General features: G+C 49.6%; 3 protein-coding genes across 9 annotated transcripts; 2 read left to right on the forward strand and 1 right to left on the reverse strand.

Annotated features, from left to right (window-relative positions):
• The first annotated feature begins 831 nt into the window (after positions 1–831).
• WDR91 (WD repeat domain 91) lies at positions 832–29225 on the forward strand. Of its 2 annotated transcripts, none has more exons than XM_079786213.1 (15): positions 832–916; positions 2260–2439; positions 3225–3431; positions 5039–5122; positions 6370–6500; positions 7516–7681; positions 16670–16825; positions 18685–18878; positions 20204–20354; positions 22214–22308; positions 22426–22594; positions 23751–23859; positions 24661–24773; positions 25923–26120; positions 28683–29225. In XM_079786213.1, exons 2-15 carry the CDS (start codon positions 2293–2295, stop codon positions 28845–28847), a joined length of 2085 nt encoding a protein of 694 aa, XP_079642339.1. In that variant the 5' UTR covers positions 832–916; positions 2260–2292; the 3' UTR covers positions 28848–29225. The 2 variants fall into 2 exon arrangements, with proteins under 2 accessions (XP_079642339.1, XP_079642338.1); XM_079786212.1 differs by having other exon boundaries at positions 838–1002.
• Positions 28985–37434, forward strand: CYREN (cell cycle regulator of NHEJ). 5 transcript variants are annotated; one of them, XM_079786216.1, is made up of 4 exons: positions 28985–29120; positions 34455–34727; positions 35612–35687; positions 37048–37434. In XM_079786216.1, the coding sequence occupies exons 2-4, from the start codon at positions 34591–34593 to the stop codon at positions 37306–37308; spliced, it is 474 nt and encodes a 157-aa protein (XP_079642342.1). In that variant the 5' UTR covers positions 28985–29120; positions 34455–34590; the 3' UTR covers positions 37309–37434. The 5 variants fall into 5 exon arrangements, with proteins under 5 accessions (XP_079642342.1, XP_079642344.1, XP_079642343.1 ...); XM_079786218.1 differs by lacking the exon at positions 28985–29120 and adding an exon at positions 33228–33278; XM_079786217.1 differs by lacking the exon at positions 28985–29120 and adding an exon at positions 33237–33497.
• A 144-nt stretch (positions 37435–37578) lies between these two features.
• TMEM140 (transmembrane protein 140) lies at positions 37579–59581 on the reverse strand. Of its 2 annotated transcripts, none has more exons than XM_079786214.1 (2): positions 58893–59581; positions 37579–39367 (listed from the first exon to the last, which is right to left on the reverse strand). In XM_079786214.1, exons 1-2 carry the CDS (start codon positions 59066–59068, stop codon positions 38776–38778), a joined length of 768 nt encoding a protein of 255 aa, XP_079642340.1. In that variant the 5' UTR covers positions 59069–59581; the 3' UTR covers positions 37579–38775. The 2 variants fall into 2 exon arrangements, with proteins under 2 accessions (XP_079642340.1, XP_079642341.1); XM_079786215.1 differs by lacking the exon at positions 58893–59581 and adding an exon at positions 41045–41184.
• Positions 59582–60257: the final 676 nt, after the last annotated feature.

Below are 60257 nucleotides of genomic sequence, written 5' to 3' on the forward strand. Positions count from 1 at the left end.
AAGGTAGACATCGACACTATTTTGTAGATGAGGAAATTAAGAGTGAAAGATTGGCTATTTCCCTGGTTACAAATAGATATATGTATATATATCTTGTAAAAAAATTCAAGCAAATAAACAAAAAAAGGAAGTGATAGTTCCTTATAATCTCACCTTTTAGAGAAAAAAAGGATTACTGTATAATCTTCCTTAACTTTAAAAATGTATACACAAACAAATACACACACTCTCTGTGTTTTATTTTTTACAAGAAACTAGAACCATATTATATATACTGGCCTGAAACTTGCCTTTTTTTCTCCTAACAGTGTATCTTGGTTATCTTGTTTTGTAATTGATTAGTCTTATTTATGAAAGCAGGGTTTTGGGGGGAGTTAGAACTCTCTAATGACACACTTGGTTGTGTGACTTCATACAAGTCACTTTACCTCTTGGGACTCCAGATTCCCCCATTGGCAAAATGGGAGTAGGGCATAGAGGATTCCGTGATGTAATGCCAATGAGCAGGGTACCTCAGGCCCCTGCCCTCCTCGTGACTATCTGGGATGTTCTCTAAGGTCCAGCCCTACTTGACTTGGATGGCAGCAGCCACTTTCAATAACTCAGATGACAAAGCCGCCGCCAGCGGTGCCAGGAGACTCAGGAGAGCATTGCGTGTTCCAGCTGCTCCTCAGGGAGGGTGGTGATGACGGGACAGCTGGGCGGGGCTGGGGGCGGGGCTAGGGCGGGACCACAGGCGTGCGGCGCGCCGTGCGTGCGGGCTGGTAGGCCGGCCGCGGCGTGACTGGCACCCGCGCCTGGCCACGCCCCGTGCTGCCGAGGCCCCGCCCCGTCGTCCCTCGGGTGCCGCGGCCCCTAGCTAACGGCGCTCGCGCAGCGATGGCGGAGGCCGTGGAGCGCACAGACGAGCTGGTCCGTGAGTACCTGCTCTTCCGCGGTTTCACGTACACACTGCGGCAGCTGGAGGCCGAGATCAAGGCGGACAAGGAGAAGGGGTTCCGGGTGAGAGGCCGGCGGGCGCGGGCAGAGGCGGGCTGAGGCGGCCCTGAGGGAGCCTGGAGCGGGCTCTTCCCCAGCCCTGCCCTCTGAGGCGGGAGCGGCGCTGTCCCCGCGCCGGGGGCCTTCCACTTCTGCGCGTCTGCCCTCGCTTGACTGATGAGGAACTGGGGCCCCGAGAGGGGACCTGACTTGCCTCAAGTTGCCCGGCGAGCCAGGAGGAGCCTCGCGGAGGCTGGAGCCCAGGTGCCCTGGCTCCCGCGTCAGGGCTCCGTCCTGCACCCCAGCCTTCCAGCAGGTGCTGGCAGACCTTGGCCGGGATGGCCACGAGGCTTTCGGGGCTCAGGCTGGGTCGATGCTTGGCTTTGGGCAACGCAATGCTCTGTAGTTAGCTTCCGATGGCCCTGGGAGCGCAGGGGTCTGCAGCCCAAAATGTGAGCTGGTTCAAGCATGTGCGCTGTTTGTTGAAAAGGGCCTTGGCCAGCGGCTCCTTGGCAGTTTTGCTTCAGCAGTTGAGGAAGACCTCATTGCACAGTTTATACGTTATGTGTCCCCTGCTAAGACATGGTTTTCCGTTGAGAAGTTCTCGGAATTTATACGTGTCTGTTTGCTGACTTCAATGAATGTTGACAGGTGAACTGAGAGAGGCGGTGAGCTAGCAGCAGGAGTTGGAGGGGAGCTGGGAGACCTGGGTTCTTGTCTTGCCAGAATTACCGGCTCCTTAGTGGCAAAAGCAAAGCATCTCAGTTCTCCAGGCCTCAGTGTCCTGATCTGTAAAATGGGGGCGTTGGATTGGAAACCTTTCCAGATTGTATGCTAGGGTGGTTGCTCCTCCCAAGGAGGCGACTTCTTTAGCCGACACTCTGAGCAGCTGCAAGGGCTTTGGGATGCTTGGATGACTTGAAGGAGTCAGCCAGTGCAGCTCACCATGAGCCTTGAGATCCTGGAATAGTGGCGCGGGGAGGAGGACCGTGGAGATTCTCATGCTCTCTCTTGCCCAAGACCCTGACCCAATATCTCCTGCTTCCTGAGTCAGCGTTTTTAACACCCAAAATTTCCACACCTGCTAGAAGGTCAAACCAGATATCTAATATCAGACAATAACTTAAGAGCTATTACTTTAATAAGTTTTTAAAGTTCTCTAGATCGCTAACTTGAATTTTTATCTAACATCCAGAAGCCACAGCAAGAGGAAAAAGCTGTATTAACTCCGTGGAATGAGGGGAGAATTCCCTTCTGTCCTTCACCACCTTCTCTCACTAGGTGGACAAGATTGTGGACCAGTTGCAGCAGTTAATGCAGGTGTATGACTTGGCTGCCCTGCGGGATTATTGGAGCTACCTGGAGCGGCGACTCTTCAGCCGCTTGGAGGATATATACAGACCCACCATCAACAAACTGAAAACCAGCCTGTTCCGCTTTTATCTTGTCTACACAATTCAGGTGATTGTTGATTCAGGGATTCCTTGGTGGAAAGAGTTATCTGATCCAGAAATAGATTTTCTTTTTACTTCTAGAGAGGACTCTTTGTGTTACTCTGGGAAAGGGTGAAACAGTCGCAGTGCAAGTTATTTTTGACTGTTTTCCTAAACTCCTCCCCGCCCCTTTCTCATCTGCAGATCACATGACTTGTCTTCCTCATTTCAATTTCTCCTCTTGTTTTAAGCATGCAAGCCTGGCTGGTGTTTTTTTTAATATATTTTTATTGATTTCAGTGAGGAAGGGAGAGGGAGAGATAGAAACATCAATGATGAGAGAGAATTGTTGATCAGCTGCCTCCTGCACGCCCCTTACTGGGGATCGAGTCTGCAACCCAGGCATGTGCCCCGACTGGGAATTGAACCATGACCTCCTGGTTCATAGGTTGACAATCAACCATTGAGCCACACTGGCCAGCCTGGCTAATGTTTTAAAGAATATAAGTAGCTGGGTTAAAATTTGCATAATAAAGATTATAGCTGACCTGGGGGAATAATTAGATTGTTTGAAAATCAACTAGGAATTAATTTTAGGATGGCAATTATCATCAGGACTTCAGTTTAAACCAACTTCTTTGAAATTAACAAGGAACTTGAGAAATGAGTGATGATTTCCTTTATTTTATGGAGTTTGTAGATTATGTTTGGCCACTTACCCAGCAAGCTGATAGTCAAAGGCAATGATGAAGAATCTTACCTCTGGACTTCTGTCTCTTCCCCCTCCTTGCTGTCTCCTCTGTGTCTTGGCAGACAAACAGAAATGACAAGGCTCAGGAGTTCTTTGCAAAGCAGGCCACCGAGCTCCAGAACCAGGCGGAGTGGAAGGATTGGTTTGTCCTGCCCTTCCTGCCATCTCCAGACACCAACCCCACCTTTGCTACCTACTTTTCTCGTCAGTGGGCGGACACCTTCATTGTGTCCCTGCACAACTTCCTGAGCGTCCTGTTTCAGTGCATGCATATCCTTTCAGCTGCCTGGGGCTGTGGGCTACCCTGATGCATCCAGACAATGTGATCAGTGGCTGCTGCCCCTGATGCAATCAGTTCTTCCACAAAATGCCCAAGGATCATTGTCATGTGTCATGTGAGGCGGCTGGACAGATTGTGGTTATTTTTGTCAGTAGGCCAGGGAATCGTAAGTCTTAGTTCTGACACTGCTGCTGAAGTAATAGTTGCCATGGGGGACTGTAGCAGCGGTGGGGTGCCAGTGCGGGGCTCTGAGAGGAGCCCTCAAGCAGGTCTGAGGGCCTCTCTTCGCAGATACAGGGGTTGGTAGGCAGCTGCTGCTTAGTGACACCAGCCACCCTCGAGAGCACCATCTCTGAGCCCCCTCCCCCCATAGTATCACTTGCCTTTGTTGGGATTAGGTAGCAAATGGGCTGGAACTTCCTCCCTAGATTAGTGTTTGGGTCGCTTTCTCTGACGGTGACTTCAGTGTTCCTCAAGTTGCCAGAAAACAGCAGCTCTAAGAATGTCTGTGTGGTTATTTGAGAGAGAATGTAAATAATTTACGGCCTACCATATTTCCCATTTTGTCAGGAAATGCCTTTGGTCCCAGGCCTGGGACCATTATCCATTGCTTATGCTCCCTAGGCTGGGACTCCGGGGGCGGGGAGAGTCTGGTTTGAATGGGGCTGCCTGGTGAGTCACTGATAGATGGGGCATTGTGGGAGGAACATCTGCTGGTGGAGGTAGGAAGGGTGCCCTTTCCTCTTGCGTTGTGGCTGCTGTGAATTCTGCTCCTGCCAGCTTTGCCTTTCTTCTGGCCCTGCTGCTGCTCTGCATCCTGAGGGCTTTCAGATGAAACCAGCAGCGGGCTCAGGCCAGCGGTGGTTATGGCACAGCCACGTGGGCCCTCTAGGGAAATGGAAAATGTCACTCGAGGTCTTTTCAGTGCACGACAGTGCCCATTTGAGCCTCCGTTCACGTCCTCAGTGCCGAGGCCCTGCCTGCTTTGGGACCCTCCTCATGCAGCTGTTTGAGGTGGTTGGGGAAGACTGACACGCTGACCTACACTGTGGATGTTCACATGGTGGCATGTGGCTGTACACAATGCAGAAAGCTTTCTCCTCAGTCTAAACCTTTGCCAGGGAGAGGTTCAATTGGCAGGGGAAAGCCGAGTGGCTGACCCTTCTGCCTAGCTGGTGGGGCAGCTGGCAGCGTGCGCACAGGGCCTGGCTCTGCGCTCGCTGTTAGCTGCCTGTTGCCAATGCTTAGACTGGCTTTGAAGCCCACTGGATATGGCTCTTTATTGCTGGCATTGGGAGAGAACTCTCAGGGTTGGATTTATGTCCTCTCTGTGGGCTAGTCAGCAGATTGTCATGTGTCTGTAAGTCTGTCTGAACGAAGTCAGGCCAGGCCTGGCCTCGGGGGAGAGACTACTTCATAAAGCTGAGAAGAGCCCATAGCACTGAGTCTGTGCTCCATTCTCCCCCCGTCTCCCCGCCCCCTCCTGGCCCCCCGCCCCCCACCCCGTCTCATGTTCAGGGGTGATGCTGCTGTGTCAAGGGTTTGGGACGGTCTCTCAATCCTTTCCCAGGCAGGCTTATTCTTTAACTGAGTGCACCAGTGCCTGTGATCCTGAACTTTGATGCCGAGTGCCAGAGGACCAACCAGGTTCAAGAAGAAAATGAAGTTCTACGTCAGAAGGTTGGTTCTGAGCACACTTGCTTCTTGGAAAAGTCTTTTGCTTTTCATGTTTGAAATCAGGTGGAGGGCTGGTCATGCAGAGGAAAGCACTGATCTCAGAGGAAGGTGAGCCGCCAGAAGATCAGTTGGGGACTCGGGGGCGGTAATAGTCTCTGAAAACCAGGGGCAAGGTTCATATTTTAAGTCATTTAAGAATGAACAACATAGTGACAGTAATGTACTTTTTCGAGAGAAATGACTATATATGCCTTCATGCCACCTGGCCACTGACCTGTTTTTGTATGTCTATTTCATGATCCCAGTGCCTTTCCACATATATCCACACCTGTATTGTTTATAACCCAGATATCATTTACTTGTTCTGCTCAGCTCTATATTTCTCTAGTTTGGTAAAGTGACAGAGCCTAGAAACCCACATTTGCCTTTATATTTGGCCTGTTGAGCATTTATCTGTCCTTGAAATTAAGATCTCTTTAGAAACAGGAAGATTTTCAGAACAAGGAAGATTATAAACTGTTTAGGTTTGGGGGTTTAAGATTCTTGTTTTTTTTGCCCTAGCCAATTTGACTCAGTGGATAGATCGTTGGCCTGCAGACCAAAGGGTCCCGGCTTCGATTCCATTCAAGGCCATGTACCTCGGTTGCAGGCTCCTCCCTGGTCAGGGTGTGTGCAGGAGGCAACCAATTGATGTGTTTCTCTAACATCGATATTTCTCTCTGTCTTTCCCTTCTCTTCCACTCTCTCTAAAAATTAATGGAAACATATCCTTGGGTGAGGATTTAAAAAAAAAAAAAAGAAAGATTCTTGGGTTTTGGGTGTGTGTGTATAATTTTCTTCAGGCAAACAGTAAAAAATGCTGAACTTCATTTAATAAAACTTTTCCATGAGAGTTCCAGAGTCTGATTTGTAGATTCCCAAGAGCAAAGCAGGATTGGGTGGAGCTGTTTTTCTCAGTGAATTCAGGAGGAAGCAAGTAAAATGATAAAAGGGAAGCGAGTCAAATGATAAAAAGAAAAAAAAAAGGTTTTGTATATCTAACGGCTTTTAGTTTCTCACCTCACTGTAGTCAGGTAACAGCTGCACTCACCCATTTTTCCCAAACCACAGTGGGCAGAGAGCAGGACTGGCATCCTGAGACTGAGAGCCAGTGGCCTTTTGAACCAGTGAGGATGGGTGTTGGATGTGATGTGGCTAATCTTCCCCAGCGGGGTGATGTCATTGATGAACCCTGTCCCATCTCTATGCAGCTTTTTGCATTGCAAGCAGAGATCCACCGACTAAAGAAAGAGGAGCCACAGCCAGAAGAAGAAAAGGCCTTGGTCCAACACAAGTTGCCTCCTTACGTCTCCAACATGGACCGCCTGGGGGACTCGGAACTGTGAGTGTGTGCCCCGCCCCGTGGTTGGGAGGGCCTAGCCCCTTCCTTCCCTTTTCCCCCTGTGCTCCTACCTGGGCCCCCTGCTCCTGGAGATGCAGAATTTCCCAAGAGCCTCCTGCACTCACGGTGAATGCTTCCTCACTGAGTAAGCTCCCCTGGCCTCTGAGGTCCTCCACCTGCTGAGCTCTTCCAGGGACCTGCACATCCAGGTGTGTGCCACCTGGATAAATAAATACGACCAGTGTCCTAAGCCTTGTGACGTTGTTGTGCATTTGAAGCAGTACCTCGTGGTTGAAAAGATTGGCAATCACAGGTTGGATGCATTCCTCAGTAGAAGCATCATCCTGTGTGAGGGCTTGAAGAGGTAGGCAGATGCGGGGAGAGGTATTTGAGTGACATTAAAAACCAGCCAGCTAAACAGAAGACCCAGTTGATAATAATAACAGCAGTAGCAGTTGAAGAGATGTAGGCACAGAGCGGTCACAGTGAGTGAGTGAGTGAGTGAGTGAGTGAGTGGTGAGTCAGGACACAAACCCAGACAGTCAGATTCCCAACCTACATGTGGCCAAGCACTGCATCCAGTGAAACTGCTCTCGTTTCTGAGCTAGCACCATCTGATGGTAATAGAATGCACACCAAGAAATGGAATTTAGAAAATTTTAGCTATGTTAAAAAAAAGTAAAAAGAAACAGATGAAGTTAATTTTAATGATGTATTTTATTCAGCCCAGTATATCCAGATTATCATTTCAAACATGTAATGAATATAAACAAAGCATCTGAGCTTTTCCCGGGCCCTCAAAGGAGAGCCGCAGACTTCCCGTTGTGCCGGACAGGCTGCCAGCTCTCTTTGGGATAAGCAAGAGAACTGAGGATAATGCCACCTAAAGCCCAGGCGTGTGAGCCCGGCTCAGGCCCTGGCCCCTGGCGCTGTCCGCAGCCCAGCAGGCCTGTGCTCCGGCTTCTCCCAGGTCCCCCTGCAGCCCAGTGACCTTGTGTTGTGTGTGCCTGTCCAGAGCCATGGTGTGCAGCCAGAGGAACACGTCCCTCTCCCAGTCCCCTCGTGTGGGTTTCCTGTCCTCGCTGCTGCCTCAGAGTAAGAAGAGCCCCTCACGGTTGTCACCTGCCCAGGGCCCGCCTCAGGCTCAGAGCTCGGCCAAGAAGGAGTCCATCAGCAGTCAGGTAAGCACAAGTCCCGTCTGTTCTAACTTGCCAAAAGGCCTCTGACATCTGACTGTACCTACTTGTCAAGTGGAGATGTGTTCGCCTTTCGCTTAGGACTGAATTCTTGGGTATGCTTGTGAGATCCGAAATTCACATCTCATTCCCTTTCTTCCTCCCCCACTGGCTTTCCCCTCTTAGACAAGTGACAGCTCTGCTGGATGAAATAGAGATAAGAGCATAGTGCAGGGAAACCCACTCAATGCACTCTCCACCTGCCCACCCGCCCCCTCCAGTCCCACCTCCGGCCGGAATTACATGTGTTGTGGGCAGAAGGTGACAGGAGGCAGATGTGTGCGGCTGACCAAAGTGCCAGATCTCAGACCCAGGTCTAACCCATAGGGACTTCTCTCCTCCCCCAGCATGCTGCCATTCTGGCCACTGCCTGAGCTTCTCTGCCAGCTCTCAAAAGGCCCCAGCACTGGGCACTCAGCAGGTGAAGGGTGAATGGCAGTGAGAGGAAGTATGCTTTGAAAGGTCCCTCCCCTTTTCTGAGAGATTTCCTTTGCACTCAGGAGGGCTTGTGACTGTGATTTGGTGACTCAAGATTCTGGAATTTTGAATTTTGGGTGATATAAAGTAGTATATAGATAAAGAGTAAATTAGAGTGCCCTAACTGGTTCGGCTCAGTGGATAGAGCATCCGCCTGCGGACTGAAGGGTCCCAGGTTCGATTCCGGTCAAGGGCATGCACCTTGGTTGCGGGCACATCCCCAGTAGGAGGTGTGCAGGAGGCAGCTGATGGATGTTTCTCTCATCGATGTTTCTAACTATCCCTCTCCCTTCCTCTCTGTAAAAAATCAATAATATATATATATATATAAAAAAAAGAGTAAATTAGAGTTACTTCTGAATCAATGAATTTCTTGTACAGTTGGGATTTACTGATTCTGTGAAGGATTTTCACTATTTTTTTCATATATATAGAAGCTTGCAAAATGTCTTTTATGCCAGTGTATATTCCAAACAGCTAAGGGTCCCATTGAGTAGTTTTCCTTGCAGAGGTGGTCAAAATTCATTGCTTTCAGAAATGCCTGCCCAAGTGGAAGTTTTACAGACCCAGCGTTGCGCTGTATTGCTTGGGTAGGGACCCTTTCTCTCTTACTCTACTTGTATTCGCTACAGGTAAAGTGAGCCGTCATAGCCTTGCCAGCCTGGGCTTGATAACAGTTGCAAGTGGCACAGCAGTTTGGGGCTGCTGACTGCCTCCGGGAGTCAGGGGTCTGCCCCAGGCTGCTCCTAGGAAGAGGGGTTTTTAGCACAGCACTTGGGTTCAGTAGTGTTGAAGTGCCGCAGCTGAGCAGGACACTGGATAAGGAAGAGCAGGGGGCTTCCGAGTCAGACAGCTGCGCTTTCAGCTCAGCGCCTGGTTTATCATCCTTGCTCAGATTGCTTAAACCCCGGTTTGCTGGAGGGTGATAATATTAGTATTTACTCCCTCAGGGTCAGGGGCTCGGTTTATTGAGCTGATCTAAGGGCCCTTGGTATATACAGTACTGGACAGATTACAAGGACTCAATACATTTTAGTAGTAGTTGTATCTGTGAAGATACTGGCCTGCGTGGGTTCCCAAGTCAGTTCTGAGACCTAAAGTGCCAGCAATGCATAACGACTATAACCTTAGCACCCAGACATCAAACATCAGTCACAGTTCCTACTATGACTATTTTTCTTAAGTTCAAACTTAGTTAGAATTCCAGTTCTGTGGAGTGTGTTCGAGTAAGTTTTACCGTTTGCTTTGCAGATCTCTCCACTGTGCAGTATTTTATAAGTGTAATAGATGGCACAGGGAGTGTTAGGTCCCTTGGGATGTGCATGAAATTGCACAATTCAATTGTATTTTTAAAAAAGAAAGAGAACACAGAGACAGGTTCTTTGGGTGAAGCCGATGGCCTTGCTCTGTATGTCTTTAGGACTAAGTGTCAGATGGTGAGCTTGAAATGGGCCTGGGGTACACTCAGGAGATGAGGGTAAGACTGTGTAGTTTGTAGCAAACATTCCTTACCTCACCTCTAATATATATTCCAACAAAGCTTGGTTCACCACATGGTATGTTAAAACAAAAGTAACCCTCTTTCCGTTTCCTGAATGGAAGCCACAGAGGTCTACAATCTGAAACACCCCGTGTGTTGGGTCTCTCTCTTTTTTTTAAAATGTTTTTATTGATTTCAGAGAGGAAGGGAGAAGGAGAGATAGAAACATCAATGATGAGAAAGAATCATTGATCAGCTGCTTCCTGCATGTCCCAACTGGGGATGGAGCCCGAAATCTGGGCATGTGCCCTGACTGGGAAACAAACCGAGACCTCTTGGTACATAGGGTGATGCTCAACCACTGAGCCACACAGGCCAGGCAGGTGACTTATTTTTTATTGATTTATTAATTTGACTCAGCATTGCTGTTTCAATTCTAAAAATAACTAGTAGATTTGAGGTTCAAGATAATCAAATAATTTTAAAGTCAAAGGAAGTTTAAAGGTCATCTGAACCATCCTCCTACTGAGAAGAGGGGCGTGTTCTCTGATACATTGCCTCCTGTGATGAGGAGCTCACTGCTTGTCAACATGGGAAAGTTTGTTCGTTTCAGATGTTAGTAGAAACCTCCCTATAATTAAACTCACTGATCTTAGCTCTGCTTTCTGATGCTGAGTAAAGTAAGACTTCTCTTAGGACAACCCTTCCTATCTTTCCCAGGCTAAGCACTCTGTTCATTCCTCCCTCTCCATGAAACTGTTTGTACCTATAGCTTGATTTCTAGACCCCTCACCATGCTGGTCCCCCCCCCCCCCTTAGGGAAGGGCATTCTAGTTTTTTAATTCCTCTATTACAGTTAATGGCCAAATTTGAGTGTATAATTTGAGGTACTCTCTTACCAATACTAAGGAGAGTTGTATGATCAATTCCTATGATTTTAATGATATATTGTTTTTAACTCAATAGGAAGTGACATTGTTTTTTTTTTAAGGCAATATTGCTTTGTTAGCACATGTTAAGTGTATAGCCTTTTTCTCACTATTACCACACCAGGACTGCCTCTTTCTTTTTACTAGTAACAAATAAACAAATAAAAAACCATGTGCTATGTTATTAAATTAACAACACATAAAATGACTAGGCTTTTCTATTTTAAATAGTATTTGTATATATCAGTATAAATTTCCATTACACCAGCATTTGCCCACTTGTAATTAATTGGTTGCTCTAACTGTTGTCATTATTACTGAAATGTTCATAGCATTGTAGATGGCAAAGTAGATGGTGATACACTCTCAGTTCTTTCAGTCTGAATCTGGAGGCAAAATTTAAAACAACAAATGGAAGTGGCTATAAAACCCTGGTTTCCAGGCTCCCTCGGCATCTCTGGGACAGCAGCAGCCCCTGAGGGCACCTCAGCCCTAATCCCACTCCTTCCACACCCACTCAGTAAGCTGTGGGACTGCAAGGGGTTATTATAGAGATAACCTCTACTTGCCATCACATAAAGAACACAAAGCGGGCACAGACTTCGGTATTCTCAAGTTACCTCATAGCTACTGAGAAATCAGTGGCAAGTACAGGTACCGTGGGGGCTGTTTCCATGGCTCTCAGCTGGATGGGGAAAAGGGAGCCTTCTTGCCATCCTTCATTCTGTGATTTCTGTGTTCCAAGGGTCTGTCCTCTGGTGGCTTTATTTTGCTTCAGGGGAGATCAAATTACTGGAACTTGTTTCCTGCCCCATTTGGGTAACTGCCTGGTAAGCTCTATTCGGCCACCGAAAATTAATTTATAGCCTTCTTCAGAGTGAGGAGCCAGGAGGCCAAGTGATAAACCAGTGGTCGGCAAACTCATTAGTCAACAGAGCGGCAAACTGCGGCTCGAGAGCCGAAGCTTGCCAGCCACTGTGATAAACAGTTAAAAATCTCTCTCCTGAACTGTAGGAGACAGGTAGATTATTATTTTTCTTAATTTTAGATATTTATTGGTTGATTGATTTTAAGAGAGAGAGAAAGGGAGAACATTGATATATTGTTCTACCCATCTATGCATTCATTGGTTGATTCTTGTATGTGCCCTGACCGGGGATCGAATCTGCAACCTTGGCATAGTCCGTCCGGGTGGGGAACGTCTGGCCCACAGCCCGTGAAGTCATTTGGTCTGACCCTGCCAAAGTATTAGGGGTGAGTTCATTAAATGTTTGACCAAACATAGCAGGCTAATTTCTTTTTCTTTTCTTTTTTAAAATTTCTTTATTGATTAAAGTATTACATATGTGTCCTTATTCCCCTATAACCCCCCACCCCCCATTCATGCAGCAGGATAATTTTTAAGGTGATAATTTTGTATGGCCCACGAATAATGTTATAAATATCCAGTGGCTCTTGGCCGAAAAGAGGTTCCCCAACCCTGGCGTATTGGGACAATGCTCTACCCAACTGAGCTACCTGGCCAGGGCCAGAGACAGGTAGATTATGATAGAATATGACTGGATGTAATTTGGGCCATTGCAATGTTATATTAATCCAGTAGTTGAGATGTTTATGAAGTTTGTTCTTAAACTTTTGAATTGCTGCTTATGTCACAGTGAACTTTTAAGTTATGTACATTTGTAGCAAGACATGGGTTTACCTTCGCCTACTTATTTGAATGTTTTGTGGACAACTGCATTCATCAGCTTTTAGCACATTTTTTGTTGTTTGTGCTTGTTTAATAAATAACTTTAGTAGATACAGTTTAAGGAAAAGGTCTCTTTTAAGCAGGATGTGATAGCTCACACTTAGGTTCACGGTTCTCTTTGTATAAACTGCCCTGTCATTATAAAGGCAGCTCTTAATTTGTTGTAGTGCCTTTTGTTAATGCCTGTTGGATTTTCATTTTGGAGTCCTGTCCAGCCTGATGATATGCTGGACAGCTTCCATTCCAAATTCACTTGTGAGGGGAGCTCTGCCTTGCACTTCTTAACATTGCGCTTTCTGTCCGTGCTGGGGAAGCTGGGGGAGCTGGGGGAGCTGGGGAAGCGGTGTCAGCTGGGGGAATTGGACGTCCATCCAAACCTCCCTATCCCATCTGTGTGGGCCCACTGAATGGAGCACTCTTGACACCAAGCATTGAAAAGGAAAGGACACCATTTATCAGGCGCGGTGGGTAGTAAGGAGAGAACATAGCGCCTGTCTTCCCTCTGTAGCCTTTCCCACCCTGGTTCCAGGGGGGATTCCCCTGTGGTCGGATGCAGCTTTACATGGGTTCTTTCCCTTTGCTTCTCAAGTGTCCAGTTTAAAGATCTCTTGGTCGGGCTGATCCATCTGTCAAACCTGCAGGTTCCAGGCTTTCTGAGACTTCCTCACTTTCCAGGACCCCTCTATTGTAGAAAACAACTGCCAGCCCCGGACACTCACCTTCCTGCTACTCAGCACTGTTTATGTGGCTGGATTCCCGTGGCCACCTTTGGAGTCAGAAAACGTGGCCTCTGCTGCCAGTTCTTGTGTCTCTTCCATGAAAATGTTAGTTTTTGGAGATATGTATTGGAATTCATTTCTAATTTTATTTATTTAACACCTCTTTTTTTTCTTGGTAAATCAATCTAGTTAAAGGTTTGTCTATTTTGTCCATATTAAAAAAATAGCTCTTAGTTTCATTGATCCTTTCTGTTGCCTTTTTAATCTCTATTTTATTTATTTTCTCTCTTGTCTTCATTATTTCCTTCCTTTGACTAACTTTGAAATTTGTCCTTTTTCTAGTTCCTTTAGGTGTAAAGTTGTTTATTTGACATCTTTTTTTTAATATAAGTGTTTATTGCTATGAACTTCCCTCTTAGAACTATTTTTGCTTCATTCTGTTAGTTTCAGTGTGTCGTATTTCCATTTTCTTTGTCTCAAGATATTTTTTTATTTCTTTTCTGGTTTCTTCTTTGATCCATTGGTTGTTCAGTAGCATGTTACTTAATCTCCACATATTTGTGAATGTTTTAGGTTTCCTATAAATTGATTTCTAGTTTCATATCATTGTGACCCTTGATATGATTTCAGTCTTCTTAAATTTATTAGGACTTATTCTGTGGGCTAATATATGACCTCTCCTGGAGAATGTTCCATGTACACGTGAGAAGAATGTGCATTTGCTGCTTTTGGTTGGAATGTTCTGTAAATGTCCGTTAAGTCCTTCTGATCCAATGTGTAGTTTAAGTGCAGTGTTTTCTTATTGCTTTTCTGTCTGGATGATCTATCCCTTGTTGAAAGTAGGATATTAAAGCTCTCTTGTCTTACTGTATTGCTGCCTGTTTCTCCTGTTATGTTTGTTATTTGCTTTATAGAGGGTGTCCCCAAAAATGTATACACACTTCAACAGCTGATAATTCACTTAATTTTCATTCCTTTTCAGGTTTAACTGATTTGAAATAATGGGTGAAGCCAGACTAAGCTTTGAACAAAGAAAATTTACCCTAAACTGCCACTAGACTTTTTTTATGGGGATACATAAAAGATAAGGTTTATGGTACAAAATGGGCCACAGTTGACGAACAAATACCGAACGAAATGATTCTTGATGTTTGTGATTCCATTGCTTCGTGTTATCAGCAGTGCCTGGACCAGAACAGTCATCAGTTTGAAAACAGGCATTGACAAAAAAATTATCCATTTCTGTAGATGCTTTTAAATTTTGAAAATGAACTGTATGTTAATAAACACTGACTTTATAATCATTCAAAGTGTGGATACAGTTTTGGGGGGACACCCTATAAATAGGTACTCTGATGTTGGGTGTATTTATATTTATGGTTATTATATCTTCTTGATGAATTCACCCCTTTATCATTATGTAAATCACTTTCTTTGTCTCTTACTATACTCATTGGCTTAAAGTCTATTTTGCCTGATGTAGGTGTAGCTTCCCATGTGTTCTTCAGTCTGAGCAATTGGCCCTCTGGATCAGTAGGTATGGGAAGGAATCAATGGAGGGTTAGCACCCTTGGATCACATTCCAGGGAGTGGGCACACACACCTGGGGACCATTTGAGGGACACCATGTTTATCTCAGGACCTCTCTGTTATCAACTGTCTTGACACCCTTTGCTTCTGTAAGAGAAGCCTCCCACTTTCTAAAACTGTGGATCCTGCCCCTGGTTCCGTGGACCACAGGGGTAGTTTTCAGAAATGGCCAGAGCGCCGAGAGAAGGGCCTTGTCTTTGGGTATGTTATTTAGCTTCAGGATTATGACATTTCTTATCTTTTCTATTCAGTGTCGCTTTCTTCCACATGTTCCCTTCATGGTATTGCCTCCTTCAGGTTTCTCAGAGCATGGAGTTGCTGTCATATCTGGGTATGAGGTTCAGCTCTTTCAAGTTGTGCCTGTGTAGAGCAAGTTAACTTACCCTCGCCAAGCCTCAGCTCCTCATAAATAATGTCCTAACCTTTAAGGGAATGTTTGTAAAGTTCTTAGCATGGTGCCTTGCATTTGGTAAACATTCAGAGAATAATATATACTGGAGCTGTTATTGTTATTGGTTTTCTTCTTAGATCACTTCTTTTATCTTGTCTAAGAACCCTACTTCTCCCAAACAAGCCAGAATTTGGAAAATCAAGTACTTCCTCTAGAAGAAACACCTGTTACATGCATCAGTAGATAGCACTGGAAGTCACTTCAGTCAGAAAAACAAAACTAACAAATACCCTGCAGGCCAGACACAGTTAGGCTCAGTCCTTTAAAATTTTCTTATCTGTTCACGTGGCTCCAGGGTCCCAAGGGATCTATGCTAATTATCTTAAGTTGATTTAACATAAGACATAGACTTAACGTAAGAAATAGCAAATAGCAGAACTAGAGAGGACAGTAGACGGGGGAATCTCTCTTTTTTTAAAAATATATTTTTATTTCAGAGAGGAAAGGAGAGGGAGAGAGAGATAGAAACATCAATGATGAGAGAGAATTATTGATCGGCTGCCTCCTGCACTTTCCCTACTGGGGATTGAGCCCGCAACCCAGGCATGTGCCCTGACTGGGAAGCGAACCATGACCTCCTGGTTCATAGGTTGACACTAACTACTGAGCCACGTGGCTGGGAAAGGAGTCTCTTCTCTTGACTTAGGTCTTGTGTATAGGTGGCTTGCAAGGAGGTTGATTTGTATCCAGATCTGTGTAAAAAGGCAGGGGGGGGGCTATTTTGACCTCACAATTTGTGGGAATAAGGTTGGAAAAAGAGACCCCGGCCAGGTAATCTGGAAAGGGAATAAGGTGTCGGCTCTTTTTAAAAAGACTCTTGATTAAGAAACTTCTCTCCCTGGGAGTGGGGTGGGATTATTGAATTTATCTGCTCTAACCTTGGTTGACTTTATCACTCATGTTATGAAAAGGAGCCAGACGATGCCAGTTTCTTCTCTGTGCAGTTCCTCTTGTTCAAAGGTCCTTGAGTTTCCAATAGTTTCTATTAAGAATTTCTGGTTACCTGGTAGTCATTGCCAAATACCTGAGTATTTGTTAACTTTAGCTGGCTTAGTCAACACTTGACCCAAAGGGTTTTGTGTTCCTTTTTCTCCTCCAGTGAAGGGATTGTATATTGCATAATTTTTTATATTGCCCAAACATATTGTTGCTTATATATGTTTAGAACACCTAGCATGGGGCCTGACATGATCTCATCCCCCTTGACTAAATGTAATAGTTCTGATCAGATCAAGGAGACATATGGATACCTCCCTCTAGGTGATAGGGATAGGCAGGCTGAGGCGTGCTGGCCACCTGTCCTCATGACGGGAGTGAGAACAGAAAGGAGGTCCAGACAGCCTATGTTTCACTCATGACTTGGCCCACCAATGAGATGGTAACATTTTAATTACCTGCTTAGCATGGCAGGGGGGGGCCTTACCCAGGCGCTGTTGGGTAGAGAAGCCACTCCCTGGCCTCTGCCTGCTCCTGGCCCAGGGCTCGTGGCGTGAGCACAGACAGGAAGAGACTTTCACAGCCTGGTGTCTCGCCCTCAGACCACTAAGGCAAAGGACCCAGCGTGCGGACCCCGGGACGGGAAGAGCCTCTTCAGCGGGCTGGCCCCCGGGGAGTCCAGCTGGTCACAGCACCGGCAGCGGCGCCTGCAGGACCATGGCAAGGAGAGGAAGGAGCTTCTGTCTCTGACCTTGCAGGTATGGCTTGTCCTCAGCGTCCCAAGCACGCCCACGGGAGGGCCGTGGGAAATGACGGGGTGGTGCAGGGCCCACTCTGACCTCCCTTGATTTCTGCCGTTGTGTAGAGTGTGGTCTTGCTGAACTGGGCTTAACTGCCTGCACTTTGGTTGTTTTGTTCATAGTTTGCCTGACTGCAGGGTCCCTCTTTCTGCTGTAGCATTTTTCTAAACAGAAGCCATAAAATGCCAACTAAAAATGTTCCCACAAGATGGGGGCTGTGATTAAATTGGCTTGGGATCCCTTGCATACTGCGTTTTTCCCTTAGGTTAATTGTGCACGTTAATATTAGCATGTCACAGGCTCAGATTTGGCAGGACAGAGACCGGTTTCCCTTGTTTTAACCCAGAACCCCCCAGACTTGCTTAATCTCAGGATCCTTTTCTCCTGCACCCCCAGAGGCCCATCTGCTGGAGTTGCCTGAGGGCCACATAGTGTCATTCTGCGACCCAGGCCCTTGCCACACTGAGCCCTGGGACTCCCCTCACTGCTGAACGTGGGTCAGGTCTGCTCTTCTGGCAGCATAAGCTGCCTCCACTCTGTCAGACACTCGGGAAGCCCCAGGATGTGCTGCCTGAGTCCCTTGCCTGTCACCTAGTTGACCATTTATCTCCTAATTGGAGCTACTTACCTATTTTTAAAAATATATATATGCTTTATTGCTTTTTAGAGAGAGAGGAAGGGAGAAGGAGAAGGAAGAGAGAGATAAAAACATTGATGATGAGAGAAACATCAATCAGCTGCCTCCTGCACGCCCCCTACTGGGGATTGAGCCTGCAACACAGGCATGTGCCCTGACCAGGAATTGAACCAATGACCTCGTGGTGCATGGTTGACGCTCAACCACTGAACCACACCAGCCAGGTGCTACTTGCCTATTTAAAGGCATCAGAGGCCTGGTCTGTCAAGGTGGCGTGTGTCCTGACAGGGAGGGGGCACCCTCGACCCTCTCTCCCTCAGCAGAGCCCATGAGAGGAGCAAGGTCTCTAGGAAGGGGATGGCAGGAGAGCAGGCACCTGCCTTTCCTGGGCGAACTGGGCTCTGTTCTTGCATTTCAGAGCTCTTTCTTCTAGACCAAGCATGTCAAACTCAAAGGCTAACACGGGCTAAATAAACAAGGTTTAAGTTTCTGTGGGCCGCAAAAAAACGAAAGCTTCAATTTTCATAGACACGTAGGTTTATTTCGATAGAGACATGCTGAATACAAAGGGCTGAAATAAATGAGTGATCATTAAAATAAAATAATAGAACATTTTAATAAAAATTAATATTATTTCTTGAACATTAACTTACCAGACACTACATAACTGCACAAATTAATGAGCGTTACGCAAATAAACCTATTTTTCTTGTTCTTCGAAAGCGAAATAGTTCCTGTTGCGCACACCAAACAAGTCAGTCCAAGACTAATGATGTGGCAGTCGGCTGCTAAAATATTCGCTGCTGGTATTAGTGGAGAGAAATGGTGCACCTGCACGCACGTAAAGGAAATGAGTGCAACATGATTACAGTGATCAGTCATTACCGAACGTTGTAGTTCGTTATTAATAATTATGTATAGCAGGATATTGTAAAAATTAAGTTACAAAATTTTTATTAAAACGTTTCTTACATACCATTATATTGGCTGGGCCGCAAAAATATTTGTTGTGGGCCACATGTGGCCCGTGGTCCTTGAGTTTGACATGCTTGCTCTAGACCCACGATCACTGAGAGCCTCCTGCAGTGTGCTGCAGCCACGGATGTCCCCGGATGTGGCGAGTAGCTAGGCCCAGCGCAGACCTGTCACAGCTGACTTTTCCCTACTTTGCTTGGCACAGTGTGCAGAGAAGAAACCTGAAGCTTGTGGCCCCGAACCAGAGCCCTGCCCAGAGCTCCATGTGGAGGCGCTGGAGACGCTGACGCGGGCTGCCTCAGCAGGCCCTGAGGGTGGAGGGGTCCGCTCCGAACAGCCGTTCATTGTGCTGGGGCAGGAGGAGTATGGGGAGCACCACTCCTCCATCATGCACTGCAGGTGGGTTCAGGGGGAGGCGAGGCCCAGCTAGGGGAAGCGCTAGCCAGGTGGGACTGGTCTCCCTGGGAAGCTGTGTATGAAGGTGTAGCGGGCAGGAGGTTTGGAAAGTGGATTCCTGAAGGACCATTGTCACCCTCAGAGAGTCAGAGGAGGCTGGGCAGCTGCCATCTGGGTGTGGGGTGTCCTGCTCAGAGCTGCTGTAGCCCTCGTCAGCCTCTCTGAACTTTCTAACCATGGGACTCCGAGTTTTAGGAACAGTTGCCTTTTATTTGAACTTCCTAAAGCTCACTCAATTTTTAAAAAATATATTTTATTGATTTTTTTTTTTTTTTTTTTTTTTTTTTTTACAGAGAGGAAGGGAGAGGGAGAGGGATAGAGAGTTAGAAACATTGATGAGAGAGAAACACTGATTCAGCTGCCTCCTGCACACTCCCTACTGGGGATGTGCCCGAAACCAAGGTACATGCCCTTGACTGGAATCGAACCTGGGACCCTTCAGTCCGCAGGCTGATGCTCTATCCACTGAGCCAAACTGGTTAGGGCAAGCTCACTCAATTTTAATTTGCTTTATGTTGGTAATTTTATTTATTAAATTTTTTTTTTATTGATTTCAGAGAGGAAGGGAGAGGGGGAGAGAATCACTGATCAGCTGGCCTCCTGCACGTCCCACACTGGGGATAGAGCCCGAAACCCGGGCATGTGCCCTGACCAGGAATCGAACCATGCATGGCCTCCTGGTTCATATGTGGACGCTCAATCATTGAGTCACACCTGCCGGGCTATGTTGGTAATTTTAGATAAATACAGGGCAGGGCAAAAATAGGTTTATATTTGCGAGCACTTGAAACACAGAGTTTACTCTCCTGTTATTACTTATTGATTATTGTCTTATTTTCCAACTGTAAGCCTACTTTTGCCCACTGTGTACTTACCACTTATAAGTTTTTACTTTCACATGGTAAGAACATGACCTTTCATGAAGGGACCCTCACAGATGTAATGTTTGGAGGGTAGGTGGGTCCCTTGCTTCGATGGGCCCCGGAGCCGAGTGCAGGAGGCTCTCAATCTCCAGACACCGAGCACCCGAGGTCGAGGCCCAGTGTTTACCCCAGGGCTCAGCACATAATGGTGCTTCATAAGAAATGCTTGGACAAATGAGTGAATGAATATTTCTAGAACTAGTCCACTGGTCATTGGAGTGTAGGCTTTTCAGGATTGTTTTTTAAAGCAGTCAGAACATCAGAAAAGCAACCACCTGAACTAGCTGAAGAGGGGGATGGACTACGGCAAGGATGTTAACAGCTCCCCTCTCTCTTTTGTCTTAGAGTGGATTGCTCGGGGAGGAGGGTTGCCAGCTTAGATGTAGATGGGGTCATCAAAGTGTGGTCCTTCAACCCCATCATGCAGACCAAAGCGTCCTCCATTTCCAAGTCACCACTGCTGTCTTTAGAGTGGGCCACCAAGCGGGACCGGCTGGTGAGTGAGATGCCCCATTGCTTGCTCTGCAGTCTGCGAAGAATTCCCCAGGGCTGTCCACCGGTGGTCAGGCACCACCGGCAGCCGAGCCAGACCCCACCCCCCATGGGGACCACACAGCCAGGACTGACCCTATAGGCTCCTGTTTGGGGTGGGCAAGGAGGGGACAGGATGAATGAGAACTGAAATGAGACTGCAGTGCAACCTGGAGAACACTCCCCGGTCTGACGGCCAGGGTGCCTCCCTCTCTGTGGTGGTCTGGCTCGCTGCTGCTCTGTCTGGGGAGAGACTGGCTCACTTCCGGTTCTTCCCCATCAGTCTTTCAGCTGTCCAGATTCTAACACCCACACAGACATTCTCGGCTGCTCCCGCCTGCTGCTAGACCCCTCCCCGTGCCAGGCCCAAAGGAAGCAGCTGAAGCTGGTGGGGGATGGTGCCCTACTTGGCGGTTCCCACGGATCTGATGGCCTCCAGGAATAGTACAGTGTTATTTTTTCCTTCTGGACTTTAATGTTTGAGATAGACTTTGTAGTTAAGGAGGTAAAGTTGATTTGTAATTTTTTCTTTTCTTTTATTGCATTTTGAGGAGATCATAGCAGGCAACCCGAGGGGCAAACCTTGTTTTTTAATAATTTTGACAACTGCAGGCATTTTGCTTATGGTACAAAGGTGTAGGGCATACCCAGTGATAATTTGCCAAGTGAATGCTAAGGTCGTAATATAGCTGGTATTCCTGGGGAAACCCTCAGACCTGCTTCTGGTGCTTTCTTCTGGTGGTGCTCATTATCTTTGAAGCTTTTCAGCAAATAAATTACCGGTTCCTGAAGGCAAGGATAGCTTCTTCTATTTTTTCTGGAGGCCTTTACTGGCTCAGAGCCAGAGCTGTCCCCAGACAAGCAAAGGGGGCCAGGCCCCATGGTCAGCCAGGGCCAGCACCCACAGAGATTTAAAGCTGGGATTTAAAATGGAAAGAAAAGGAGGAAAGAACAGAGGGTCTCATTTCATCAGCCAGAACCTTTCCAGGTATGTCTGGGGTGATACATCTTTCCCATCCTCAGATTCCGTTTGTGGTTTTACTTCTGTTCGAGGTCAGCTCTGATGTCTTTATTTAATTTTAATTTATGTATTTTAAATATATTTTTACTAGTAGCCCTGTGCACGAATCTGTGCACCAGTAGCTCTCTGCAGTGCCTGGCCACTCCGCGCCCGCTGCCCAGATGCTCTCCTGGCCCAGAGGCCCATCCGCGGCCAGGCGTGGAACGCTTGCTTCGTTGCCGTGGTGATGAAGCAAGCATTCTGTCAGGCTGCTCACGCTACCCACTCTCAGCGGCCGCCCCCCCACCCTCCTGGGGACTGGGGACTCCGGGGTTGAGAGGACTGGGTGCCGCCATCTTGTGGCTATGGGCGCCGCCATCTTTGTGACGGAGTGACGGTTAATTTGCATGTTACCCTTTTATTAGATAGGATTCATTTCAGAGAGGAAGGAGAGGGAGAGAGATAGAAACATTAATGATGAGAAAGAATCATTGATTGGCTGCCTCCTGCAAACCCCCTACTGGGGATTGAGCCTGAAACCCGGGCATGTGCCCTGACTGGGAATCAAACCATAACCTCCTGGCTCATAGATCGATGCTCAACCACTGAGCCACGCCAGCCAGGCTCTTTATTTAATTTTTAAATGAGGTCCATTTTAGCCAGATATCACCTAAATTACCTGGATAAGTAGAGGGGGTCCCGCCCCTGCAGCCTGCCCAGACCTCACAGGAGAGGGCCTGGACCCCCACCACCACTCCAGTGGTCCTCCCTGACCTCCCTGACCTCCCACTATTCTTCACACCTCCCGCCCCTTCTCATTCCAGCTCTTGCTGGGCAGTGGTGTGGGCACAGTGCGCCTTTATGACACGGAAGCCAAGAAGAATCTCTGTGAAATCAACATCAACGACGACATGCCCAGGTGAGCTGGAGGCCGCTCCCCTCACTGTGCTCTGCAGCCTGGACCTTTGCTGGGCCTTTTCTCCATCTCATCCTTCCCGTGGCCGCGGAGTGCTGACCCCGCCCCACTCTGTTGCAGAATCCTGTCTCTCGCGTGCAGCCCCAACGGGGCTTCTTTCGTCTGTTCGGCCGCAGCTCCGAGCCTCGCTTCCCAGGTGGACTTCTCGGCACTGGACATGGGCAGCAAGGGCACGAACCAGGTTCCCGGCAAGCTGCTGCTGTGGGACACGAAAACCATGAAGCAGCAGGTGCGGGCCTGCCCCACGGGGCCTCGGGCTGGCCACACTCCGGGAGGGCACAGAGCCCGGCTCCCTCCCTTCGAGTCTCTCCCTCTATTTGCTTTGGTCTCCTCAAACTGACTTGTGAGGAAACATCAAAGTGTAAGTGTTGAAAGGGGTAATGCTCCAGTGGGTAGAGTGCCAGCTGAAGTCATTCAGAATTGTGCCACAAGTTCACAAGTCACCCAGCCTCCTACAGGGCCCTTGTGGCTTCGTTTAAATTTGTTTTATATTTAAAGACTTTATTTTTGAGCAGTTTAAGGTTCATGGCAAAATTGAGAGGAAGGCACAGATTTCCCGTACACCCCCTGCCCTCACTACCTGCATCCCCACCACAGCAGTGCACGTGTTACACTCTCTGAGCCCACAGTGACCGTCATCTCCCAGAGTCCACCTTCACTGCAGGGTTCGGTGTTAGTCCGCTACTTTCTGTGGGTTTGGACAAATTGGTAATGACATCATCCACCATCATACGGGGTATTTTCACTGCCCGAAAAATCCTCTGTGCTCTGTGTCCCCTCCCCTTCTCCCCACACGACCCCCACCCCCAACATCGCCCTAGAGAGAGTAAATGATGCGTAAACTCTCCTGTTTAAAGGGCAGCGATGCTTCTTATTAAAGTTAGTTTTAGTGCTCAAAAGTGGTGTGGCCTTGATGTTGAACAGTTTCCTGATGTTACTGGACCCTTGAAGGGTCCGTGTCTTATAGGTGGCTGTGTTCCAGGGTTCAGTTTGTGTCTTACTGCAGCGTCTGTGAAGAAGTTTTTATTCCCACGTGGAGGTCTCACAGGTGTCAGGGCCACACATGCATTCTTGAACACGAGGCCCTGCCCTGTCTGCTCCTCCTCTAGCTTCCTCATCTAGGCACATGCGTCTCACTTAGAAAAGGGCGCCTTTCTGAGCCCGCCTTCCCCCTCACCCTACACCAGGGGTGGGGCTGTAAGGCCCTCGAAGTCATTTGGTCTGGCCCTGTACACCATCGCAACTTAAAGATGGAATGTCAGTACTTTTTATGCTCTCGTGTGCCTCTCCCTAATCTCGGTCTCCTGTCCCCTTTCAGACAGAACTTGTCTTGAATTTTGGTTTATTATTCTCTTACATTTTAAAATTTAGTTTGTTTTCTCTAGCTCCAGTTCTCCCTGGATCCGGGGCCCATTGCTATCAACTGCACAGCCTTCAATCACAACGGGAACCTGCTGGTCACCGGGGCGGCGGACGGCGTCATCCGGCTGTTTGGTAAGCAGTCATGCTCGTGGCAGCCCTGGGTCCCTCCTTCAATGTCCTGGGAAGAGAGTTGGATTTTTGCCAGCTGGAACAAAAGCGAAACCCCAATTCAGTGTGCTCATAACAGAACTTAGCTTTGGTCAGCATCTGCTGTCTTCAGAGCCTCTGTAGTCACCTTGCACATGGTCAGTGTCATGGACGCAGGAGGGAGGGGTGGGGCTCAGCAGTCCTTCCGTCGTGAGGTGTTCTGTCTGAGTCCTCATGGCCTGAGTGAGACCCAAGAGGACCTGCGGGAGTAACGCCGTCCTGCCCTCTCAGTGTGGCTAGTTCCCTGTCCCCGTTAAGCATTAGCACAGTGCGCATCAGAACCATCGGCAGCTGCTTGAAGATCCCCATGCCAGCCTGTCCCAGGAGGCCCGGAGTCAGAGGGCCTGGGCTGGGACAGGACTGTGTCCTCAGCAGATCCCCTGGTGCGAAGTTACAGAGGCCTCCCAGGAAGGACGTGTGTCCTCCCAGACTTACAGATGAGCTCAGGCTCCTCCCAGGGATTCCTGAACCTCACTTTGGCCCCAACGAAAGAAGCTTCTATCTAAGGGTTGAATAGAAGATTAGATGCAGCGGAGGAGAGAATTAGCAAACTGAAGCAGCCAGCAACCCTTCCTCGGCAGGGCCCAGCTCAGCTCGGAGGGGCCCTCTGCCTCAGAGCAGCTCCCACCCACGGGGCAGAAGGTGGGAGGTGCCGCCTGCCGTGGGCCAGTGCCTCCCGGGAGCCTGGGCAGGAATCTTAGCATCGTCTCTGTCTCTTTGCCTCAGACATGCAGCAGCACGAGTGCGCCATGAGCTGGAAGGCCCACTGCGGGGAGGTGTGCTCCGTGGAGTTCAGCTACGACGAGAACACCGTGTACAGCATCGGCGAGGACGGGAAGGTAGGCGGGTGCAGGAACTTCCCTTCCCTGGCTTAGGCATCTGGGAGTCGAGAGAGCACCGGAATAGCATGGTGGGCTGGGTTTAAATTCTGACCCCACCTTTTACTCGCTGTGACCTTGGGCCTCCCCTGCCTCGGTGTTGTCATCTGTAGAATAGGGATAATAATAGTAACCAGTCTCACCGGATCTTCGTGAGGCTTAAATGAGTAGTGGGAGCTGCCATTCTTATGAAAGGGGGACCCATATCCTTCCTCCTGATTGTAGCAAGTGATTCATCCCACTGTACATGGAGCAGTGGGGTCCGGATTTGGGGCTGGATGTGCCCCATGAGCATGGATGGGTAGAGTTTGCCGGGGGTCAGAGCAGCTTCCCAGAAGCAGTGAGCAGAATCAAGTAATAAATGTAAAAAGGGAGGCGGGGAAAAAGTAAAAACAAGTGCCCTCTGTGGATTCTCTCTGGAAGGATGTGTGAGGACCCTTGGAAAGGGAGCTGGGGTGGGGTAAGCATACATGCTTTTCATCTGTGCCCTCCTGTACCTTTTGGATTTTATCCTGTCGACCTGTAGTACCCGTTTGAAAACAGTAATTACAAAATGATTTCTTCATTTGAAAACTGGGGGTAGGGGGCTTTTAAAGTCAAGCCTGGCTTCCTAGTTTTTTGGGTGGGATTTTCAATTAAGAGGTGGTCACACGCAGATAACCCGCCGCTGGGGAGGCTAAAGAATTACAAACGCTGCACTACACGAAGCCAAAGTCACAGCTGCACTGTGGTGCTCCGGTCATTGCACTGCTGAGATGCTGGGAGTACATTTGGAATTTGTCCTCTCCACTTTGGGAATTCCTAAGTCCGAACAGTCCAGTTGGGTTCTGACCCTAACAACAGTAGTGACAGCCACTTGAAACATTCCTCCTAGGCTCAGGCCAGAGAGAAAGTCTGGACTTCGATGTGAGGTTGCTGACCCTTTTTTTAGAATTTCTGCCCTAAAAAAAATGCTTAAATTGTGTTGGGAAGAGATGGGATTGGGGGTGGGGATGTCATCCCACTACCTCTCCTGGTGGCCTGCGGACCCATGGCCTCTGCTCTGGGGCCGTCCCCCTCCTCTTAGGCCGTCCCGCTGCTGAGAGACTCTGCTGTGCTTTGTGGTTGCAGTTCATCCAGTGGAACATCCACAAGAGTGGCCTGAAGGTGTCCGAGTTTGGGCTCCCCGCAGACGCCACGGGCCCCTTTGTGCTGTCAGGTTACAGCGGCTACAAGCAGGTTCAGGTTCCCCGGGGTCGGCTCTTCGCTTTTGACTCCGAGGGAAATTACATGCTGACGTGTTCTGCCACCGGGGGCGTCATCTACAAGGTACCTGGGGTGTGGTGGTGGGGGGGGAGCTTCCTCCTGGAGGGCTGAGTGTGGGCCTCTTCCCGCCCCTGCCCATGTGGCCAGTGCCGAAGTCCCCTTGCTGCAGTGCTGAGTCAGCAGAGCGTGGGCATAGGCAACGCCATCCTCCTCTGCTGGCCCATCCGCTGTGCTTTGACGAGACCCTGCCCCTTCTCTGCCTCCCTTCCTTTTCTATAATAATCTATATATATAAAAGTCTAATATGCTAAGTGTCTGATCAGTTAGTTTGAACAGTTACTATGATGCACACTGACCACCAGGGGGCAGATGCTTCGACTGGTAGGTTAGCTTGCTGCTGGGCTCTGGCTGATCAGGACTGGGCAAGATGGAGCCCTCCCATGGTCCCTCCCAGGCCTGCCAACCTCCCACAGTCCAGCCTCTAAAATATTTCTTCTAATTTCCTTTTAATGTGCACAAATTTGTGCACCGGGCCTCTAGTACCTTTTATAAAAACAGTAAAAAATGGAAGAAGGGTTGGGAAGCGTCTTGGTTTGGAACAACATGCCCCAAACAGGTAAGTGCTTACGTGGACTGCTTTAGTTACTCTAACCAGGCATAGATTTATTGTTGTATTGGAAGTTCCATGGGTCAAGGACATGACAACCCATGCCTCAGGACAGACCTGGGCTGGCATTTGTCAAACCATGAGGTAAGTTGTCCACTTTGTTTTGTCATCAGTTTATCTCTTTAATTTTCAGGTCCGAGCTTCTCTGGTTCATGTACCTCTTTCGGTATAATTGCACGAAGTTATAAATGGCCTCTGTTGTGCTGGTATAATCAAATAGACAAGGGGTGAGGGTTGGTGTCGTAGCCTAAGCGCATGTTTCTGGTACCAGGTGAATTCCGTTCACAGCCTCCGTGTTAACCTTCGCCTGATGGTGGTGCTCACTCTGTAGGTGTGAAGGGCCCCACGGTGGAATGTCCTCTGCTGCGGGCTGTGCATGCTCTCGTTGCTGGGGCTCACCCTTCAGCAGGCAGTGTGTGATTTGGACAGTACCTGTGTGGGGCCACTGGCCGAGGCCCGTCCTGCACACAGGACAGAAGGTCTGGCCCTGCTCCCCTCGCCCTCACACCCACTTTAGAAAGAGCCACTGCCCCAGCGGGGGCAGTGCAGTGTTAGGGTTCTGAGAGGGCCGGGGAGCTGGGTCCTCAGGGAAGATCCTGGGGGCAGTCTGGGTCTGAGGCCGTGGAGGAGGAGGAGGAGTTGGGAGGACGGGGATGCAGGCCTTGGTGGGTGAGAGGAAGGGTTAGCCTGGCTCCTCTTTTCCAAATTGTGATGCGTTGGGTGGCCTTGGCCCGCGTTAGCGCCATAATTTCTGGTACTTGCTATTGGGACATACTGTAAAGCTTTCTGTTTACAAGCCTAATTTTACTTTATTATTTAAAAATTGAGTTTCAGGTAGGCCGTTCTCTGCTCTCTGTAGGATTTTTATTTGTTGTATGTATGCTATGTGTATGTATATGTATTTTATTTTTAATCATGTGCCTTTGTCATTTGTCCTGATCAGTGTATATGCTTTGGAGTCAGATTTGCTCTATAACCAATTAATGAGTTAAAAGATTTTCCTCTGTATAATTTTTAAAATGCCAATGGGGTCTCATTACTTAAGGAATATAATGAACTTCAGATCCCATTTTTACAATCTGTAAGCAATTCATGACTTTTAAAGATGTTTTCTCACCCTTGCGGGTTTGGCTCAGTGGATAGAGTGTCAGGCCTGTGGACTGAAGGATTCTGGGTTCGATTCTGGTCAAGGGCACATGCCCAGGTTGTGGGGTAGGGGAGTGCAGGAGGCAGCCAATCAATGATTCTCTCTCATCATTGATGTTTTTATCTCTCTTCCTCTCCCTTCCTCTCTGAAATCAATAAAAAAAAAATAAAAACAAACAAAAAAAAACACGTTTTCTCCGTGAAGGTCGTATACTTCTTGCTCACAGGTGGTATCTGTGGCTGCATTGATCGTTATTCAGCTGGTCCTGGTTTCCCTTTTCTTACTACCTTCTAACGCCTCACACCTGCACGAGTCCTGGCGGGTGCTGTGGGGTAGAGGGGAGCCGTGCTTGTACATCGATGAGGGCCTGCTGGTGCCAGCTCCATCCGGGTACTGCAGGAGCTGACCAAGACCCGCCCTCCTGCCGCTGGGATCCCTGGGGGAGCAGAGCTGGAACAAAGAAGCAGATACATGATATAATGTCTGGGAGCGGGGATGATGCTGGGAGAGAGCGGCCGGGCGGTGCAGGGGCACTGACCCCAGCAAGTTAGAGGCGGCAGAGAAAATTCCCTGCCTTTAGAGCGTTTCAGGGGCTTGTTTTGCACGTGAGATGAAGGAATAACTGTAGTCAGAACAATGAAGGTATTTTCTTGTCTAAGAAATTAAACAGGCTTTCCGGAGGGTGGGCGTGTGTGCCTGGCACATCCTGAGGTTGGGGTGGCAGCCCCAGGCTCGAGGTGGTTGGTGGAGAACATGGATGTATTTGTGAACGGCGTCCGCTCACACCTCCTCCTCTCCTGTCCTCTTACAGCTGGGCGGGGACGAGAAGGTTCTGGAGAGCTGCCTGAGCCTGGGTGGCCACCGAGCCCCCGTGGTCACCGTGGACTGGAGCACGGCGATGGACTGCGGGACCTGCCTCACTGCCTCCATGGACGGCAAGATCAAGCTGACCACCCTCCTGGCCCATAAAGCCTGAGGGCGCCCGCCAGAGAACTTCCCCGGAAGCCGTGACATCCCCGGGGGTGGGGAGACAGGAAGCAGGAAGACGGGACGCTCCATTTCCGGCTCCCTGCCTGGGCGGGGAATCTTCAGGGAAAGGCTGTTTGGGGGCTCGGACGCTGTGCAGCCTGGTGACTGGAACCGGAGCCACCCGGAGGAGGAGTGGCGCGGGTGCCCGGAGACCGGCGAGCCGGGCGGTGCCAGAAGCGCCCAGACGGCGGGACAAAGCTCAGGCATTCAGACACTGCAGGTGAAGCATTGTGATGGCTGCCCTGCCGGCCCGGGAGAGATTGACAGTATTTTGTATACGTTTGCTCAGTTTCTTCTTTTTTAAAAAAGAATGCTCTTGTGGTTACCTGGCGTCCGTTCGGGAGTGTGTGCGTGCAGCAGGGCCGCCCTTCACCTTTGCCCCGCGACAGGCCTCCCACCCAGCTCTGCCTCAGGCGGTGGGCTGACCTGTGCGATGTTTGCTTGTTGCTTTGCTGTAGGAGGATGTCCTCTCTTCCGTTCCACTAGCTAAGGTTTGTGCTGTTCCTATTTCTCTGGGCCACAGACAAGGAACCACAGCATTCCTGTCTCCCTGAGCGTTGGCGCTTCTGTTACAGAAGCTTCTATGGACGACGGCAGAGTCTGAGGCTTCTGCTCCTGGCTGCCCTCCACCTGGTGGCGGCGGTTTCCAGCACCTGTCCTTGGTCCTCTCAATCAGCTTCACATCCTTGAGGTTGATGGAGCCAGCCGCCAGCGCCCTCTGCTGGCGACTGGCGAAAGGACTGGATCGAGTTGGCCAAGTTCATCCCCACTGTGTCCACAGCCCTGCCTGTGTCCTGCCTTCTGCTTCCTGGCTGGGGTGGGACCTTGAATACACCAGTGTTCTCACAGGGTGAGGAAGAACGAGAGAAGGGCTCCCGTCTCCCACTTCCATTTCTATCTGAGGCAGGGAGGCACGGTCAGCTGATCAGCCTCGAGGTGTGATTTCTTGACAGGCAGCCTTGTTGCCAAGCTGCTAGGAGTGGTCACTGTAGAGCCTCTTTGGGCTCCAGCCCAGTCATGGGGTGCTGGTCTGGAGTAGGGGTACTCCCAGTTTCCTGCTTTTGGAAAACCATGAGTAAATTGGTATGAAAGCCTTGGCTTCATTCTGCTGGGTTTGGGGGAAAGGAGGGAGGTATGTGGCTCAATTCTGAGAAAACACCAGAGACTTGGTAATAAGTAGTTATACATTTTTACCGATTTCTATACTGGTAATCCTTCCTTCAAACAAAGAAAACCAAAATTTTTTCATGTATAATTTTTCCATTTTCTGCATTGAAACAGCAACCTTATTTATCTCCCCCAGTGATTCTTTAGGTCAAGCATGTCAAATAGAGGCCCACGGGCCGCATGCCTCATTTATTTGGTCAGTGTTAGCCTTTGAGTTTGACATGCTTGCTTTAGGACCAGTGGTTGGCAAACTCATTAGTCAACAGAGCCAAATATCAACAGTACAACGATTGAAATTTCTTTTGAGAGCCAAATTTTTTAAACTTAAACTTCTTCTAATGCCACTTCTTCAAAATAGACTCGCCCAGGTCGTGGTATTTTGTGGAAGAGCCACACTCAAGGGGCCAAAGAGCCACATGTGGCTCGCGAGCCGCAGTTTGCCAACCACGGCTTTCGGTCATTTAAAAAGTCATGTTTCATTTGAGTGAGAGTGCATTGTTTAACTTTTCTTCAAACGTTTTTTTTTTCTGTCTAATCCATTCTACCTTCTCAGTACGGACTCCACAGCTTGCTGAAACATTTTTAAGGATTTTGGAGAAACAAGGGACACTTAACAGTTGTCTCTTCTCTCATTTCCTTTCTGTGGGCTGGACACCCACCTCCCTCTTTGCTTTGAGCTTGTCTCACCGCCAGATGTGGCCGAGGCCCCACCAGGAGGCTTGGCGGAGGGTTCCACCACACAGAACCAAACCACAGTGTTGCCTAACAACAGAACCCCAACACCACCAACCTCTGACCTGTAGAAATTAGTAAATGCAGTATTATGTGCTTCGGACAACCCTGCCCCCTCCTGGCCTGTTTCTCCCTGATGTCACTCCATCCCGAGTGCTTACTAGCCTGATTGTCTCATCCTGGTGGTGCGCCTTGTCCCACCCACTCCCCTCCAGGATTCAAAGGTAGACTTCCCTTCCCTTCACAATACCTGCTCAGCATCTACCCAAGACCCCAGCGAGACTCTTCCATTATCTTGGGCGAAGGCAGCTAGAAGGAACCATCAAGCTAGTCCAGCCTCGGCCCGCCCCCCTCCCCCCGAGGCTGCATGCCTGACGCAGGTGTGGGGCCTGACACTGGTGAGAGCCTCCAGGTGCATTTTCCTCCGTGTTCTGGGATCTGCCCGCTCCTGCTGCCAGGCCTTAGGCTCCCTGAGCATGGCATTCAAAACACTGCAGGAATTGACTCCAATGCATCCAAATCCCACAGCTCAGGTTTCTCCCTACGTGGGCTTCTCACCTTTCAAACAGGAAGCTTTTTGTGCAGACACACAAGGCTTCCTGCTCCTCAGACCTCGTTTTTCAGCTGGCTGTGGGAAGAGGTTGTAAGGAGATAAATGTGGAAGGAGTAGTTCTACTAATAGCAAAACAAAACAAGGCATCTCCTCCACCAATTAGCGTTGGGTTTGTCCTGGCTCACAGCTTGTGAGAGCAGAAGAGGGGAGAGGTCAGTGGCTCTCGAACCTTCATGGAAACTGGAAAAGCAGTCCCTGCCCCTGTGGGATGCTCTCCAGAGGCGGGAGGCGGAGCCCAGGTTTAACCAATACTCCAAAGGTGGTTCTTGTGACCTGATTTATCTCCTTAAGCCTTGATTGATTTAAATGTTCCCAGCCTACTTCCCTGGGATTGAAATGAATATTCAGGAGAGAGGTGAAAGCACTTTGAATAAATAGCACAGGTGGAGGGGAGCGCTCCTAGCTCCACAGTCCAGTCTCCAAACTTTGGATCAAGTTCCCCTATCGTGCATCTCTAGTATATGGAGAGTATTATTCTATTACTAGTGTCCCAGTGCACAGATTCATGCACATTGAAAGGAAATTAATTAGAAGAAATATTTTAATATATCTTTGTGTCTTGCTAATGAAAAGAAAATAGGATTCTACCGAGTCTCCTCTCTACCTACTCCAGAACTTCTGTGAGGATCAAATGAGATGAGGCATGGGAAAATGCATCACAAACATTTGGTTAAATTGTAAAATGTTTGCACCTGGCTATAAAGCAAGTCGTGTTCCTGGGCTGAAGAAACTCCAAGGAGGCTAGTCCCTAGGGAGAGGAAGCCAGGCGTTGCTATGTGACATCATTATCCGGCACCCACAGTGACCGTTTCTGGGCTTCACTGGGGGCTGCATTTTGCGCTATGGGGTCTTGGCAGTGTCAGCTGCGATTTGGTGGGGTATCGCGGTGGGGTGTCGCTCTGGGGTGATGGCAGGGCCTGTGTCCCACTTGGTGGGAGCTGAGTATTGGTTTGTCAGCACCAGCTCCATGGTACCATTTATTTTTAAATGGCCAGTGCGTGTCATGGTAGCTTCTGTGTTGAGCATCTGCCCCCTTGTGGTCAGTGCACGTCATAGCTACCGGTCTGACAGACACTTAGCCTTATATATATATAGCTTAGCTGATTTGTGGTAAATCACATTTCCCTCCCTCCCCCTAATGTCTCATTCAGGGGGCTTGGGAATCCACACTTTAACAAAGACCAGCCAGCAAAACTCAAATGGAGCCACATTTGGGGACTTAAAACATTCTGTTAAACAAACAAAAAAAAATTTTTACAACACTTGTTAAGGAACAGTAAGGCAAACTATTCAAGGGGGGGCTACTACAGTGGGGTTTTTGTAGTGGGGGAGAGATTGGGCTCAACTCCCAATGCCATAGAGAAAAGTGGGAATTTATAGCCAAGGAGCAGGTTGGGGGTCAGTGGATGGAAAATTACTAGGAGGAGGTAAAGGTGGATTCTGGCTAAACTGACCTAACAGGATTCTTGCCCAAGGCAATCCGGGTGATCAGACATCAACTGGGGGGCGGGTAGTGGAGGATCAGGAACCTCATCAGCTTTTAGGGTGATCAAATATTGAGGGTAGGGGCCTCTGGCTAAACCAACTTAGCAGGATTCTTGCTAAAACTGGACAATGTGGAGATGAACACAGAAGCCTTTGCAAAAGTCAGGGCCTAGTGGAGAAGAGTTCAGCAGAGCCCGATTGGAGTTTGGTCAAGGGGGGACTGTCAGGACCCAGGACAGCGGGGTTGGCTTCCTGCATCCGCCGGCCGGGGGCGCGGACACCGCGAGCTGCCTGCAGGGGACGCGCCTGGGCTTCCGCGCTGGCGGCCAGGAACCGGAAGTGCGGAGAGTGTGCGGGCGCCGCGGGAGCCTGCGACGGGAGGTGCGTGCGGGCCAAGGCCGGACCCCACGACCACCCGAATCTGCCTGCCGAGCGGGGTCCCCGGAGCGGGGCGGGGTCCCCGGGAGCGGGGCGGGCTGGAGTGGGTGCCCGCACCTCTGCTCGCGGGGCAGCCCGGACTTCCCCTCGCGAGCGCGGCCTCTGCGCTTGGGGTCTGGAGCCTGCAGGACTTGGCTGTGAGTTCTGGCTGCAGTTTCCAAGGTTTGTGTGACCTTGTGGAACTTGCTAGGCCTCAGTTCCCCGTCTGTGAAATGGGTTCACTAATCTCTGCCTCTGCGTGGACTGGCGGCCAGCGGTGCTCACGGCGCGGGAGTGCCGACTGTTGACAGAAACGAGTCCCTGGCAAAGGGTTAGTTAGGTCCGGATGATGTCCTGCTATTGCTTGTCTTACGTTGTGATCGGCCTTCTAGATGAGCAGTAAACGATCAAGCCGTGCTTCAGAGAGGAGTCTCCTCCTCTGGGCCGACTGCCCCTCCTGGGCAGTTCCCACCGTTCCGGGTGAGGGAGCGCGACCCTCCCTGGCGGAGCGAGCAGCTTCAGAGCTGACTGCTGGGGGAAGGCAGACTCCGGCGCCTTCAGGTCACGGGGTGGGGGAGGGGACGGGATGGGGGAGCCTTGGGGCTGAGGTGGGATCCACTCGGGGAGGCAGCAGAGGCCAAGTTAGCTGAGGGCTGGCGGGCCCTTCTGGGCTTCACTTCCGAAGCGGGCACTGTTGTCCCCGGGCCCTGCTGCTGGTTAAAAATTCCTGGATTGAGGGAGGGGTTGTTGGCCAAGGAAACCTCATTGTGAATCAAATGGCCTCAGGGTTTCTTGTAAGCACACCAACCTAGAGGGAGTGAGAAGCCCAGAGAGATCACTGGGAGATACTTTAAGGGTAGGATAGACGGGCACCCTGGGCACCGTGCGCACCTGCGGTGGCCAGGAGGGCGGCACCTCCTTTCTTCCTTTCTCCTGGGAGGGTGTTCATCCCTCTTCACGGTCAGCGGCTCAGAGCAGAGGCTGCGGGAGGCATTTCTGTTGGGCCTGCTAGTGTGGGGTCCGGGGCCTGCCCTGCCACACCTCCCTGGCTGCCCTGTGAGCGGCCTGAGTCTTGGGCCCTGCTCACCAGCCGGGTCACCTGTGAGCATATTAGAATTCACTGGGCTTTGTTCTTTGTAGGATTCAAAGCTTGGCTCCCATTCAAGGACAAACAGACCTACAATCCCTGGTGTTTGGAGAAAGTGGGATTTGCTGTCCTGGATCCGAAAAGCACGTCCAAAAGCGAGGACCCTGACCTTCATCAGCGACGAGGGAGATGGCAGCCCCACATTCTGGGGATAAAAAGAGGGTCCTTCCCTCCTGGATGACAGCCCAGGGGCCCGAGGAGAGAATGTCGCCGGCGAAGACCCCGAAGAGGAGGAGGAAGGCAGCGGTGCCGGCGGCTGCAGCCAGGTGGGACACCTTCGAGCCAGGGTCATCCCAGCGTTGGCAGAACCGTGAGGTGGGCGGGCGCTCCAGTCCATCTCTTCAGCTGTTAGGAGGCGCACAGAGGCTGAGTGAGCTGTGTTCACCCAGGCAGACGTCTCTGCCTCTTGGTGAATCTGCAACTCCCAGATAGTGCGCGTCCCCCCCTCCCCCCGCCTTCTCGGGGTTGCACGCATCAGCCAAGCTGTCAAACACCAGGTGTCTAAAATGCCCCTCTCTTCATTTGCAACAATAAGTGTGGCCATCAAGTGGGCAAGGTGAGTGGGCCAGGCCATCAGTCCTCCTGTGGGCAGATCTCCTGGGACAGGAGCAGCGAGCCCCTGAGTCAGCCTGGATCAGAGGCTGTGGGTGAGCTAGTGGCTGATGGCAACTGTGGGGTCTTGAGGCCGCCAGGGAGATGTGCCTGAACCCTCCTGTCGGGTACCGGGTGCTCAGTGCTGCCCCCCTGCTCTTCCTCTTACAAGGTTTCTCACCTGACCAGCCTCCCTCTCTGACTGGCACAGCCTGTCCGTACTGTGTGCATGCATTCAGTTAGGTGTCAGGTGGGTTTGGCCTGGGGTCCATTTGACCTGCTCACAGGTATGTGTGTGCCAGTTTGGCTCTCGGGAGTAGCCATCAAGCCTTTTTTAAATCCCTGGGGGAGTTGGCAGAGTTGGGAAGCCCCCACTGTTGCCTCTAAGACCCCCCTCTGCCCATCACTGGTCCCAAGAATGAGGAAGCCGGTTGATGCCCTGAGGAAGCTGGTGCTCTCATCCCCAGCGGAAGGCCCAGGGATGCAGCTCTCCTTCCTCCTCGTGAGACGGGAGAGCCGTCTGCCTGCCCCCATCTGTAGCGGCGTGCCTTTCTTTCAGACTCCCCGCAGTGAAGACTGTGTACTGCATGAGCGAAGCCGAACTTGTCGATGTTGCTCTGGGGGTCCTGATTGAGGTAAAGTCAGCTGTGTGTTTTTTTAAAAACATGTTTTTATTTCAGAGAGAGGAGGGAAGAGGGGAGAGAGATAGAAACATTGATGAGAAACATGAATCGGCTGCCTCCTGTACGCGCCCCCTATTGGGGATCGAGCCCACAACCCGGGCATGCCCCCTGACGGGGAATCAAACCAGCAACCTTTCAGTGCATGGGATGATGCTCAGCCAGCTGAGCCACACCAGTTGGCTGTTCTTGCTCTTCTGACCACAAATGCTCTACAGGCTGAAACTAGCCTGGGCCCTTGGTTCATGTCAATACCTGGACAGCCTCGGGGAGCCCTCACGTGTCCGCCCTCCTCCCGCTTGCCCCTTGTCTCATGAGTGTCTCAGGCCATGCTCCCCGCTGTGAGCTGTGCACCAACCACGCATTTGGGGCTGGATGCCTGGGAGGGGTGGCTGGGCAGGGAGAGCAGTCTGTGGGTGACTGTGCTGGGGTGAATGCAGCGGGGACAGGAGGTCTTGACCTGCTAGTGTTCTCTGAAGGATCTCAGTTGGACAAGATGACTCCTGGCCTCTGCACCTGGCAGAACAGCACTGAGGTATCCTGTCTTCCTGAAGCAAGTAATAATCATACCACCTTAGAGTTGGGAGCTCTGTATAATAGACCAGGTATTTTTATTGTTTTGTTAATCCTCACTCGAGGATATCTCCCTCCCCCCCTTTGATTTTAGAGAGAGTGGAAGAAGGGGGGAGACAGAGAGAGAAACATCAGTGTGAGAGACACATCGATTGGTTGCCTCCTCCATATGCCCTGACCAGGGCCAGAATTGAACCTGCAACCTCAGGACTGGACTCAAATCTGAGACCTTTCAGTCCGTGGGCCGATGGTCTGACCACTGAGCAACCGGCTAGGGCTGACCAGGTATTTTTATATATCACTATCTCATTTAATCCTTGCAATAATCTGGGGATATAGTTATTTCAGATACTGTTATTCCCATTTTACAGATGAAGAAGTTGAGATGCAGGGACTTCCCCTAAGTTGCATAGCCCATAAGTGACAGAGTGTAGGCCCTCACTCGTTTTGTATCCAGTGCTCCTTCCACTGTCACCCTGCCTTCCCAGACAAGTTTTTTAAATGTATTTTTTTCTTTTCTACTTCAGTATTCCTCAAGCCTCTGCCCCCTTCTCTTGAGTTGGTCTTGGTCTCTCCCAGAGCTCTGAGAGTGGAGGGTGGGCAGCAGTGGGGTGAAGGAGGTGGAGCGGCCGCTGATTTGGGAGCAGTGCCCGACCTGGTCAGTGTGCTTCTGGGCATGGTCTCCACACTGGCACGGTAGGGAAATAAATTTACATGTGTCTGGTCTGGTCTGTCTCCACAGAACCGAAAACAGGAAAAGGCCTTGGAGCAGCGGCCCCTGGCAGGCACTGATGCACCAGAGCTGTCCCCCACCTGCTCGGAGGGGCCGACTTCTCCTGAGAGAAGTGAGGGTGAGGGTGAGGGTGAGGACAGTGGGGAAGCAGCCCTCCCCCCAGGCCTGGGGCTGCCTCAGGGGTCTGCAGGCTTGGAGCCTGCCTGCAGCACCAGCCCTGAGGAAGACGAGGATGCGTTCAAGTACGTCAGAGAGATATTCTTCAGCTAAGGGACAGGCTCCCAGGACGTTACATCCGGAGCAGCTAACGGCAGCTGGGCTTTGGCTCTGCCTGGGGACCGCTCCCAGCTCCACACCCTTGGGCTTGGAGCCAGAAGCCCATGACACTCGGCCTGGGGAAGTGAGGGATCCAAATGAGCTGCCATTAGAATTCCTCTCAGCATTGTCTCTCCCCCCCCTCCCCCCCCCCCCACCGGGCACAGGGGTCTGTGTATTCAGTGACCAGGCTCCAGGGAAAATGAGGTCGCAGTGTCAGACTGATTGGCACCAAGGAATCAATTTAATACCTTTCAAACAGAAAAAAGTATGGCTGCCCAATACACCAGAATTGTCCAGTTTAGGCAGCACCCTCTCCGTGAGGAGGAAGCCGAATTTAAAGTTTCCCTCACAGGCAGCCAGCCAATCCCGAGCCTCCCTCATAGCCCTGAGGACATTCTGCCCGCAGTGCTCTGCTCTGTCTGGGAGCTTAGCGCTCGCGGGGTACCTTTGGTCCAAGCCCTTCTACCCATCAGGCCTCCTCTCCTGAGCTGCCCTCTTCTACTTGGCGGCCTTGGCCTTGATCCCTGGCCACTCTGAAAGCGCGTGTGGGGCAGGCTCCCAAAGTGGACGCGAGGACAGGAGGTCAGGGCAGAGTCCACGTTGCCTCTGTAGTCAGCGTGGCTTTTGGCAGGCAGAGTGAGGCGGCCGTTGCAATAGTCTCTTCAGTACACAGTGCTGAAAGTCCAGTTCCCCATGTCAAGTGGTGCTTGTATCCTTTCTAGGTCTAGCTTGAGCAGTGAAGGGACGCAGCATTTGTGGAACCATTCAGTCCTGTTCACCCTCCCTGCCCCTCCCCCCCCCCCCCCCCCCCCCGCCGGTTTCGGCATGCTCTGCTCCCAGACTCCCACCTCCCCCGTTAGGAACGGCGTGCCAGCTCACTCCCCTGCTGTCCGGCTTGGGGTCCAACAGCCTGACTCGGGAACTTCAGGGGCTCCCTCTGAGATCTCTCCTGTGCCTTTGGGAGGGGTGGGAAGGGGGAAGCTTGCTAACCAGGGCCCCGGACACTGAGGTGCTCTCCGTGCTCCCCATTTGTCGCCATGAACCTTCCCTGGGTCTCACTTTGGCCTGTGGCCAATCATCCTGGAAATCTGGCCCTGGGACGGGAACCCTTCTCTGGCCACCATCCTGAGAATGAAGTAAGAATGGTTTGCTCAGGTCAGTTATAAAGCACAAGTTCTCGTGACAGGAGCTACGTGGTGTTAGCAGTCCCCGAGGACAGACAAGCCAACACTAAGAAGCCCAGGGCCCAGACACCCTCACTGCCCCGGCCTCCTCCATGCCGAGTGGGGCCCATCTGCTCAAGCTGGAGATCAGTATTAGCTACGAAGCAGGGTGGCTGTGAAACACCAACCCATGAGTCCTCTGGCGCCTGAGCCTCCTTCAAACAGCCCTGGCCGTCATGGGAGCCTCCGGGCAGGACTAGCAGCTCTCCAGCTTGCTCTTGTCATCTTCTGCCCTTTGGGGGAACATGACTGTGGCCATCAGCAAGAGGACGAGCAAGGCCTGGGCAGCAGCCAGAGCTAGAAATCCAGGCCCCAGGAGGGAGGGCGTGACCCACTTCCAGGTGTAGGTGAGGAAGAGGCCCAGGCCCCCGGCCAGCAGCATGGAGGCCATCGCCAGGAAGCACACGGCCAGGTGCCACTCGCCCTCGCTCCTGTTGCAGCGGGCCAGGAGCAGAGGCAGGGGGACAAAGAGGGTGAGGACCAGGGCCCCGTACACGCCGAGCCTGGCCAGGGCCAGGGCGCCCTGCGGCAGCCCCAGGGCCTCCAGCTCAGGGAACTGGTGGCACTGCAGGCCGCCCGCGCTCTCGTTCCACAGGCAGAAGTTGTAGAAGCCAATTCTCAGGTGGGGCAAGTTGATGAGGTCGCCCGCCTTCCAGAGGAGAGCGTAGAACAGCAGGAAGATGGCCACGACCACGAGGACCATGATGCTCAGGAACAGCAGCTGGCCGCCCCGCCTGGGTCTGGGGAGGCTCATCTTCTCTCGTTCTCGGCTGGGCCCTCCAGGGAACCTGAGGGAAGTCACATCAGTGAGTGTCCAGCTCTCCCTTTCTCCTCCCCGTTTCTTCCCAAGCTCATGCTCTCCCTTCTGGAATTTCATAAAAACCTGTGGCAAACCCCCACCCTGTCCCGCTCGGCCGCCTCCAAGGAATGTGAGTAACTTGTCTCCAGGACAGGCTCTCCCGGCAGCCTGAGTGCCCCAGACATGCAGCGTACACACGAGCCCCTGCAGACACGGGTGAGGTTTCTCAGGCCCCTCGCTGAGGGCGAGGGGCAAGGCTGTCATTGGGGCTTGAAGAGGCAGGTGCTGAGGGTCCTGGCGACCCCTAGGACCACGCGGGAGCTGTAAGGATGACCATCACTGGCCACAAGCCAGTTAACTCAGAACGGGTTGGGGCAGGCGCTGGTGTTCTCAGCTCTGCCGCTCCTGGCTGAGCAGGCTGAGGACCGCCCGAGTCCCTGCCTGCTCCGGGAACGCGTTCCTGGGCTAAGACTCCATGCCGCCTGGTGATGAAATCACATCATCTTAGAAATACTACGGTATTTTTTCCCCCTGACAACACTAATATATGTTGATTACTTTTTTAAATCTTGAAAAATATTTAAAAGAAAAATATATAAAAACAACCTTTCCCTAACCGGTTTGGCTCAGTGGATAGAACGTCGGCCTGCGGACTCAAGGGTTCCAGGTTCGATTACAGTCAAGGGTATGTACCTTGGTTGTGGGCACATCCCCAGTAGGGAATGTGTAGGAGGCAGCTGATCGATGTTTCTAACTCTATCCCTCTCCCTTCCTCTCTGTAAAAAATCAATAAAATATATATTTTAAAAAATAAAAACCTTTTCCCCACTACATATGGTAGAACCACTGTTAATCTACCAATATTCAGTATTTGTAAATAATCATACTATTAAGCATAATGCTTTTCTTACTGAATATTAGGCACATTTTTCAAAGCTGTTTAATATTCTTCAAAAACATAGTCAATGGCTGTAGGATAGTTCACGTCATAGATTTACCCATTACACTATTATTGGACAAATAGTTTTCATTGTTCACCATTATAATCGATAGTCAAGGTAAGTGCTAACTATGTAACAGTGCAATTATTGTGTCAAGGGGAGAATCCCCTTCAGTGATTTTACTGCGTATCGCCAAATTGACCTACAGAAAACGCCTAACCCGCCTCACCATTTTTGAAAAATCCTTTCACTGCGTTTTAAATCAGTAGAACTTTTCCCAATCAGCATCTAAAATAGTCTGCACACTGTATATGATTTTTCCAATACGGGACAAAACAGCCCTTTACACAGTGAAGTGCCCAGGAGCCAGTGCTGGAAGCCAGACAGACAGGAGCCGAGGCCAGAATGCAGAGGGGCGTCCAGGCCGTCCGTCCTGTCAGTCCCCGAGCCAGGAGAGCCAGGTGGCCATTGGTGGAGACACAGCCCTGGAGATGAACTTCTGAAGGGACCCTCAGGGAGTAGTCCCTCTACCAGAGTGACTGGAGGGTCCTGACCACACCCACATCTGCTCTGCAAGAGCTCAAAGGGAGCAACTGGAAAGGGACAGCCTGAAGGAACAGGATGTGGGGCAGGCAGAGGGAGAGGCGGCGTCTTAGTCCCTACGGCTGCTGTAACAGAACACCATAGACTGGGCGGCTTATAAAGAACAGAAACGGATTCCTCACGGTTCTGGAGGCTGGATGTCCAAGCTCAAGGTGCCTGCAGACTCCGCGTCTGGTGCGGCCCACTTCCTGGTTCAGAGATGGCACCTCTGTCCTCGAAGTGAAAGGGGCAAGGGAGCTAGCTCTCTGGGGCCTATTTATAGCAATCCCGTTTGAGGGCCCCACCCTCATGACCTAATCATCTCCCTAAGGCCCCACCTCCTAATATCACGTTGGAGATCAGGTTTCAACATATATGGGGGTGGGGGGGACGGGACACACACACAAACATTCAGTCTGGCAGGTGGCTCCATTCAAAGGACCTGAGTGAATGCGAATAATGAGAATACAGATTTATCAGTGGCTCCCGGGGCAGAGACCCAGGGATATTGCCTGGGGGTGAGGCAGGTGCCTGTTAGGACAGGAACCTACACCTAAGCACACAGGGAGGCTGGCTCCATGCTGCCGCCACCTGACCAGTCTTCTGCCCATGGCATCTCCGGCGAGCTGGGCCGGGAGCTCTGCCCTGGGGGGAGGGCCAGCTCAGCGGAGCCGGGGAGCTGCCCCCGCGGCCGCTATCCTCCGTCTCTGGAGGCCGGGATTAGTGAAACGGAGAAGCTGAAGGCCCCGCCCCGCTTGAAGGAGGTTGGGAGATTCCTGCAGCGAAGACGCCTGCTACAGATTTATCAGGAATGCAAATGGTGTCTTTAGCCCATACTTGATCAGATTGAGATAATAGGAGTTTTAACCAGTTAGGGCCCATCCGGGAGAAATCCCCAGCAGGGACATAGTTTGCATATTTAACATGTTTGTATAGGCCTCTCGCTGCATGTTTAGTGAAGTTAGGGATTCAGGGGGGGAAATAGATTTCTAGGACTGGAACCCCAACTTCCATCATGGTGCGGCAGGAAATACGGTTGGACTTGCCTCCCTTGTCCAGAAAACCACAGGTGGGGACTTGCCTTTGTATAAATGCTCCTCCTTATTTCTCCGATATCGAGCCCGTTACATTTGGGTTCAAAGAAAAGTCACTGTTGAACTTCTTGAAAGCAAGGCTCCCTAGAAAAAGACTCAGGGGACTCCTCACACCACCTTCCACGCAGCTCCTCCAGCCCTTTGTTTCCGACTTCCTGTTTTTCTGGCAACTGACCTTTTGGAGGTTTTCAATACAGTCAAACAAAATAAAAGAGCTAAGAAGCCCCTGATCGTGTGGAGAAGGTGACAGGGTCTCTGGTTCCCTTTATTCTTCTCGCCTCTCCACGCCTGAGGAGTGAGTCCCAGCTCTGCTGCCTGGGGCTCTCCACCGTCAGGCCTGACTTAGACCGTGAACTTGGGATTCTCTAGTGAGGCCCTGCTCCCTTGGGTCTTCCAGTCTTGCCTTGCTTAATCCAGCATCTCTCAGGCTGTCCTCATTCCCGCCTGCCCAACTCCTCAAGGCCTGCCCTGTTTGCTGTTCCTCTAAACCAGGGGTCCTCAAACTTTTTAAACAGGGGGCCAGTTCACTGCCCCTCAGACCGATGGAGGGCCGGACTATAGTTTAAAAAAAACTATGAACAAATTCCTATGCACACTGCACATATCTTATTTTGAAGTAAAAAGGCAAAACGGCAAAAACACCCGCATGTAGCCCGCGGGCCGTAGTTTGAGGACGCCTGCAAACCCTACTAATTCCCCAGCTTCCCTGGACTACCTCAGCCACACTCTGAGCCAGTCCAGAGCTAGAATGTATGCTGTGATCTCTCCCAGGGACGACTTCCCTCTGTTTTCTCCCCACCTCGGTGCTGATACACAGTAGGAACTCACTTTGTCCTTTCACATACATATCTTAATATGCACCTATCTTAACAAGACACCTGGGGGGGGGGCGTGTTCTATGTCTCACACACACTCACCACCGTGCTGGGATGGCCCCTACACGCTTCCTCTTGGAAGTACGGACAGACTTCGGGAAGTCGTGGACAGAGAGGCTGGAGGCTCATCCTGGCTTCCTTTTCTAAACCTTTCACAGTGACAGAGGATGGACATTTGGTTGAGAAACCCTATGGCACCCTTCTCCTCGGCTGTCCTAGGAGCCTACCCTGTTGTTTTTTTGGCTTTTAAGAATCATAGTAATCGTAGTTATCACGCTCTCACAACTATGAGCCTTTTAATTCTCTTTAATGATGAGCCTGTGCTTCCTTCGGAGGGCAAAGGGGAGGCTGCTGAATCGTTGTTGCCATCTTTGGGTGAATTGTTTTGCGTTTTAAGTAAATACTTGCTGATGGTAGATAACTAGAAATGTGGAAGTCTGATCCACAACCTCAGGTCGTAGAAATAACCACTTTTAACAACACATTTCCTTCTGGAACGTTGTTTTGCAGAGTTGAGTTTACATTAACTACATCTGTTTATGTCTCACTTTGTAAATACCTTTATAGCATGAATATTTCCTTACATCACGAGAAATGCCCCCTAAAGGATATTTTGAATGACTGCATAGCAGTTGCACAGTTTAAAGTTTTTTATAGATTATGTTTTATAACATTACTTTGTAATATTATAATGTTTTGGTGAATATATTTGTGGATCAATTTATCCTTTGTGAACAAAAACGGGGCTATGCAATAGACCTGACAAGGTTGGGCTGGGGCACCTGGCAGGCCTGACAGGCTCTGTGACCCACAGGATGGCCTGGTCACAAATCCCTAGCGCGGCAGGTCATGCAGCCGACCACTTCCAGGCCTACAGCTTCCTTAGCGAGGCCGTCTTTACCTCAGGTAAACTCTGTTCTTACGTATCTAGGATGACAGACCTTTCCAATGCAGAGGAACTCCCTTTCCCAGACCCCTCAGGCACAGCCGCCCACACCGGAGCACAAAGCCACAGCAAATGGTGGCTTGCTCCTTGTTAGCTTGCTCCTTACATACCACCTGCATGCTGTCAATGTTAATTATTAGCTGTCCTGTAGCCGCAGTGGAAAAGAAATGTGTGTTTCTCCATTTTGTCTTTTATCCAAACCCAGAGATTTTCCTGCTTTGCTCTCTCCCACCTGCCTCCTTAATCTACCTCCAATGGGTTTTATGTACCTTTTTACGTCTCCTCCTCTGATTCTAATGTATAAAATAAACTGCAAAACTGCTATTCTCTGGAGCATTCGAGAGCTTGTTTTCTGGCATACGTAGTCACTTTGGCTCAAATGATAAAAATTCTCTACAGATTTGAGCACTTCTTCCATGGACACCTTCCACCAGCAGCTGAGAGAATGCTGATTCTCTCATCGTCCCCAGTGCTGGGCATTCTCCAGTCTTTTCATCTTTGATAATGACAGTGACATAGCATCGTCACCATTTCTCTTCCATGAGTCAAGCTCCACATTTTCCAAGTGTCTATTGACGGCCTATAATTTTTCTCTTGTGACGAGCTCTCAGTTCCTTTGTGTGTCTTTTTCTTATCATTTCGAGTTTTGGTTTTTGCTTCTCAGTCTGTATGAGCCCCTTTATAAATAAAGGCTGTTAGCCCTTTACTGTCATAATTGTCACAATAAAGCACAACCCTTTTGCTGTACCAGGGCCCCTGGGCCAAGACACAAATTTAGACTCCAAACCAGTGTGTTCAGACTTGACCATTGTTACTTGGGAGTCCCAGTTTGGGAAGCAGAAGGCAAAGGTTCTCAGACTATTCAGTTGAGGCAGGTTGTTTTTCATTTAAGCATTTCTAAAATGTTCACGCTGACGGGATGGTGATTGAAAGAGACACACACTTCACATCCTATTCTTGGCAGTTTCATATTAAAAGAGCGAAATGTTCATGAGGCTGTGTCTGGGGGAGGATTACAATTCTGGCAGAAATGGCGCTGAAAAACCCCTCTGGCTGTCCGTCGTGCTGCGTCACAGCCTCAAGCTGCCCAGGCCGGGGTGCAGGGCACCAGCGGGGAGAGCAGCGGCTTGCAGGCCCAGCCTGTGCGCGTAGGAACTGCCCCGGAGGTGCTCCTGGGCTGGAAGGAGCACTCTGCAGGCCTGGGGAGCAGGAAGGCTGTAACCCTTGCTGATTTAAGACAGTGATGGCGAACCTATGACACGCGTGTCAGCACTGACACATGTAGCTATTTCTGATGACACGCGGCCGCTGAGGCGGCCGCATGCCGAGGATGAAACATTTGCTGCTCCTGAGGATGAAACATTTGCGAAATAATGTTTTTTCCTCAAAGTGACACACTACCCGAGTTATGCTCAGTTTTTTGGCGAAGTTTGACACACCAAGCTCAAAAGGTTGCCCATCACCGGTTTAAGATGTCCGAGTGCCGCTTGCTCTCTCAAGTCACAGAATCAAAATGAACTTTACAAACGACCCATTGTGTCTGCCTTTTCATAGCGGGTTTCTAATGCCAATGTCTGCCTCCCGAGCATACGCTGTGCCTTTTTCTTACATGCTGGCTATTGCATAACTTAATCAAACAGCGATCATGCACTCATTTATCATTTCTCATTTCTAACTTGTCACTGCTCTAAGGCTTTAATATTACCTTTTCATCTTATGCCAATATTTGAGGTCCCTAGTAAACTCCCCTCTCCTCTACTTTGTCTTACACAAAAGGAACCCCCCCAACCAAAAAAAAATAAAAATAAAAAAGCTTCTTCTGTGTGGTTTTTTAAAAAAAATTAATTCTTCCTGCCAGAATGGGTGATGATATTGAGTAATCAGACTTGATTTAGAGCTTTTAGTTTCTCACCATTTAGCTGACTCCTCACCTGCACATCTTGGCCACAGATAATGCCCGAGGCCAGCCTCACAGAGCGTGCCTACACAGCGACCCAGAGGACCCATACCCACCAGCAGTGCCAGGCTATTACGTTCCTTGCAGTTCAGTGAAGCCTTGCAGTGTGCCCAGCAGAGAGGAACGCGGGTCCCAATAGAGCATGTCCCCTCCCGTCAGCGTTCCCTCTCCACGGGGTGGGGACTGCACCCCGGAACACTTGAGTTCCTCCCCCAGAACAGCATGCTCCACCTGGCAGGTATGTATGTGCCCCGGACCTTTCTACCAAGGGTGACTCGGCTTACCAAGGGTGCCCTCTGTTCACAGGACACCTCGTGCTGTTACTGCCATGTCACCTCTCTGACCTCGTCTCATCTTCTGGCTCTCCCCTCCCCGCCAGCTTCTGCTATAACCCCTTCTTCCGTATTTTCCAAACATTTGGGCCAAGCTCAGGGCTTTTGTGCTTGCCATTCCCTCTGCCTGGAATGCTCTTCCATTCAATATATTTCCCTCCCTCGCCTCTCTTGCGTCTCTGCCCAAATGTCCCCCCACTCAGTGCGGCCGTCCTGGTTGGCTGTTTGAACTGCACCAGCCCCTCCGAAGTCCCCGCACTCCACTCCCCCGCCCCTTTCCTGCTCTTCACAGCACTGCAACATCCAACGTCTAAATGTTGTCCTTGCTGTCTTTCCCACCCCCAGTAGAATGGGAGCTCTATAAGGACAAGGAATTTTGCCTGTTACTCATTTTCATGTATCTATGGTTGGCTGGCTATCTATCGATCTATTATCTATCATCTGTCAAAATTCTATCTTTTGCCCTGGCCCGTGTGATTCCAGGTCTGGGCATATACCTAGGTTTTGGGTTTGATACCCTGTAGGGTGAGTATGGGAGGCAACCAATCAATGTCTCTCACTCTTCTTCCTTTCTCTAGACAGCCTTGACTGAGGATTAAAACAGAAGGAAGGAAGGAAGGAAGGAAGGAAGGAAGGAAGGAAGGAAGGAAGGGAGGGAGGAAGGAAGGAAGGGAGGGAGGGAGAAAGGGAGGGAAGGAGGAAAGAAGGAAGCTGTGTGGTCGCACTGCCTGTCAGTGGTGAGTCCCAGGAAGGCAGCTGTCACAAAGGGACCTGGTGGTTAAGACATGGACCTTGGAGCCAGACCATCTGGGTTCTGTGAGAATAAACAAGTCATCTTTTCTGTCAAAGAACAGTTTAGACAGCCACCATTTTGGACCACATGACTTGGCAGCCACCATGTTGGCAGCCCCCTCCCCTGGGGGCTGCCATCTTGAAACAGCAAAGGCCAACCCCTCCCTTTGAATTAGCCAATCGCAAAAGACTGCGCACCTGAGATCCAATCAAGAGCAAAGGACAGGTCACGTGCGTCAGGGATTATAAAGCCAAGCAGACAGCCTGCTCGATGTGCACGTGCTTCCAGACCATGTGTGTGCACCCTTCTACGTAGAAGTAAATATGTTTGCCTTGCTGCCTGGCTCCCGGGTGTTTTGCATTCTACCAGAACCCCTGACTTGGGGGGCTCGCCTTATTTCTAACAATTTGGGGGCTCGTCCGGGATACCGTCTGTCACCACAGGGTAAGTGGACCCCTCTCCTGAGGCGGTGACCCCGCTGCCAAGTTGCGGCAGCCTTGGTGAGGAGGGACAGCCATTACCCCTGGGCGGACTATGAGCTTGGGATCGAGAGTCAGCCAGCAACGCAGGAAGGGCCCAAGCAAGACCTGTGGCAATCAGGTGACCTCATGCCTGAGCCAAGGTAGGAAATGGACTGAGTACTGCTTTGGTGATTGGGTGTCCTTGAAGGTCGGGCACATGTGACTGGGATGTGTCTTGGACATAAAGCAAGTGCGGAGTTCTGATCTGTGGTTCCGTTCTCCTGTGAGGGAAGTGGCCAGAGAGGGACGAAGCAGATCTCGGGGAGTGCGAGAAACCTCCAACATGGGGGGTTGAGTACATAGTCACAAGGGACCTGCCGAGGTTGGGAAACAGAAATTCTAGGCCTAAGGAATACATTTCCCTGAAATAGTCCATTGGGAGAATGCTGAGGTTCTGGGGAGGCAAGTTCCCGAACCCGGGACAGAGACGTTGCTCTTGGTGTAAACTTTTAGTGTTGTGCCCGGCTGTATGAGAGTGTTGATGTTTTATGTCTGTTTTTTTGTTTGTTTGTTTAATTTGTTTACTTAGCTAGTGAAATTTCTGTCTATATGTCTTAGATGAATTTAAAAGTATAACATTTGTAAAAGTTTCAATCCAGGGGAGTTTAAAACAAAGGAAGATAACTGCTTGTGGTTAACAAACCATTATCTTCCCCACCTGAGGCAAAGTGGGAGGGGAAAGAAAAGAAAAAAAGCCGGAGGTTTCCAAACGGCAGAATGATAGGCAGTACTTGGGTGCTTGCCGAACTGGGAAGGGTGGAGAAATTCGCAAAACCCCGCCCAGCATCATGTCCATTAAACATCCAGTTGTCAGCGTTGGTGTTAACTGGGATGGGACCGGAATGGAACCGGAACGGGGCCTGACCAGGATGGGAAGCAGGTGGCCGGCGCCTGCTTGTGACATCACAAACCCACGCAGGCCAGCCGAGGGGGGACTAAGGCTGACCTTGGGGGCACAACAGCAAGAGAATGGGCGGTTCTTGAATGAGGATGGACCGCATTCCAAGGGTCGTCCTGGAGGCTTAGGACTCCCAGCCAGATTGCTGTGTCCTTTCTTTGAACAGAAAGGGCAATCATAGTTAACAGCATAATTCAAATAAAATGGTACTTTCACTTTGAGTTTTCCCTGTTAGTAAAGGCAGAGAAGCCTAAAAGAGAACAAGGGTGGACAGACAAATGGGATCCCTTGAATTGCCTCCCCCACTCCCTATGCGACCCAGGGACGATCTGAGGGGAGAGCCAAGATGGCAATTGACAATCCCAGCCTCCCCCTCGGGAGGAGAGCTATGTTGATAAGGCTCCAACTGCCATGAGGTCACTGCACCACCAGAAACCAGCTTTTCTAGGCTGCGAAAGGGGTTGGAGCAGTTTAAAAAAAAAAAAAAAAAGAGTTAAAAATGCTGCTGGAAGACCCATGTGGCTCAGCTGACCAGCTAGACTACAAGAAGGGGGAGTCATCTGACAGTCAGCTATGGCTGTCTGGGAGCAAGAGCACCGGACTGGCCTTGGGGCACTTCCAGCAGAGGTAAAAATTCCAAACCAGGAGCCCCAGTGGGACCATAGCAACATGGGCCATAGAGGGCACAGGTGAGACCTTAGGGAGCTCATCACTAAAGGAATTAGGAAAGCAGTTGCCGGTCTCAGAACCTAAATAAAGCCTTTAATATTCAACAAAGCAAGGAAGGGTCTTCCGAATTTACCAAGACTAAAAGATCAAGTGGGAAAGTACTCTGGGCCAGACCCTGAGGACCTGATGGACCAAGAAATATTATAAATTACATTTTGTCACCAATAGTTGGCCTGTCCTCTCAAGAAAGTGGCCTAGGGAAGGGCTGGCCCGGAGGGCCAGAAACAGAAGCGGCAGCACTAACCTTAGGTGATGTATCTCTAAGGAAGAATGTAGCAGTTTATACATAATTTTCCAAAGTCTTTGGTAACTTAAAAGTTTGGAGTTTGCTGAATTAAATAATAAAATTTATTAAATATCTAGATATTTTAAAATGAAATATTAACATAAGTTTGCCTCAGGTGAAAAATCTAGAGGGTAGATATGAATCTATTAATTAAGTATGTCTTGTATTTTATTTGAGATATATCCTTAAAATATAAATGTATTACTAATCTGAGAAATGCTAAGTATTTAATTGCCACCTAAAATTTGAGGCTTCTAAGAGTTAAAAGTTCAAATTAAGTTGGGAGAAATTATATGGTTGTAAAAATGCATAGAGTATAGAAATTCATTTTTGAGAAAAATCTTGCATTTTCTCTGGAAAAAAATAGTTCAAAATATATTGTAGTCTTTATGTGTAATATGTGTGGTAGAATTTCACCTAGGATACAATATTTTATTGGTCTGATTTTTTTAAAAAAGAGGGTTAATTGGTCTGAACCAAATTTTTAATATTAAAACCGGTTTAAAATTTAATTAATGTCTTTTAGAATAATTACAAAAAGTGTGTTGATAAATGTTAATCTAAGAAATGCTGCATGTTTACTTTTTGTAAATTATTGAAAAATTAAGGTTTCTAAGAATGAAGAATGCTAATACATTTTTTTAAAAAAGGTCTGTACAAATTGCTGATGGTGTGACAGAAAGAAAGAATATCGGAATGGAGATGTTTAATGAAAGGACTAAGGCATGGTTATGCATTTTGAAGGAAAAAGAAGGTGGTTTAAAAATGTTTTTGAAAGTTGTAAGAATGTCTGTGGAAATTATAAGAAGTTTATAAAAAGGAAATGTTAAAAGGAAATTTATTAAATGATACACGCCAGTAAGCCAGGACAGAGCAGAGAAACTGAAATATTAAAACAGCAGTTTGCAACCATCTAGAAAGCTCTGTCTTCCCTAAACCAAGGACATTTTAAGAGTTGATGACTTGCATTTTGCCTCCCTAAACAGAGGGTGAAATAGTTTATGCCAATGTTCTCAGGAAGACTGATGGGAGAAATCCAATTAGTGTCACTTGCTGTCCACAGCCAAGGACAAATGAAGTTAGAAAAAGAGCCTTATTTTGGTCACTTCTTTTCTAGTAAAATAATTATGTTATATTAATCAGGTATTTAATAAAAAGATCATCTTTATCTTTTAATCATAGGAACTGAAGTTTGCTGGCCTATGTTCCTGTCCAATATACTTCAATATATAATCTTTTGGTAAAATCAAGTTTGACAACCTTCCTAGGGTTTGAATTTTAAGGTTTTTTTTTTTAACCTAGAGTTAGTTGGCTGTGGGTGATTCCAATAGACCCTGAAATGCCTCAAGATCTTCCTACAATGGAAACTAGAGACCAATTTCTTAAGAACTGTGCACTGGGTATCTCTTCTACTTTAGTCTCTCTCAGGTTAGAAGGCCTCCTGACCCAAGGCCCTCCTCTTGAGTTTCCAGTTTATTGCCATCGACTGGAAGACTACATTTGTTCTAATCAAGATTTGGAAGGGAGGCAAGTTGGAACCCTCCTAGGAAGGACCTTACCTGTCTTGCTTACTACAGAGACTGCTGTTCGGACTGCAGAGCGAGGTTGGACTCATCACACACCGGTTAAGGGCGGACACATCTCAACTTGAACAGCCATACCAGGACATATCCCCTTGAAAGTGATGCTAAAAACTGTGAGCTGTCTTAATAACCATCATGTACTGGGCTCTATTTGCTTAAGGAATCTGGAAAATTGCAGGGGCTTACAATGTGGGCTGGAGAAATGTGTACAATCTGGATCATGCTTACCCAGTTAAGTTATTGATTATAGATAACTTGAATGACTTGGATATTTCAACCTTTAGGTCAAAAGATTAGCTAGGACTAGATTTAGGAGTAGATGTCACAGGACAAGATCCCCTAGGCCACTGCCACCTCCATGCAGATAGAAGTAGGATATAAGGGAACGAATGCCTGGGTGGAATGGATTAAATGTTCTGTACACGCCCTGAATAAAAGTGACTGTTATGCTTGCGTGGCAGGAAGGCTAGAGGCCCAAGTGGTCCCATTCCCATTCGGTTGGACCTCAGACAGTAACGGGATGGAATGTGTGCTTGCTTTGTACCAGGAGGAAACCATCTGGGGAAACGCTTCCTGTAAGACTCTCACCCTGTTGTTGCCATTCAACAGAGGTAAAGAGCTAGGACAACAATCCGGCCCATCCTCCGACGTAAACTATACCTCCTGCCTCTCAAGGCGGGGGACAGTGCTCAGAGTTTATGAGGAATGCATCCAGATGCGTAAATGGCCGAGTTTCCTCAGAAGCCCATCGTGCTGCACTGTCGGTACCCCGTGCTGATGTCTGGTGGTGTCATGGGGGACCCTGACTTGTGGCCTTGCCCAGCAAATGGAGTGCACCTTGCACTCTGATACAATTGGCTATCCCTTTCACATTGGCATATCGTAAACCCTTTTCAATGGACAGACAGACTAGGAAGAGGAAAGAGAGTCTAGGGGGTTCCTTTGATCCCCATATACACACATTGGGGTTCCAGGAGGAGTGCCAAGGAGTTTAAGGCTAGAAATCAGATTGCTGCAGGGTTTGAGTCTGTCCTGTGCAGGTGGCCCACTGTGAACAAGAATGTGGTGGATTAGTTATATTTTCTAGAACCAGCAAAGGCTTGTTAACTAGGCTTGAGACGCAGCTAAAGGGATAGTGAACAGTTAGATGCCAGCAGCAGGGTTCCCTGGGAGGACAGGCAGAAGGAGGAGGAAGATATGTAATGTTGGGGCCAGTGCTGTGCATTCATCCCTGACAACACAGCAGCCGGACCATCACTGAGCCGAAGGCATCGGCAGTTTTAGTGACGAGTGAGCTGGAGCCTGGGATTGAGGTCCTTTCTCTGATGCACTAGAGCAATGGTGTCCATTTCACCCCTTTGTTTAGGAGCTACAGTGATGGGATGTCACATCATCCCTTATCTTATCCAAGGATTAACTGAAACAGCATTGACCAAATAGCAAATTAGTCTCCTCCTAGACACTGCAGAGCAAGAAAGTCAATGGATGTCAGCTGAGTTTGAAGAAAAGTGTTTAAATAAAGAAAAGGGGGGAATTGTGAGAATAAACAAGTCATCTTTTCTGTCAAAGAACAGTTTAGACAGCCACCATTTTGGACCACGTGACTTGGGGGCTGCCATCTTGAAACAACAAAGGCCAACCCCTCCCTTTGAATTAGCCAATCGCGAAAGACTGTGCACCTGAGCTCCAATCAAGAGCAAAGGACAGGTCCCGTGTGTCAGGGATTATAAAGCTGAGCAGACTGTCTGCTCGGTGTGCACGCACTTCCAGACCATGTGTGTGCCCCCTTCTACGTAGAAGTAAAAATGTTTGCCTTGCTGCCTGGCTCCCGGGTGTTTTGCATTCTACCAGAACCCCTGACTTGGGGGGCTCGCCTTATTTCTCACAGTTCCCATCGCTGTTCTGTTGCTCACTGGTCCTGTGACCTTGGGCATATCACCAGCAGCCACTCCTCCATCCCCTCTCAATGCTTTGTGAGACTCAGGTGAGTCCATTTTATCCCTAGAACAAACGGCACCTGTGGCTGCTCTAACTCCACCCACGAAGCCGTGACTCCAGGAGAGAGAAGGCCATCGAGGGAAGAGCGAGGGAGAGGTGGAGGCTCGGGGAGTGTGACAGGAGCAGAGCGAAGCGAAGCTCAGCTCAGGAGGAAAGTGTTAACAGGAGAAAGCCGGGAAAGGGAGCCTGTGGGGAGAGGCAGCTGTCTCCTCCTCCTCCTCCTCCTCCTCCTCCTCCTCCTCCTCCTCCTCCTCCTCCTCGGAGGCCACTGGCCTGCCTCTGGCTGAACTGTGTGTTCATGGTCTGGGTGTGGCTCCCACACAATGAAAAGGGAAAAAGCAAGACATTTGTGTCGTATTTCCTTTGGCGAAGTATGAGCCCACATTCTCTGTGTTTCAAAACGGGGCCTCAGCAGGTTCCCGAAGGTGTTCGGGGGGCAGCCTCCTGGGTTCCCCAGATTAAGCTGCGGGGAGGCCAGGCCTGCCAGCAGCTCTTTAATCTGACCCACTTAATTCTCCCCCGTAAATAAAAACAGCATTGCCAGCAGAAATACGACACCATGTGACTGCAATATCGAGCAGAAGCCTGGGTCCCACCACCTCCACATACAACAGGCCGCTGCAACGATTCCATTAAAATTAACTTGCTAATCGTTCACTTGCTTTGTTATTTATTAGCCCTTTGCTAGAGATGATCCAGCTAGGAACAAAGGTCAAAAAAAAAATGTTAGAGGGAGGAAAAAAATCCTTAAAAAATGAGAAAATGCTTGTACCTTGGAACCCAACCTCACTTGTTTTTATTGGTGGGACTCCACAGTCAAGTTCACAGTCAAGGTTCATGGACCCAAAGCAGAGTGGGAGACAAACAGTACTAGACGCCAGGGATGCCTCTGGCCGTGACCTCGGTCCTGGGCCAGCCCCTCTGCTGCGGTCATGACGGAGACTCCCAGGCCCTCTTCTCCTGATCACCCATCATCCCACCTGCTGGCTCCATTAACCATGCATTTTGGGTGATTCCCTGAGTCACAGGCCAGGGAACAGTAACACGAGGGCAAACCAGGAGCCTGCTCTCATTGGGTTTGTGCTCTCACTGGGGTGAAAAACACCACACACATATAAAATACACACACACACACACACACACACACACACATATATATAAATTTAATTTCAGACAGAAAGGGAGAGAGAGAGAGAGAGAGAGAGAGAGAGGGATAGAAGCATCAATGATGAGAGAGAACCATTGATCGGCTGCCTCCTGCACGCCCCCACTGGTAATCGAGCCCGAAACCTGGGCATGTGCCCTGACTGGGAATCAAACTGTGACCTCCTGGTTCATAGGTCAGTGCTCAACTACTGAGCCAAGCCAGTTGGGCTCAAACACATATTTTTTTAAAAAATAATTATAACCTCTGAAAAACTTTGGGAAGTCATAAACAGGATGAAGTGGAGGAGAGACACGGGCAGGAGGAAGTGGTGAGTCTAGATCAGGGGTCAGGGAAGGCCTGAGGGTGTGAAAGGCCATCGTGGGCTGGGCCGAGGGAAGAGCCTTCTGGGAGGAGAGAGCAATTGTGATAAACATGCTGCTGGGAGAGGAACAGACTGCAGACCAGGGCTGCAGCCCAACTAAGAAGAAGGGACAAGATGGAACTGGACAGGTGAGTGGGGCCCAGATCCCCAAGGGCCTTGCAGGCCAAGGTGGGAGGTTGGGTTGTGTCCTCTGACTACGTGCTCCATTACCTCAGGCCCTCCTGCCCCCAGCAGATGGGAACAGGCCGCCAGGGGGTGGGGCTGAAACCGCAGACAGATGAAAAGGGAAGAAGCAAGGCAGACGCTGAGGGGGGAGGCGGGGAGCAATGCCAGGGGTTCTTCAGGACCCTGCTGCCGCCAGCCTTGCTGGGAAGGCCAAGGCCTGTCCACGCACTTGGTACCTAACAGCCAAAGAAAAGTGGAGACCACGGCCAAGAACGGTAGTCACGTAGACCTTCACCTTAACTTTTGCAAAGATGTTTGAGAGGTGGCAGGAAGGGAGGCTGCTTTTCATGAGCTTCACCTCCATCCCACACTAGAGGATGTCGCTCTTTCCTGTGAGCTTCAGATGCCTGTGAAATGGCTTCTCAACAATCGCAGAGTAACTCAGCGCGAGCAGATGCTGAGGGGCCGCCCCGCAGCCCGCAGCCCGCCTCCGGGAACCTCAGAAAGGGACGTTTCCCTGGCCACTCGGCCGGTTGGCTCACTGTGGCTCTGCTTCCCAGCGGAAAGGAAGCCGAGGACGGGCAGGGACGGCATTCCTTCTTCTCTGGCCAGGACCTCGCTGTTAGAACCGCCCCCCAAAGCGGACAAAGCGCTGGGATCTGCGGGTCACCTCCCAACGTCTCCTGAGGCCGAGGTGTGGGCTGATGAAGTTAATTCATCTATTGGGACGCACACAATGGAGGCCGCCCCAGCGGCTGGGCCTGTCCCAGATCTACATCTAGGTCAACACTTCGGGGAAACACCTGTCACAGAACCCTCCCCGGCACCAGCCCCAGTCCTCCGCCTCAGCACTGGCCCTGGGAAACGGGTCCTCCAGCTTGATGAGGGGATCCCCCCTCCCAACCAATCCGGCCGGCTGCCCGAGGCCTCTTCTACCTCCATAAAACTCGCTCTTGCCAGCACCCCTCAGGAAGAGGCTCACTGCTTGTGGGGTGCCGGGTTGGGGAACGCACGCAGGTGCTGGGAGGGTGGCGTGCTACCTCCCCCTCTCCCCCCCATACTTTCCCTAGGCGTCTCTTCCAGTGGCTGGTCCCGAGTTGTATCCTTTTATAATAAATGGATGGTTTTGCCTTGACTGAAGGAATGAGCACACTGGTTACTAAACTGCTTTAGTTCCGTCATTGGACAGGCAGGCCTGAGAGCTGAGGCAGTGCGAGCCCAGGTACACGCTCGGCCAGATCTCAGGTGCTGATGAGAACATGCTATCCGTGGATTTGAAGACGAAGCTTCCAAAATATTCGTTATGTTTATTAATTAACTTTAAGATATGTCACTTGGAGGCCTGCGGCAGGCTAGTTGCAAAAGTAAGCAGGGTCTCCGGTTCCCAGGTAGATTTCAGAATAACGGGAGGGGGAGTTGGGCCGAATAAAACGGAATGGCAGGTCCAGACGGACAGCTCCAGAGAGCGGACTGCCTCTGAAAAGTAACACAGGGTGGGAATGGCGTTATAATTTAGTGGAAGAACGGGTTTTTATTACTGTGGGAGCCATTTGTTAACTGAAAACGAAACTATTTTACGTCCTCATGTCATTAACCCCGAGTACCCAAGTAAATTGCACGTGGATCCAATAGTAAAATGTAGTGAACAGAAAGATCTAGAAGCATGTATATATTTGATTTACGAGTGAGAAAGAACGCTCTGAGCTTAAAAGCAAATTGAAACCACAAAGAAAAGTTGTACAGATGTAACTATTTAAAATATACAACAAAACAACATAAATTAAAAGAAAGTCAGTGAGCATGCCCTGGCTGGTGCCGGGTGGTTAGAGCGTTGGCCTGCGCACTGAAGGGTCTCAGGTTGGATTCCTGGTCAAGGGCACATGCCTGGGTTTCGGGTTTGATCCCCGGCCCCCTGTTGGGGCTCCTTCAGGAGGCAACCAATCAATGTGTCTCTCTCACATCGATGTTTCTCTCCCTTTCTCCCTCCCTTCCATGCTCTCTAAAAATCAGTGGGAAAAAAATATCCTTGGGTGACGATTAACAAACAAACAAGTAAATGTGCATGAACATTATCTGCAACAAAAAATGAAATGATTAATATACCTAATGTATAAAATGTTCATGCAGACAGATAAAAGAAAAGATTAACCCCCATAAAAGTAGACAAGGAATATGAAGGGATAGTTGAGATATTTGACAAAAGAAGGAATGCAAAACAGAGCACTGTAAACAACTGTTTTTCCTTCTCTGTCCTCTCCACCAAGTGTGTGTGTGTGTGTGTGTGTGTGTGTGTGTGTGTGTGAGAGAGAGAGAGAGAGAGAGAGAGAGAGAGAGAGAGAGAGAGGAGGGGGGCGGGGCGGGGGCCTCCACCAGGCAGTTCTCTGGCTGCCCTACAATGTAACTGAATTCTGACACCATCTCCCTGGAGATAGCATCAGTTAAGGGCTTGGCTCCACAAGGACCACCCTCCATTTCAGGTGTAGATCGTCATCTGTGCTTCTGACTGACTGGTTACAACTGGGAGGTTACCAGGCTACTGGTTTATTACAAAAGGATACAACTCAGGACCAGCCAGTGGAAGAGACGCCTAGGGAAGGTTTGGGGGGGGGGGGGGGACGGGCAAGGGGGCGGGGGGCGGGCAGGGGGGTGGAGGAAGCACGCCACCCTCCCAGCACCTCTCCAGCCCTGTGCTGCAGGGATTATGAAGGTTTCATTACTCAATCTCCAGCCACTCACCTCCCTGAGGATCAGGGTGGGGCTGAAAGCTCCAACCCTCTAATCACGTGCTTGCTTTCCCTTGCAACCTGGGACTTTCCAGAAGTCACCCCGTTAACAAACTCAGATGTGGTTTAAAAGGGCTTGTTATGGATAAATAAGACACCACTTAAGAAATCCCAAGAGTTTTTAGGAGCTCTGAGCCAGGAACGGGGACAAAGAGCAAATATGTATTTATTAGAAATCACTGTATCACATTAGCTAACATAAAAAAGTCTATAGGCAATGTAGTCAAAGATGTGCCAGGGAAAACAACCTATGTGCTTCATCAAAACAGCCCATAAAAACACTTGATCCGAAGATGCATTAAAACCGGCATTCTCATGCAATGACCGTGGAGGTGAACATTCTTACAAACTTTCTGGAAGCAATTTGGCAATAGGCGTTAGAAATCCTAAAAACAGTCACATCTTTTGGCCACGTAATTCCACTCACAAGTCTACCTTAAGGCAGCAATCAGAAATGCAATCAATGATTCCCACCCAGGAATGTTCATCACAGTATTATTTGGACAAAAAAAAATGGAAAGCAACGTGGGTGCCTAACATCAGAATTAAAGGACATTTCAAGATGATGAAACTCCAGGCAACCTTTAGAAAAACGAGGTATCTCTGGATAGTGGCATTATAGGCAGTTGTTCTCTTCTTCTTGCATTAAAAGTATTTCCAGAATTATGTTATATCCATGAAAAAGGGAAGCAATAAGACCAGCCACGGGGCGTTCGGATGAGGGAGTAAGCTGGGAGGAGTGGTGAGAAGGGGGAGGCCTGCAGAGTGAGCGGAGACCGTCACGTGAACCGACTCAGCGGCCCAGGGCTTCAGGAGGGATGGGCACAGGGAGCCGATGCTGACAACGTCCTGTCATGAGGGAGGGAGGGAAGAAGGGGTCACGCATATGCATGCATTTTTCTCCCTTTTTCAAAGATCTTTTTTCATCTTACAGGTGAAGAAGATAATGAACGTTATTAGAGAAAGAGCCCATATTTAAAACACACACACACACAAAAAAAAAACCTTTGAAGATGTGCACCAACACGTCTAAAATCCCACCATGAATTTCCATCAAGGCATGAGAAGCAATGGCATCCAATCACACAGGCACCGAAACTCTCTTAGACCCTATGATATCCTTTCCGAGTCAAGAACACAGGTTGACAACCTTAATCCACAGCATGTATGTTTAGGGTCTAGAACAATCCACCTCACCAGCCACGGACGTCTGTGCACACTACGTGCAAGCCCTGCTGCCCCCGGTTATCCCCGCGTTTCTACCCAGTGATCCTGGCGTTGCCCTCACCACGTTCTAGGCCAGAGATGCACAGGGTGATGCTGAAGGGAGGAAGGCGAGCAGAGAGCAGGGGTAATCAGCCATGGGGGAGGAAGGCTGCAGACACGGACACTTCTGCCAGGCCCCCGGCCAGAATGTGAAAGGTCTCGGGAAAGAAAACAAACTCATCCTGCACGGAGAGGCAGGCTGGGCAATCGAGGGTGCAGGGCGGGCGGGTACTCACCAAGGGGAGATGCAGAGCCCACAGAAACACTCCTGAGCCGAGGAGCAGGAGCTCAGGTTCGGTGTGTTCTTTCTCACTGGCTTGCTCTCTCGCGTCAGGCCCCGGGAGCAGGAGGTGTCAGGCCCCGGGAGCGGGGCTGGCACACCAGGCAGATCCGAGCCGCGACCTGCCCGCATTTGCCGTGCTACCTCGCAGAGTAAACAGCTCTCTGAACTTCGGCCCACTCGTGCTGAGGTCACCAGCAGCTGATTTCACTTTCGTTTCTTAACTTGCCCTCAGTGGCCCCTGACTTCTCGGAAAGAAGGCTTATAAACAGTGCTGTCCTGCTCTTTACCCAAACTGGAGCCGGCCAACCCACTGGCTTCGGGACCAGATAAGTGTCTTGATTGTATCACACAACAATTCCAGGAAAGACACGGGCCAACACACTCTCAAGTCTCTGAGTGATTTAAACTGCAAGGTACACACAACCGGGAATCCTATTTGGAAGGGGCTTCCGAGCCAGGTCCACGCCGCCGGACCCCCTGGGAAGCAGTTATGCCCTCTGGGCCCCTACTTTTCAGAAATCAGCTTTGCAGGATGCCTGGGCTTCTCTGGACGCACAGCATTCTCACGCGGTTGTGTAGGTCCTTGCTGAGCAGCTGGGGCAGCTCTTTCAAAACAAGAGGAGATTTTTATGTTTGAAATCATGGGGACTCCTAGCCAGAGTTTTAAAAACTGCTTACTTTGCTCACATGACCATTTGGAAATTCCAAGTTGGGTTAAGCTTAGTTATTATCTAGTTAATATTGCTGAATCCTTCAGGGTTTCTCTTCCCCTCCCCCCAAATGAACTCCTTGATCTGCTCCGTTTTCCCCTCTTTGAAGTTCTTTTAAGCTCAAACCCTAGAAAGAGGTGATGTGACCCAATGGAAAGCAAGAACAGAGGCCTTGGCATCAGGGAGCTCTGTGAGAAATTAGCAAATTATTTCATCTCTCTGGGTTAAAGTACCTCAGAAACGAAAGCAGAACTACTTTGCACAGCTGTTGTGGAAATGGGAGATAATGTGTGAGCACAGTACGGTCCTGGGCACGTAGTAATGGGAGCTGTTATTATTAAAAGCATACTTTCTAAATATCTGGTTTAGCCTTCACAGTAATGTCTTTAAGCCAGAGGCAGAATTAACATTTTGATACTAATACAAACTATTACTCTGCAAACAGATCACTGGTGGTGAGTGAAGGGACACAATATAGGAGAGGAACATATATTTAAAACATTTATTAAAAGTTATAATGCATATTAGTTTAAGAGTCAAATATTCTCCAAAGTTTATTATGAAAAACAGCCACCCCACACTCTGAATTTTTTTTTTTTTTTTTTTTT

Source organism: Cnephaeus nilssonii (assembly GCF_951640355.1).
Source record: "Cnephaeus nilssonii genome assembly, chromosome: 12".
Taxonomy (NCBI): domain Eukaryota; kingdom Metazoa; phylum Chordata; class Mammalia; order Chiroptera; family Vespertilionidae; genus Cnephaeus; species Cnephaeus nilssonii.

Coding starts and splice junctions, on each gene's coding strand:
- WDR91 (XM_079786212.1), top strand. CDS start 880: ATGGCGGAGGCCGTGGAGCGCACAGACGAGCTGGTCCGTGAGTACCTG. Junction 1,003..2,259: donor ACAAGGAGAAGGGGTTCCGG/GTGAGAGGCCGG, acceptor TTCTCTCACTAG/GTGGACAAGATTGTGGACCA. Junction 5,123..6,369: donor ATGAAGTTCTACGTCAGAAG/GTTGGTTCTGAG, acceptor ATCTCTATGCAG/CTTTTTGCATTGCAAGCAGA.
- CYREN (XM_079786216.1), top strand. CDS start 34,591: ATGGCAGCCCCACATTCTGGGGATAAAAAGAGGGTCCTTCCCTCCTGG. Junction 34,728..35,611: donor GTGCCGGCGGCTGCAGCCAG/GTGGGACACCTT, acceptor CCTTTCTTTCAG/ACTCCCCGCAGTGAAGACTG. Junction 35,688..37,047: donor CTCTGGGGGTCCTGATTGAG/GTAAAGTCAGCT, acceptor CTGTCTCCACAG/AACCGAAAACAGGAAAAGGC.
- TMEM140 (XM_079786214.1), bottom strand. CDS start 59,068: ATGCGGGCAGGTCGCGGCTCGGATCTGCCTGGTGTGCCAGCCCCGCTC. Junction 39,368..58,892: donor GGGCTCTGCATCTCCCCTTG/GTGAGTACCCGC, acceptor GACTTCCCTCAG/GTTCCCTGGAGGGCCCAGCC.